General features: G+C 31.4%; 6 protein-coding genes across 8 annotated transcripts; 3 read left to right on the forward strand and 3 right to left on the reverse strand.

Annotated features, from left to right (window-relative positions):
* Positions 1-4,797: 4,797 nt before the first annotated feature.
* LOC125866757 (E3 ubiquitin-protein ligase AIRP2-like) lies at positions 4,798-7,554 on the reverse strand. The gene is made up of 5 exons (XM_049547103.1): positions 7,396-7,554; positions 6,351-6,513; positions 6,146-6,212; positions 5,442-5,676; positions 4,798-5,363 (listed from the first exon to the last, which is right to left on the reverse strand). The coding sequence occupies exons 1-5, from the start codon at positions 7,476-7,478 to the stop codon at positions 5,156-5,158; spliced, it is 756 nt and encodes a 251-aa protein (XP_049403060.1). The 5' UTR covers positions 7,479-7,554; the 3' UTR covers positions 4,798-5,155.
* An 8,782-nt stretch (positions 7,555-16,336) lies between these two features.
* On the forward strand, positions 16,337-23,224 carry LOC125866721 (probable LRR receptor-like serine/threonine-protein kinase At1g67720). The gene is made up of 15 exons (XM_049547055.1): positions 16,337-16,638; positions 17,467-18,004; positions 18,336-18,847; positions 18,969-19,101; positions 19,335-19,406; positions 19,478-19,546; positions 19,654-19,725; positions 19,899-19,967; positions 20,379-20,539; positions 20,630-20,883; positions 21,216-21,342; positions 21,434-21,499; positions 21,593-21,779; positions 21,861-21,993; positions 22,708-23,224. Exons 1-15 carry the CDS (start codon positions 16,569-16,571, stop codon positions 23,023-23,025), a joined length of 2,781 nt encoding a protein of 926 aa, XP_049403012.1. The 5' UTR covers positions 16,337-16,568; the 3' UTR covers positions 23,026-23,224.
* A 4,461-nt stretch (positions 23,225-27,685) lies between these two features.
* LOC125866756 (E3 ubiquitin-protein ligase AIRP2) lies at positions 27,686-29,921 on the forward strand. The gene is made up of 5 exons (XM_049547102.1): positions 27,686-28,052; positions 28,542-28,704; positions 29,008-29,074; positions 29,186-29,417; positions 29,533-29,921. Exons 1-5 carry the CDS (start codon positions 27,964-27,966, stop codon positions 29,741-29,743), a joined length of 762 nt encoding a protein of 253 aa, XP_049403059.1. The 5' UTR covers positions 27,686-27,963; the 3' UTR covers positions 29,744-29,921.
* Positions 29,922-30,885: 964 nt separating this feature from the next.
* On the reverse strand, positions 30,886-34,103 carry LOC125866733 (GDSL esterase/lipase At3g48460-like). The gene is made up of 3 exons (XM_049547075.1): positions 33,401-34,103; positions 32,432-33,006; positions 30,886-31,666 (listed from the first exon to the last, which is right to left on the reverse strand). The coding sequence occupies exons 1-3, from the start codon at positions 34,077-34,079 to the stop codon at positions 31,160-31,162; spliced, it is 1,761 nt and encodes a 586-aa protein (XP_049403032.1). The 5' UTR covers positions 34,080-34,103; the 3' UTR covers positions 30,886-31,159.
* Positions 34,104-44,429: 10,326 nt separating this feature from the next.
* LOC125866718 (trans-Golgi network-localized SYP41-interacting protein 1) lies at positions 44,430-55,267 on the forward strand. 3 transcript variants are annotated; one of them, XM_049547053.1, is made up of 10 exons: positions 44,430-44,564; positions 44,940-45,093; positions 46,458-46,763; positions 46,849-47,168; positions 47,202-50,025; positions 50,725-51,586; positions 51,687-52,336; positions 54,014-54,164; positions 54,251-54,332; positions 54,887-55,267. In XM_049547053.1, exons 2-10 carry the CDS (start codon positions 45,001-45,003, stop codon positions 54,987-54,989), a joined length of 5,391 nt encoding a protein of 1,796 aa, XP_049403010.1. In that variant the 5' UTR covers positions 44,430-44,564; positions 44,940-45,000; the 3' UTR covers positions 54,990-55,267. The 3 variants fall into 3 exon arrangements, with proteins under 3 accessions (XP_049403010.1, XP_049403008.1, XP_049403009.1); XM_049547051.1 differs by having other exon boundaries at positions 46,849-50,025; XM_049547052.1 differs by having other exon boundaries at positions 44,454-44,564; positions 44,964-45,093; positions 46,849-50,025.
* A 648-nt stretch (positions 55,268-55,915) lies between these two features.
* LOC125866753 (uncharacterized) lies at positions 55,916-59,479 on the reverse strand. The gene is made up of 9 exons (XM_049547098.1): positions 59,282-59,479; positions 58,282-58,340; positions 57,749-58,015; positions 57,425-57,485; positions 56,981-57,105; positions 56,815-56,877; positions 56,568-56,692; positions 56,295-56,434; positions 55,916-56,059 (listed from the first exon to the last, which is right to left on the reverse strand). The coding sequence occupies exons 1-8, from the start codon at positions 59,334-59,336 to the stop codon at positions 56,299-56,301; spliced, it is 891 nt and encodes a 296-aa protein (XP_049403055.1). The 5' UTR covers positions 59,337-59,479; the 3' UTR covers positions 55,916-56,059; positions 56,295-56,298.
* Positions 59,480-71,859: the final 12,380 nt, after the last annotated feature.

Below are 71,859 nucleotides of genomic sequence, written 5' to 3' on the forward strand. Positions count from 1 at the left end.
TTTTAAGGGAATTTAGTACCCTTTATGTAGGCATAAACTAAGATTTACAGTTGAGTAGCCTCCAGAAATCATAATTGGAATTGAACACATCTTTTAGAGTCTAACAAAATTTCAATGTCTATAAATGCCCCCTATTTCAAGGCTTGTCGAAGTGTAGACTTGATGAAACTCAAAGACGAGACTTGAAGTACTCATTCTTCCACCTTCGCAACTTTAGATTTTTCAGATTTGATTTAAGTGAGAATAGATGAAGGATAGATTTGGTCCCACTAGGCGTGCCAATTTGTTTGCAACAAAGTTTAAACATATGGAAAATAAATCAACCACACAGATAAAATCTCAAGAAACATAAATATTTTATTGATAATAGTGCGGGTACAAAGTTGTTCCTTCCTTGATTCTACTCTCCTAAGATTTATTCATGATTCGAGAGCCGTTAGTGGCGTATTTGTTGAACTAAGTTGATTCAGATTTGACCTCTATATGAATATTCCATGACTTTTGTGGAATATTCGAGATCCCTTTTAACGGAATTTAGTACCCTTTACATAGGCAATTAGACATGAAGTAGGGTTTAGGGTTAAGTAGCCTTCAAAAATACCGATTGAAATTGAGCACATCTTGTAGAGTCCCAATTAGAATTGAACATGTCTTATAGAGTCTAACAAAATTTCAATGTCTACAGTCGCAACTTGTTTTCTCCATTTTCAGTACTAGTGAGCTCATTTTTCTCATGTTTTTCAAAATGCAAAATTTAATATTTGATTTGGAAAAAAATCGGTAGTTTCTTCACAATGTTGAATTTTTCATGTCTTATTTCCATTATTTTATTTTATTTTGCTACAAAATCCAAGTCCAACATCATCTTTCAAATCGAAAGAAAAAAAATAAATAGGAGATCATTTCTCCCTAGTCCATTAAAGAATATTTGTAACTAGTGAAATTGTCCGCGCTACACGCGGTTTTTTTAATTAGTTAATAATATAAAATTTAAGATATATCTATATTAAATATAAAAATCAACTGATTAAACGTATAAGAAAAAGATGCATATAAAAAAAAGAATAGAAGTGTCACATAGTTATCGAGAAAAAAATCCTTTCATACGAAAAATAATACCTTCATATCATAGGAAAAATGAATATGTAACATTAGTCTCATAGGCTGTCCTTGCTACGTATATTTTGTTCACAAATAATTTAATTATTACTCCCTCCGTTTCACAAAGAATGACATGGTTTGACTTGGCACGGAGTTTAAGTAAATAAATAAGACTTTTGAATCTTGTGGTTCTAAATTAAAGTTATGTCAAATGTACAAAATTGCCCTTAATCTTGTGGTCTTAAACATGTCACGTGGAAAGCAAAAAATAAAATGTTACCAAAAAAGGAAAGAGGTCATTCTTTTTGAAACTGACTAAAAAGGAAAGGAGGTCATTCTTTGTGAAACGGAGGGAGTAAAATATAATAAATATTATTAATTTAATATATTTATCTGTAATTTGTATTATTCATAAAAGAAACACATTTAGTCTCAAAAGAATTATAGAATTTTAGTTCAAGAAAAGGCAATCTTAAAATTAAAAGTAGCAATTGGGGGAAGGTTAGAAATCGAAGAAAAGAATTACTTGTCATTTTTAAATAAAATCATAAAAATCTAATATGTTCATAGAAATCTATATAATAAAAAAATGAAAGCCAAAAATTGATATAACAATCAAATCAAAGTTATGTTATCAGAAAAAAAGATGTAGATTTAGTGATCACAATAATAGTTTGCGTTTGTAGTTTTTTTTTTAAATCATTCGATACTTCGAAAGATATTCATTCATAAATTCATAGATATTCGTTCACGCGTGAGGTAATTTGTATTGTGAAAGGTCATTTAAAGAATAAGGAATTGAATTTTTATATCCTGCTCTCATCATATTCCCTAAAGAATTGTTTGGTTTGTGGACAAAGTTATTTTGAAATTATAGTCAAACCTAAATTTATACCTCAATTAAATAAATTATAAATTTAGTTTCAACCTTTGATCCTAGATATTCTACCTTATTATTATACCAAACGAATAATTTACAACAATTGCCTAATAAGAAGGGACTATAAGTTTCAAATTCTCCAATTTTGCACAAATAAAAAAGTGTAGTATCAAGCACAAATTTAACACATTAAAACTAATTTACACATACAAAGGACATGTTAAAACTAATTGCACGTACATGAAACATATTAAATCTAAAAAATGGGGCAAAAAAACAAATCATAGCTAATAAATTCATTAATTACAAAGTTAAAGATAAAAAATGAAATGTATATAGATTTCTTCACCACGCCAACTTCAGAAATTTTTGTATCTAATGAACAGTATAATAAAAAAGGCTCTTTGATTTATTGAGGAAAAAAGAAAGAAGAAAAAAACACATATGTCAACGAAGACTATACGTGCACCTTAGTTCAACATTTATTTTGTGAGGCTTTTTTTAAGGCCAATTAATTAGGACACTATGTATTGAAAAATTAAAAAGAAAAGGACATGTTATTCAAATAGAAAATGCAAGTAATTGAAGAGTTTTTGTAACTGAGATATAATTAAATGTAATTGATGTGATAGAACTAATTTTAAGTATTCATCAAATTGTATAATGAAAAAAAATGAAGGAAAAATCTAAAAAAAAAAGAGATTTAAGATAAATTATTTTCTATGTCACAGAGAGGTGTCACAGCATGTCTTTATTTGCACTTTATATAAGATACAATATATATACAAGACAAAAAAAAATTTTAAAAAAAATAAAATAAATAAATATATATATATATATATAGTTTACAATAATAATCGTACCAAGAAACAAAATCCTATATAATATAAATAAACAAAGATAAAACTAATATGCTATTAAGCATAAGACCTACAACTATAAATTTTTATTTGTTAGCTTCGAACATGAGAATAAAGACTAAACATTTAGACATGTAATATATCAATGACAAAATTTTACGTATACTAATCTACTTCAATCATCTACTTAAAAAATTGTCATGAAATTACTTCAATTGAAACAAAAAAGAATTTGTTTTAGAGGAAGAATAAATAATTTAAAATAAGAAGAGCTTTTATGCGAGATTGTTTTAGCAAACTATCAACCACTTTTCACGTCACCTTTTGATCTTTCTTCTATTAATTCGTTATGATCTTAATTTTCAGAGATCCAAAAAGATGAAATAATCTGAAAAAATTGTTGTCTGATCCACTCTGCTCACAACTTATTTAGATGAAATATTCTTCATTTTCAGAGATTCAAAAAAGACAATTGGAAATTGGATCGCACAATGAAATTTTTAATTTTCTTAGCTATCTATAGAATATTTTTATGAATTTCAATTCTGAATAGAGACATTGCAGATTTCTGATTTCTGATTTCCAAAATGTATACAAACAATTACATACTACTCTTAGTAAAAAAACGGATAATTTAATATTACTATTAAATACAGTAATTATTGTTAGTGGAAGATGGAAAGGTAGGAGGTTATCTAATTAAGCAGGTAAACGGTTGGGTTTGGGAGAAGGCCAATTGACGTGTCATAATTGGCTGTGACAATGAAAAAGGCAAGGACTATTAATTGGGAAAGGAGAATTAATGTAATGATTGTTACCATTATCCATTAGGTGTTTAATTAGATGGAGAAAATAATTATTTGATAGTAATTATATACGAAGTATAAAAATTCAAAAACAAAGAAAAAATAGATAAATAGGTTTCTGGTCTTAGAGAGCGCCACATCAGCATGCCTAACATTCAGTTTTATATATATATATTGATGATTGATTGATTGTTATAAATCGTTAATAAAAATTTCCATTATAACTTGGAATTCACATAAATGTTGGTTATTGGTTTTATCACATTCATTTTTCTTCAATTCTATTTGAATTCGTGTTGTATAAATAGAAATACTTTAAGTTAATCTAGTACTAATATATCTTTGTTAATCCATATTTGTTATACTATATATACTAGTTAATTAAACATCACCTCTAGATTTTCCAATTTTCTTACTACGCCAACACACATGATTTGAGCAAAGAGGGAGATTATATTAAAACACAACTTAATATACATCATCATCATCAAATTTATATAATGTTTGATTTACTCAATTATTTGGTAAAATATAAAATATTAACCGACGAAATCGGAAATATATGTTATATTGGGCCAGTTTGGTTTTAATATTAAAGAAATCGACTTAAATAGTTTGATTTTCTTTTAAGCAAAACCTGAATCAAACCGCACCACGAACACCCCCTAAAACAAATAGATAGTTCATATATAGGTTATATTGCTATGAATATCTTCATAGGTATATAGCCATAGCTGGAAAAATATTCTATCAAATAATTGATTATGTCCTTAAAGTACATTAGGACAACCTTAATTTATGACCTATGTTGATTCTTGAAAAAAGTATTGTACCTTTGATTTAGAGTTGAATACATGTTCACCTTAATTATTATGACATAAATTGGGGAAAAAAAGACCATTTATATTATATATCACATATACATAGGAATACATTAACAAATCTGTCATGTATACAGCAATAACATAACAAACTAATAATATAGTCTTAAGTATACAGACCTTACGCTTACCTTTCCGACTAAACAAACGAAGTTTAAACCATGAGTTTTCCGCTATATACCTTCTGTTTCTTCAACTAAACAATTTGGCTCTTCCCCTCAATGAACATTGGGATATAATGGTCCATCATACATCCTTCATTTTAACTGGTAAAATACTGTACAAGCATAACAAGCAGCATTTGCCAAAAGACATTTAGTCTTTTGTCTTCCCATTTCAACACCCAGGTTCCAAAAAATACTGAGTTGAATGTCAGGAATATCTCTATACTTTCTACTTTCATGACTCTATACATAATTTAGCTCAAACTAGTCAGATAACTGCACCGAGCAAACATGTGTGAAGATTAGTCATTCCACAGACGCCTCGGCTCTGTAGCTTTGAGTTTGCAGTATGGATAGCTAGCTAGTAGTTTCGTTAACTATGTACAATACAAGTTAGACCCTTTATTCAGCTGAAGTAGGTCAGCTAGAATGCATGCATGATATAGTGCTTCCACTTCCAAGTCTATATCATGTAATCGTAAAGCATTACATTGGTGTCAGGGACGGCAAGTGGCAACTTATCAATATAAAGGTAGAACCGCCTTACATTCTCCTGCTCTACAGTGGTGCTATCAACCACATCACAGTCACTAGTTAGAACCCACAAGTCTCTGGAGTTTACTCTCGTTAGACTACCTCGACAAAAAGGGCATGATTGAGACCGGATGTACCTGACAGATAACAGGACAATGTTGTTAACCATTTATGAAACTAGTACTTATGCAAAGGGGTCAGGGTGCTTTTCGTACCAGTCGTGGAAACAGCCAACACACATGGAATGGCTACAATTAGGCAAAACTATCTTGGAGCCAGTCTCCATGCATATACCACATTCTTCTTCTTCTCCCGGAATACTTTTACATGACTGTCTTTTCTCTTCCACTCTTCCATTTGAAGTGTTCAAGAGTTGAGTTACTTTAGTATTCTCCTTCATTAATTCCACTAAATTCCCCTCCAGCTGCTTTAGTGAAGGATATATAATGGCTGCAACATTTTACAACAACTATTCAGCATTGATGAAATCCTGGCACACCCTTCGATATCATTTTATAATCATTAGTTACAACGGAAAAAGGAGAAAAGTAGTACTCCCTCCGTCACAAGTTATGTGATGGCGTTCGAGTGAGCACGAAGAAGTTTAAGAATGAAAGAAAAACTTTTGAAACTTGTTGTCTAAAACAAGCCATAAATATTTGTGTGACTGTAAATCATCTCATTAAGGGTAGAATAAGACGTTTAAAGTTAAATTATTACTAAATATAAAAAATTTGTCATTCTTTTCAGGACAGACTGAAAAAGAAAGAGTTCCGCTTAAATTGGAACCGAGGGAATAGTCTCATCAAATTGATTAACCAAATTCCAACTATCAAATTCAATTTCTTTTGCTTTTCTGTCTCCCTCCCATTGTTGTAGGCTAAACGAAAAGAAGAACAAACGAGGAAAGAATACAAACCGTAGAATTCTCTAATTGTGGCCTTCCTTTCTTGTGGGGGCATTGTTGGCATTCCATCAACATAAACCTACAAAGATGACTAGTTTAGATCCTAAAACACCACGTTGTGAAAGTGTGAAACAAATGGACATAGACAACCAAGAACTCAACTAGAGGTAATGCCTTTAATTTGCATAAAAAAAGTGAAGTTTAAGTGAAAGCTCACCTTGTAAACAAGAATGTGAAGGAGTCCTAAGCAACTAGCTAGAGTATCTAAACAACTATAGTCCATCCATTCTATCAGAAACAGCAAGAAGGGGGCGAGAAAACCATAGGAAACTTTCATCTGAACACAATCCCCATCGAGATCCCGGGGAAGAGCCGCTGCCCTGCAAAACACATCTCATGAACAAAACAGTTGTAAACTAGCTATTCTTCAAATCAAACCATTGTTGTTCATCTAACTATAAAAAAGACGGAACAAAATAAGCACTTATAGAAAGGAAATTGAACTGCCTCAAAAGCAAATTCTTCACAGTAAGTGTGTACCATCTATTCTAAAAGCTTAAAACTATTAGAGAGACCATACTTTTGATTATTTAATCATATAGTATCTCAACACGCCTCTCCTCGCGTGTTGGCCCAACTTTTTCTTTCATAGGCCAAACACGTGAAAATATTTTCTTTCTCATTTTCTTTAGCTGTGGCAAAACTTCCAATTAGGACCTTTTATTTTTTGTTTCCCACCCGGTGTCAGCATAGGAGCTTCAACTAAATCCGCAGGGCAGGGGTAGCGCTCCCAACAAGATTTTTTCCATACTCAGGGATTGAAACCGAGACCTCTAGTTAAATTGGAGCAATCCCACCATTGCACTACAACTCATATTGGTACAATTAGGACCTTTGTCTACTACGATACCATCTTAATAGATGTAAGCATCTCATCTAAAAGTTTAAACTATTGGAGAGAGTACACATATAATTACCTAACATTTCAAAATTATGACAATTGTGGCCATAACTCTGAGCCAGTTAAATTTAAACAATACCCAAGTCCAAATTTAAACATCAAGCAAATGAAAATGACAAATTGTTGTGAAAAGGAAACAATTCAGGCTTGAGCTACTTTACTAGTAAGTAAATTTGCACAAATTTCAACATCAAAAATGACAAAATTTAAGTTATTGATGAAAGAAACTACCCAACAAGTAGAATGATGTGCAACCAACTTAAGAAAAATTGATGAGAAATAAGAAAAGAAAGTTTATTACATAGTATTGGCATGTTGAACATCAGCTTCAAGGGCTTTGATGGATTCTCTAAAGGAAGAATTTTGGCTATGATTCTGCCACATTATTTATTCTCAACTTTTTTTTACTTTGAAAGGGTCTTTTTGGATGATGTTTTCAAAGTATAGCTATTAATAATAAGGAGAAGAAAATAAGGGGAAAAAGGAGTGAGTGGTTGGTTAGGATAGCTTAATGGTTATAACTTGGCCTTCTTGAAGCCTCTAAGTAAAGAAAAGGATATCTTCAATATGTGTCATCTCTTATGTGGTTTTCCTAAGTACTCTTCTTTTCTTTTTAAATTATCATTTTCCTATATACATTAAAAAAACTAATTTGGCTTTGGCTTTGGTTTTTAGGCTAATCCCATTTTCATTGCTTACTACTCTTTCCCTCCACTTTTATTTGTCATACTGCGTTTTTCGAAAGTCAATTTGATTAAATTTCAAAGTTAAATTAGATTACACTAACATGATATTTTTAAAAAAAAAATTAAATATTCAAAAATTATATAAAAAGTATTGTAATTGTAATTTTTGTATATCTGAAAAAATACATAATGTTAGTAAAAGTTCTTATAGTTTGACGCTAAAAAGGAAACTGTAACACCCCGAATTCGAGAAAGGACAAAATTTCAGATTTTCAGAAGTTGCAGGTTCCACAACCGTAGGTTGAACCACGGATCGTAGGTGGGGTCCGTGGTTGGTCACCTCAACTTCCCCCCAGAACTCCCAGAAAAGTCTTGACCAACGGCAGGATCTAAGGACCGTAGGTGGGACCACGGTCCGTGGTTCAGACCCCAGTTTCCAACTCTCTGAAAGCCAAACGACGATTGACAGTACTTTGATTAATTTTTAAAGTTAAATTAGATTACATTAATATGATATTTTAAATAAATATATATATATATATATATATATATATATATATTCAAAACTATACAAAAGGTACTATAATTGTAATTTTTGTATATCAATAAGATGGAAAAATACATCATAAAATGTTAGTAAGAGTTCTTATAGTTTACGCTAAAAAAGAAACCATGACAATTAAAAATAGATCGTATCAACAAACCCTTTTCTTTTGTTTTAGTTTTTGGGACATAATGGAGATGTTTCTTAATTTAATGATTTGAGCCCGTTGAACTTAATAAAAAAAAATTATTATTATTATATGAGTTTGAGACTCTTTTTTCACAAAAAGTTGACCCAATGTTTGTGGTTCAAAACAATTGTAAGAATTGTATCCATCAAAATTTATCAAACTATATAAAGAAAAATTACAGAACTAGCATCAATTATGTTAAATTTGTGCTGTGCGTATTATTTTTAAGTGATGTTAATTAAATGATTTTAAATTATCTTATTAAGGATAAAATCAATACCTAATAATATTGATTAAATGAGTTTAAAATTCAACTCTAAAATAAATTTTTATATATACCTATTTGAGACCACTAATTATGTCATGTGACAAATTGAAGGTGTATTTAAATTTAGTTAATGATGGAGAGAAGGGAGGAAGACGGAGAATGGTGGTGGAGGATATGTGTGGGAGATTGATGAGAGAGAATTGATTGACATGAAGGCCTTAAAATTAGGGTGGTTTAATTATACAAATAATTAATTTATAGGCTATTATTTAGGGATATGTGTATCTGAATATATAGTAGGAAATTCTTAATTAATGATAAAATATATAAGGGATAATTTCAGAGACCACCCCTCAGGTTTGACTCAATAACATTAACCTCCCTTCTAATTTACGATATTACATTTACCTCCCTTATTTTGATTTTTCTATAACAATTCATTTAACTTACTAATTATTAATATAAAGAATTATAATCTGACTAATTTTCCCTCTTCAAAATTCTATTTTGTTGATTCCTTGATAATCGATTTATTTTCATCTTCCACTAAAACCCTTTTATTTAAATGAATTTATAATTTTATGCAATTCACGGTAAAATCAATTATAATAGTGTCAACAATTAAGATAAAAATATAATGATTTAAGATGACTTAATTACTGAACAGGAAAAGAATATGATCAAAATTAGAACAAAATGTATGTTAATTTGTTTGCATTCCAGTAGATATGAAAATTGAGTTACTCCATTTTTCAAGTTTCAACATTTGATATAAAATTCTTCACTTTCAATAAAATTAGACAAACAAATCGGTGGCATCAACTCTAAAACAGGTTTAGCCGAATGGATTAATGGAAGATGAAAAACATTCTTAGTGAAAGATGAAAATATTTATTTTATAACAATTAAGCTTTTTTACAAAATAGGATATATTAAAAAAGGAAAATTAGTCATATCATAATTTTTTTACATTAATATTTAATAAGTTAAATGAATTGTTACCAAAAACTCAAAATAAGGGAGGCAAGTGTAATATTGTAAATCACAAGGAAGGTGAGTGTTACGAAGCCAAACCTGTGGGCAAGTCTCTAAACTTATCTCAATATATAATTGTTTGAAAGTATATATAGTATTGCCCCAATCTTTATATAATCTTACCAAATAAACAAAAGTTCATAACAAAGTATAATAACTATCACAAAATTATTCTAAGAAAATACGACATTTATTTATCAAACTTAAGTTCAATAAAAAATTAAATTGAACATGAAGTGTAGTGTACTACTCTTTCATATAATCCTCCCACATAGTATAAACAATCTCCTTACATTGAACATACATTTCTCGATATAAATAGTTTAAAGGTTGATAAGAATAATAATATCAACTATAAATTTAAGCACAAACAGGAGTCTTGATCCAATTTTAATCAACACATAAATAGAATCAAACCTTAGTCTTCAATCCAAAACAAAGATTCACTACTCAGGATTAAGTTCTTTCATAGATTTCAACTAAAGAAGCTTTCCATATCAGTAAGTCTATAAGAAATGTATCACTGTGGTACGAAAAAATTATATAAATACACAATTTAAGATATCGTAATCTCTAAAAAAAATTACCATTTAAAAAAATTATAAAATCCTCTCTCGGATACATCTCCATCCCTTCTCAGGTACATCTCTATCCTCTCGGATACATCGTTATCCCCCTTGGATACATCCTTATCCCCTCTCGGATACACCCATCCCATTAAGTAATGTATCATTTGCAATGTATCAGACAACCAAGAAATGTTTCCGATAGCAATGAAAAAATCGGAATTTTTATAATTGAAAAAACTTTCGAAATAGAATGAATTAGCCCCCAAATGTATGAGATATCCGCAAGTTATATATATATATATATATATATATATATATATATATATATATATATANTGAACTCACGGCTCAAATTATTTATCTGACTGCCCCTTGTTCTATTCATTAAACCACCGCTTCTTCATTTTTAATATCATCAATATATATATATATATATATATATATATATACACTGATGGTATCTATATGCTCTAATGGTATCAAGAAGTAATTGAGCAGTCTTTTCACTGAAATAATGTTTGTTCCTCCTTGATGTCATAAAAGTATATATATTCTAATAGTATCAAAGAATAACTGAGTAGTGTTTTCACTGAAGCACTATTTCATCCTCTTTGATATCATCATAGTATATTTATACTTTGATGTATGTAAACACGTATTGATAGTTAAAAATAGAAGTACGAAATAAGGGGGTAGGCGCTCATAAATAGTTTCATTTTTTGGGCTACAAGCATTCTTTTCCTAAATAAAATATAGGGATAAGGTACAAGTACCCCCCCCCCCCCCATAGAGTATGACCGATATCCCAAAAACACACATAAACTTAACTAGGGTCTTATTACGCCCCTCCCCCCCTAAATTAATTTAAAATGGAATTAACACACCACAAACGTTGACATGACATAGAGAGTGTGCACACTCTCTTGAAAGCAAGTGATGAGTGCACAAATTGGACATATGTCATTTTTTTATTGGTAACCTTAAAATTAGTTAGTACACATATTTATTGATATTAAAACGTATATATATATATATTATTATTATTAATTTTTTATTATTATTATTTTTTTTTAATTTCTTTCTTTGTAAAATATTTATTTTAATTTCTTTTCACTTTAAACTTTTTTTAATTAATTTATTATCTTTTCACTTTTAATTATTTTTTAAAAATTATGTGTATTTTTTTAAAAAAATAATTTTAAAGTGTCCATTAATTTTAACGTTTTAATTTTTTTTATGTTATTTGAATTGCTTAACTTATTTTGATATCCGTTCAAAATTAACTTATTTTAAATACAAGACATTTGAAATTAAATTTGAAATCAAACCAAAACGAAAGATAAAGAAAATAAAATCAATCGAAAATAAAAGAGAAAAAACAATGAATGAAGGTAAAAAAAAAAGTTTCGACACATGGTTAAAAATTGTGTATTAACTTAATTTAATACAAGATAAAGAAAATAAGAATATTATTTTTTAAAAAAAAATAATTATCTTTTTAAATTAAAAACATAAAATTAAAAAAAATTATACACGTGACAGGCGAGTGTGTACAAACACAACTAACTTGGGTGGTTGAAGGTGTCACGTCAGCATAAAAGGTGCACAAAAATACGAAAAAAATGAGTTTAGGGGGTAATAGGATCCTAATTAAATTTAGGTGTCTCTGAAATGAAATTTCAATCATAGTTTTAGGAAATACTTGTGTCTTATCCCTAAAATATATATTAGCTATAGGGATCTGATGAGCTATAATTTATCAAAAAAGTAGCTCTGAAGTATAATTCGGTCCAATACGGTCCAAAGTTGAGCAAAATTGGAAAAAAAAAATTAGATTCATATTCCTTTGTTCATCTAATTTACCTATTTTGGCCCAACTTATCAAATTATTTCCGTAATTATCAATATTATACATGAAGGGTAATTTTTTTTAACCATTAGTCTAAGGTAGAGGTGTGCAATATTTGGATTACATCGAAATCAAATCAAATCAAATCAAACCAAATTCTAATTTAGATTGGTTTTTTGGATTTTTGGTTTGGTTTTGGATTTATAATTTACTTTGTTTGGTTTTTTGGTTTGGTTTCGGATTTAGAAAAATGAAAATCAAAAAATCAAAAAAAACAAATTATATTATATATATATGTTTTGAATTAAGTTGGAGTTAACCATTATTGTCCCTTTTTAGTTATTTTCATTATGATTTAGTTTTTTTTTTTTATGTTTGGACATCTATAATTGATATACTTTTAAGTATTGTGTTTTATGTTTTACTTGTGATTTATATTTAAAAGTATATTTAAGAAATTCAATATTATAAATATAACTATGTTATGTTTCTAATTATTGACATAACCGATTAACCAAATCGAAAAAATCCAAACCAAACCAAATTTATTTTGATTCGGATTGGGTTACACTTCTTCAAAATCAAAAACCGAAAAATCCAAACTGAATAGTATAAAACCAAACCGAAAAATCGAATGCACACCCCTAGTCTAAGTGGTCGATTGGTACAAAGATTGATATCACAAGGAATAGTAATACATAGATTAGTAATGCAAAGACTAGTAATGTTTGGATTAGTAATATATGGATTATTTTTTATCACGTGTTTTGGTTCATTACTTCCCACCTAATCTTGTGTCTGGTTTAAAACCCTACAAAAAAATGTATTTCCTATATAACCTTGAGTTATTATGAGATTTTCTATTTCATATAATTACGTCAAGGTAGACAACCGCTAGACAATATATTTGTAGAATTTTCTATTTCGTTTAACTAGCCAAGTTACATATGTGTGTGCATGAAAAATTATTATATATTTTGACGTGTGATGTACCACTACCGAGATTTTTTATGGCACTGTATATTTCTAAATTTTTTGGCTCAAATATACCTTAAACTTAATATAGATTTAAGGCTACTTAAACTATTCAAATATTTGAATCCTTGATACAAAAATATCTGAGATCCTTAATGGCACGATGAATTTTTAATTTTCTCTCTTCAAACCTTATGAGAGAATTTATGAAGAAAATGAAGAAGAAGGACTGTGAAATAGAATATCATTATCATTTTTTACCAACAAGAAATTATTAATGATACACATTCAATAAGATTTATGAAGAATAATTCTTTTAGTGATTGAGATTGGAATATGTTGGAAGTACGCAAGCTTATACAAAATTTAAGGAAATTAAAAATGCTTTTGAATTGGTTTGTAGTCAAAATTTGTAGATTAAATGAGTTTGAAAAATGTTTCTGTGACACATGTATATCACTATATATTCATGTGTATCACACACATGTATACATGCATATACACGGAAGTACGCAAGCTTATACAAAATTTAAGGAAATTAAAAATGATTTTGAATTGGTTTGTAGTCAAATTTTGTAGATTAAATGAGTTTGAAAAATGTCTCTGCGACATATGTATATCACTATATATTCATGTGTATCACACATGTATACATGGATATACACAGAAATTATATAGGTAAGATACATACAATTACACGCAAAGAAATTTTGTCTGTTGTAACAACTCTTATAATCGTTTTGAGTTTTCTATGTATTTTTTGTGTTGTTTCCTCACTCTTTTTCTTTTGTAGCTTCTATATGATTTTTGTGACTTGCAAGGATGAGTTGCACGATTACTAGGGTGGTTGAGTTCATGTCAAAAAAAAAAATTCAATTGTGGAAGTTTAAAAATTAGAAGATTTGACCAAAATTAATTTTCAAATAAACGAGTCGAAAATAAAATTCGGACAGATCCATTTGATCTGAAAGGTGATTTTTGAGTTAGTTGGACAATTAGTTCGAATCCCAAAGCATTCGAGAGTGATTTGGGTCATTGAATAAAATTTTGAAGTTTAAAAACATAAAGTTGACTTCAATCAACATCCACTCGAGATGATCCATTTTACTGGTACTATCAATATCTTAGTTATATACCTTTTTTTCCCTATTAGTTAACAATTTTAGACTTGCTAAGATTTTTGTATAATTTATGTCAAGTGATATTGTATTTACACTTTTCTAAAGAAACATCTTAAACGAAAAAAATCAACAATTTTTTTTTGTGTGTGTGCATACAAGTATAATGAAATTTCTCATTTTTAGTGACTAAGACAATATTTTTTTAAATACGGAAAAGAGTAAAAAAGAAAAGTAAGCTTGAACTATAGGAAAATGTTTTAAAATACCCTTCATTTCATTTTTTTAATCTAAAAATATCCTTCAATTCACCTTTTTGGCTCACTTATACCCTTGAAACTAACAAAATTCTTTTTATTTATTTATTTTTAAAAAATATTTATTATGTGTTATTCTCTTATTGAATGAAATAAAACTACCATCTCAATTAGATCCCCCCCCTCCCCCCATAATTTATTCAAGCAAAAAGAATATACCTTTTCAAGATCCCAATTATTATTGACATACTATATACATAGAATTAGGAAAAAATTTTGAGTTATTTTCAATATGCTAAATGTATTATAGGTAGAACGAGGGACAAATGTGAATCATTTCTAATGGATTAAGATCATTTTTAATCCAATAGGTAAAAAGGAGGAACCCAAAAACCTTTCCCGATTGACAGAACGTTTCGCTACTGACACTTGAAAAAGCAGCTTTCAAGGTCTCATCAAATTTAGTTTTTAATAAATAAAAATAAAATACTTTTGAACCATTTGTAGTATATTGAAATATTTGTAACAACTATGAAAATTTATAGCCCCCTACCCCCACCCAATGGTTAACCTAAAATTATGGGGGAGGGAGGAAGAAAAAGGTGAAGCATTAATCTTGCAAGACACAAGGACAAACTTTGAAGTTTACATGTCATGATTTGATTCTGCATTTTTTATCAAAACTTGTAAAAGTTAAAGACAAGTTGGGCCAAAAGTGACAGAAAAAAAAGATTATATGTGTTGCTACCAAAAGCAAAAGGGTGAGATGATGTGATAATTAGATTCTCTTTTTTCTTCTTTTTTTAAAAAAGAGATGCTTTTGCAGTTTGCATGGCCAGATTTTCATCCTACATCCATATCCGATATCACAATAATATATTGATCAAGAAAAAAGAATCATTCATCAATAAATAAGACAATCATTTTTCCTTTAATGACATGAACCCCACAAGCAAAAACTGTGAGCTTGTGATTTTCACCACTGTTAAAAAGAAATTTTTGCCATTTATATTTGACATAATAAGTAAACATATTTTTTAATTCAATCGGGTTCAACTAATATTTATGTTCTTTGAATGTGTGTAAATTAATACATAAATTTATATAAAGTTGATCAAGTAAACACATACATTCTAATTTCTACATGAAAATTCACGTTTTATGTGTATTGTGTCACGTAGGACATTCTTGTAAACTTGTTTAACATATACTCCCTCCGTTTAAAAAAATTGGTCTACTTTCCTTCTTGGTCTATTTTAAAAAGAATGATCCTTCCCTTTATGACAATATTTTAAATCTGACTTTCGACACGACATGTTTAAAACCACAAGATCAAAAGACATTTTGATACATTTGATATAACTTTAATTTAAGATCACAAAATTAAAAAAAAATCTCTTTATTTTTTTAAATTTCGTGTCAAATCAAAATAAGTCATTTTTTTAAACGAAAAAAGTATAAATTCAAGTATCCACTTATATACACGCGAAATTAAAAGATATAAATATCAACTTAGATCAATTTAAAGAACATATTGATTTTATGCTTTTATATTACAGATTGGGTCAAATCAACTAGAAGAAAAGAAGAAACAAAATTTAAACAGAGAAAAAAAATGAAATTAATAAAAATGGACAAATATTGTTTTACTTGCTTTCCAATTTGCAGTGGTGTCAAGTGTCAACATGACTCAAAATTCTTTCCCAAAGCAAAGTGAAAAAGTTGAAGATGAAAGATGAAGTTGAATTCCATCTACCTTTGGAAAAAGCAAATTTCAAAATATTCAAAAGAAAAAACAACATAGGAATGTGAGTGAACATTACATAAAAACACCTCAATGACAAAAAAGTTAAAGGTAATCCAACAAAAGATCAATTAAGATCCACTTTTAGAGAGTCTTGAACTTCACTAAATACTAAAATATTATACTTCAAGTTTATCAAACAAAACACAACTTATCTTCTTCTTCTTCTTTCATCTTCCATGGGTTTTGTTTTACAATCCTTTGTTGTACTTCTTTGCTTCACTCCAGCAATTGTGTGTCAAGTAACAGGTATGTGTTCTTTACATCTTTACCCTTTACTATACCACATAATCTTGAAATAAAAAATCAATCTTGGTTTCAAATAACCTGAATTTCAATAGAATTGAAAAAAAAAATTGCCACATAGAGACATTTTCTACTTGATTTTCATTAGGTCAAGATAGAGGGTTTTTTTTATTTATATATATAGATAGTGGACTTCTAGTGTTTCTTCTTTTGGTATAATATTAGTGGGAGCTAGATGAGCTTAAATGACTAGACAGAGTTGCTCGGATGAAAAGCAACCTCACCTCTAATCCTTAGTGGTTGTTTGGCAGCTGATTTGAAAATGAGTTATGCAGGTGTTAAATCTTGCATAAGTACTACCATGTCATGTATAAAATTATCATGATGTATGATTTGTAATTTAGAAATCCGCATAACTAATACATGTATAAGCTACGAGGGAATTTATGTATAATTTTAAGAATTATAGAAGGTAGAATAAGTCAGACAGGCATAACTAAATCGTGCATAAAACAATACATACATAGGTTTCCTCATAACTAATTTATGTATTATTAATACCTGCATAACTCCAAATCAGCTACCAATCGACCATTAAGGTTGTGGGTTCGAGTCACCAAAGGGAGCAAAAAAGGGTGGGAGCTCCTAGGGAGGGGTAAAAAAGAAAAGAGATGAGCTTAAACGGAATGTTATGGTCAGTGAGGATTCATGTAGCTGATAGCCGATCCAACTCGCTTGGGATTGAGGCATAGTTACAAGTAACTTGATTTTTATTAGGACAAGATAAATGAGTGGCAATCTTGTTCATGAACTAAAGGTTTAAATATGCAGAGTTTGTAAGTATAGACTGTGGAAGTGCAAGCAATTATACGGACACGAGTACAGGATTAGCATGGACTTCAGATGCTGGAATGATGGGGCAAGGAAAACCAGTTGTGGTAGTGAATGCAAATGTAAACTCACAACAATATCAAAGGCGCAGAGACTTTCCAGCAGACAGCAACAAATACTGTTATACTTTAAAAACCAAGGAGAGAAGGCGATATCTTGTCCGAGCAACATTTCTATATGGAAGTCCTGCAGCAGAGGGAACATACCCCAAATTTGAGCTCTACTTGGATGCAACTAAATGGGGAACTATAACCATTTCAGAATCTTCAAGGATATATGTGAACGAAATGATCATAAGAGCACCTTCAAACTCTATCAATGTGTGCTTGTGTTGTGCAACAACAGAGTCCCCCTTCATATCTACTCTTGAGCTGAGACCTCTAAACTTGTCAATGTATGCCACAGACTATGAAGATAACTTTTATTTAAAAGTGGCAGCAAGAGTAGATTTTGGAGCTCAAAGCAAGGAACCTATAAGGTATAGTAAATTTTGAGAATATGCTTTAGTCATGCTTGTACGTTCTCTTTGGATCCTACGTTTTTTAAGAGTCTTTTAGTCCAGTTAGTAATTTATATGCCAATAGAAAATATAGTGAAACTTATAGCATCTTTTTTTTTTTAATTGTAATATTGGTCTAATATGCACTTAAATGGAGCGACAATGATCAGTGAGGATTCATATAGCGTAACTTGCTTGGGAATGAGGCATAGTTGTTGCTGTTTGTGAGGTGATACAAAAGCAGATAAACTATATGTTTTGACTTTTTCAGCTCTCACAAGATCATAACATGAATAGATCTGTCTCACAGGTATCCTGATGATCCCTATGACCGTATATGGGATTCGGATCTTAAAAAAAGGCCAAATTTTCTAGTAGATGTGGCTGCAGGCACAGAAAGAATCAACACAACAAAGTACATAGATACAAACACTAGAGAATACCCGCCCGTTAAAGTAATGCAGACTGCAGTAGTTGGGACTAAAGGAATGCTCAGCTATAGGCTGAATCTTGATGACTTTCCAGCGAATGCACGAGCTTTTGCATACTTTGCTGAGATTGAAGATTTGGGGGTGAATGAGACCAGGAAGTTTAAAATGGAGCACCCTTACGTTCCGGACTACAGCAATGCTGTGGTGAATATAGCAGAGAATGCAAATGGAAGTTATACTTTGTATGAACCTAGCTACATGAACATAACATTGGATTTTATACTGTCATTCTCCTTTGTGAAGACTCCTGACTCAACCCGAGGTCCACTACTAAGTGCAATGGAAATATGTAGATACGTGCAAATTGCTACAAAGACCGATGAACAAGATGGTACAATGACCATTCCATGTTTAGTCTAGTTATTTCTCTCTATCCATATATGGTAATTGTTCTACTTCTTTGCATATTTTTACCAAAAATAGCTAATTTATTTAAAGCTTCTACTTGGAAGTGAGTACTCTCAACGCCTTCCGCTCTATGTCATTGGGAAGTGATTGGTCAGATGAAGACGGTGATCCTTGTGTACCTACACAATGGGAATGGGTGACTTGCAGCACAACTAGTCCACCAAGAATCACAAAAATGTGAGTTATATTGCTACTATATGATATATGGCTATAATGCTAGTCACAGGAAGAAAACAAAAGGACATTATTTGCAACTACTACTACCCACTGTCCTGCTATAACCCGACAGTCAGTTACAGATAAGAGATGATAAAACTTTAACACAGCATTAGACAGAAATGGAAACTCAGGTCAGTGCTTAAAGTATAGTCTTTCCCAGTCAATTTGATATTTTACTTTAATTTCATCAGAACACTGTCAGGAAAGAATGTTACGGGTGAAATTCCTCGCGAGCTACAACATATGGAAGGACTGACAGAGTTGTAAGTCTGCTTATAAAACAAGTCAAATTTTAATCTTACTATTTCAGTTCCTCATATTTTCTACTCTTTAGGTGGTTGGATGGAAACTCCCTGACCGGACCAATCCCTGATATGAGCAATCTTGTTAATTTGAGAATTATGTAAGATCTTTTCTAGTGGATCACTATTACTACCACTTCAACAAGTAAATCTTTCTCTTTTCTGTTTTCCCTTTTTAACTAGATTGTTGTATTTTGTCAACATGCAGACATCTTGAGAACAACAAGTTGACTGGTCCAATACCTTCATACCTTGGAGGTTTACCAAGCTTATTAGAACTGTATGTTGTGATCTGGATAACAAAATCTTAACTTTATTTAGCGTATAACGCTTCATAATTTGGCTACTCCAAATTTTGAGTATCCAACATGGATAGTTGGTAGTCTTCTTTAAATTTTTTACTGTCATAAAACACCTTGTATCAATTTTGGAAATTTTGTTTCTTTGTGGCAGAGATGTACAGAATAACAGCCTAACCGGAGAAATACCGTCATCTTTATTAACAGGAAAAGTAACTTTCAAGTAAGTATAACTTTAATTCTGTACTGGATTGTTGTACCCATAATACCATGAGAATATGTTAGCAACTAGATCAAAGTAGCTATTTTACTATAGACTGATTATATTCCTTAGTTTGGATATCTATATCATAAACAAAGTTTCATTTTTTATGTCACATTATGCTAGGAAGAGAGCAAATAAAATTCATGAATTTTCCTGTTACCTTTGTCAAAAAAAAAATTCATGAATTTTCATAAATTTCTTGCAAGTGAGAACTAGGAAGTAACATGTACATTTATCTTTGAACATAGTAAAAGAAAGATAAATTTTCTTGTAACTTTCAGAGTACCACATGGATGTGTGTGCACTGATGGAAGATCTGTTACAATCAGGAAATGAACGTCACTTAAAAATGTGTTCCATGTCTCACAGGCATGAAGGAAATCCTAATCTAAGACCCGAGTCAAAGCATAGTACACGTTACAAAGTGATACTAGGAGCTTCAATTGGAGGACTTGTGATTATATTGGTTCTATTTGCTGTCAGTATATTCTTTTTATGCCACTTCAGAACAAAAGTATCTCATCAAAAAGGTGATACAAATCCTTAAGTGTCTGATCTTAACTTTTAATTCTATTGCTCCGACACCTTTTCATATAAATCATTTCATCTGTACCTCCCAGGTGAATCTATGCGCACAAACGCTAAACCGTCAACAACTTGTTCAATGGCAAGAGGTGGATCCTTAATGGATGAAGGTGTGGCATACTATATCCCACAATCCGAGATAGAAGAAGCAACTGAAAATTTTTCAAAGAAAATTGGAAAGGGAAGTTTTGGACCTGTTTACTATGGAAGACTTAGGGATGGGAAAGAAGTTGCTGTCAAAACTATGGCAGATTCATCAAGCCATGGAACCAAACAGTTCGCTACAGAGGTATATTAAGGTTGCTATACTTTTGGTATCATCTGAATAAAACATATTAATTTTCTATTTGGAGTAGCTTATTTAAGCTGCTAATTGGCTTTAAGCCCAAATAATAGCAGCTGGCACAGCTATGGTAATAAGGACTATGAAATTGTCTAAGCTAACACATTTGACACGGCGTAAAACTGATCATAAGTCAGACTTCATACATTATAAGACATGACTAAAGAAACTGTTCCTGTTGCTTATTTCATTCCTGTACAAATTAGAAAATTCACAACTTGATTTGATATTACTTTTGGTTGAAAATTTATACCATTTGTTAAATAACATACTTGCAGGTGGCTCTCTTGTCAAGGATCCATCACAGAAACTTGGTTCCGTTGATCGGATACTATGAGGATGACCATCAACGTATGCTTGTCTATGAATACATGCATAATGGAACTTTGAGAGATCATATAACTGGTCTACCCCTTTATGTATACTATAATTGCTTTACATATTTCTGCATTATTTCCTTCTTGAACTGAACATCACACCACATATTTGTGAACAGAATCCACTGATAAAAAGCATTTGGACTGGCTAGCACGTCTTAATATTGCAGAAGATGCAGCCAAAGGTTACCAGAAATTTTTCATTGTCAATAACTTAGAAGTATGTATTCTCCTAGTTAGTCCGGAATCACAAGATAATATTTTCAGCCTCCTTGTAGGCCTTGAGTACTTACATACTGGATGCAACCCCTCTATCATTCATCGAGATGTGAAAACTAGCAACATTCTCTTAGATATAAATATGCGAGCAAAAGTATCTGATTTTGGACTATCAAGGCAAGCTGAAGAAGATTTAACACATGTCTCAAGCGTGGCACGAGGAACTGTCGGCTACCTTGATCCTGAGTAGGCCATAATCTATCATGAGACTGAATATTTTGCTAGTGATTTTCATTCTTTGTCCTCATGTTTCTGCATTTCCAACAGGTACTATGCAAATCAGCAATTGACAGAGAAAAGTGATGTATATAGCTTTGGGGTTGTTCTTTTGGAATTGATCTCTGGAAGAAAGCCTTTTTCTTCTGAGGAATATGGTGCTGATTGGAGCATTGTTCACTGGGTAAAGTTTATCATACTTCTTTCTATACATTTCAGGGATGCTATGCCATCCACTGTGATAATAACATATAGTTGAGCTTCAGCAGGGAAACATGGCCAGTGAGGATTCATATAGCGAACCCCAACTTGTTTGAAATTGAGGAATAGTTGTTGTAAATATCACCCACCGGCATCACGTTTTCATAATGCATATAAAAAAATTCAGATCTCTTCTACAAAAATCACAATAACTATCAAAGCCAAAGCCAGCTCAGTAGAAAGTGCAGCAAAACACAAGAAATCAATAAGAAGCTGATCAGGGGAATATAAATTTTCAGGGTGGATAGTTATTGTAGTAATATATAAAGGATTCAGGAAATGAACTTAAGAAAAGTTTATGATTTAAAGTGTTGGTATAGTGGTGAATCACCATACATAAAGTTCTGTCTGTCTGAGAAAAAATCGAAAGACGAAAAACATGGTTCTTTTCTCTGGATAGAAGCAGAAGATACTCTATCAAGTTCTGGATGAGCTGTAGTATGCATGCCAATAAAATGTTGGTGTGTTATGAAGTTGCTAATTAGAAAAACTGAAATAAATTGAATACAATCTGCTGATGATTACAATCATGTTGAAGCGTGTATACATCTCATCTTCATTGTTAAGTTATTAGATAGAGCACACCTCAAGTTAATTACATTATGCTTCAACAGATCTGACTGACAATATCTTGCAGGCAAGATCATTGATTCGCAAAGGAGACGTGATCAGTATCATGGATCCTGCACTAGTAGGACATGTCAAAGTTGAGTCAGTATGGAGAATAGCAGAAGTTGCAATACAATGTGTGGAAAGGCATGGCACATCCAGACCAAGAATGCATGAAATTCTATCAGCCATACAGGATGCAATCAAGATCGAAAAGGGGATTGATAAACTGTCTTCATCAGGAAGTTCAAAGGCTCAATCTTCCAGAAAGACACTCTTAACAAGCTTCCTCGACGTAGAAAGCCCTGACATATCCAATAGCTCACTTACCCCTTCTGCTAGGTGAACTAGTAACTAACAAGAACAATTGCCAATCACTAGTGTTTAAACTTCTTGGTTTATGTCCTTGCTTCTTTAATTTTGGTTTTTGGATGTACATTAGTACATAATGTCTATTATTGTAACTGTACATTAACACAGACATTAATAGGATGTTACACACTAACAAGTGAATCATATTTGGGGGGGCAATAGTCAGTACATTATGTCTCAACTCAGAAACTACAGTATCTAACCATATACCTCTAAGTTGCATGAAAGTAGCATCATTGAGCAATGTTTCATCCTCTATCTCTACTTCTTGTTGTAATTTGGACTAGTTTGGAGTTAAAATTTAGAGCTAAAAATGTGAGTTGTACACAATATATCAATGTATATCGGTGTATACATTGATATACTTACAAAGGTTACAATTATTTTACATCCACAAAGCCTTTTGTGTTAAAAAAAAAAAGTTTCATACATATGATTTCTTTTGTAATTAGATATTAAAGTTTAAAACTAGCACAACTAAGAAACAAAAAGGTAAGAATATAAATCAAGTGAAGTGTATTAAGGATAATTCTCAACAAGTGTTGACAAGGATAACGAGATCAAGAAGAGATGAAGAGAATACTTGGATCAATTGTTGATCACTCGAATCAAAAGAATAATAATTTGGACCTATACACGTCATTAAATGATATAGAAACTTTAACTACACTCATAGAATTAGATCGACTAACGTAACAAATCCAATGAAAAATTATATGCGACTAGAAAATCTTGTGGTCCTGATAGGTCTGAAAATATTTTAGAGAGGTCAGAGTAGAACTGCTCACCAATGCTATACTTCAAAGCTAAATATGTCAATACTACTATATATATAATATATATATATATCAATGTATATCATCATATACATACATAATTATACATGACTCATTTATTTAAGGGAAAATTGTATAAAATAGCAAACTATTAATTCAAATTAAATGATATAACCACAGTTTGATTTAATTGTAACCCGTAGCAAACAGTTGTCATTCGCCTCTCTCCCTAGGTTTCTCGCTCGCCAGTCTCTCCCTCACCTCTCTCGCTTTTATGCAAACACAAATATATAAAATGTATTTGTGTCTGTATAAAGCGAGAGAAAACTGTATATACAAAATACGAATACATATATTTTCGTCCTATACACTTATAATTATATAAATACAGATCTTCCCCTGCCCAATTCTCTTTTGCCTTTCTCTCTTTCTCACTTTATACAAACACAGATTATACAAATTACAATGTATAATTAGTGTTGTATAAAGCGAGAGAGAGAGAGAGAGAGATTTGATATACAAATGTTTTATTTCGATTCAATTGTATACAAATTCAAATTTTATGGAGATAAACAAACACATAAAATTGAATTGAGAGACTGCCAGCGATTTATACAACGAGATGTTGCCAACGATTTATACAAATGGCCTATCAACGAAATTATACAAATCTAAAGCTTCTGCCAGCGAGTTATACAATCTGATGCTCAATAGCAAACATAATGTTTGCTATGAAGCGTAATTATACAAACTATAGTTATAACATACAAATATGATTTTTATGTTTGTTATATGTGAAAGTTGTTCATTTAATGAGAATTGAAGGGAACAAAAGGTTATTCTTTCCATGTATGTTACTTGATGATTTTTCTATTAAGTTGCTTATTCTCCAAGTAGCAAATATTATATATATTTTAGAAGTCCTCAAGTTTATTTTAAAAGAATGTCAATGAAATTTCTTTGTCCTAAAGAGATTCCTAATAACTGTATTTTTATATTACTCTATGATTGTTGATTTTATTAGACTACATATAATTGAAAATATTGAAACTGAGAAAATTCTTCCTTGAAAGTAAAATAAATATTTTAAAATTAAATTATTACTAAATATAAAAACATATCACTTCTTTTTGAACTAATTGGAAAAAAAAATGAGTAATATAAATTAGGACGGAGGAAAATATTTTTTTAAAAAAAGATATGGATAATTCCAAGTGTCTTTTGATAAACTAAACACTATAAGGATAGTTCCAAGTGATTTTACTTATCTCTTTTAAGAAACAAACTCTTGCTTTCCACGTGGAGACTTGGTCCACCAGAAATATTATTATAATAATAACACATTATTAACAACAAAAAAAATAAAAACATCACATTATTATTACAACATATGGTCAACATAACTAGGAACGAACCAATATGGATTGTGGTGTATTAGTGAGAGTGTTTCACCTTAAATCAGAGATGTCAGGCTTGAGTTCTGGATGTGAAGAAAATCCTCTTGAAAGCGCCTCGACCTCCAAATTGGACGCGCAATCCGAATTTAATCAAACTTTTTAATGTGGACTCCGAATGAAATAAAAAAACATAAGTACGAACTCACATAGGTGTAGGATATATATGATTTGATTAAATTTCAAAGTTGCATAGGTCACATAAAATTCTTTTCATTTATTTTTTCCACTTTATATATAGATCAATTTTACATTATAATATATATATCGAGTATTGTACTTTTAAATATTACTGACGTATTTTTTTCTACTTATCCTAATATGTCATTTAGCTCATATTATTTTTATAAACGCCATTTATTTTATTTTGTTCTTAATTAAGTAATGCATGAATTATATTTTAGGATTATTTAAATTTATAAACATATTTGTTATCGTCATTTTAGGTCTACTTCATATTTTTATTTTATTCATTCATTCATCATAACTCACACCTAGAGGTGACAAACGAGAGTTCAAGTTGAATATGGACAGATTAAAATAAACTAGGTAAAAAAGTAAATAAAATATTCAACTCGTTCATATATATTTGTTAATTTTTGTTAAGATTATCCCTGAGGAATTATTGTTTTTGATATTTATGAAACATGATGTTTTTAAAATAAATCAAAATCTCATGTATTAGTACTTCTTTGAATCAGTTTCCACTAGGAGAATGACAAATTAATTAATTCAAAATATTAGTATATTTTAATTTTTAACATGTAGCACGTTAATCTTCGTTGTACCATCATTAAAAATAAAAAATATTGGTGCAAAAGAAATATGTATTTCTTGGATTACAAATATTTCTTCTTCATTTTCTTCTTTCTTTTAAACAAAGAGTATTTTATAAGTGTTTCTACGTCCTTATCTACTTTAATGAATGTACAATTAATAAATATTCATATTATATGATGAGTAATATGAATTAATCCATATTTGACTCATATTTAAAATATTTGGTTATCCAATCTATTTAAAAAATAAGTAAATTGGATAGAATAGATTTCTGTAAATTTTAACCATTTTGTCATTCCTACTCACACTAAATGATTTGTAACTAAAGTTTTACATTGATCAATGATTATAATGAGATGAATAAAATCTATCCACTTAAGGGTCTTGTTTGATAGTCAATAAAGTAGTTCTAAAATCATGAGGTCCTCATGTTCAAGCAAAAGCAAAAATACGAGGTGGTTTCTTTTCATCTGTCTAAGTCTTGATCGATAGAGTTACCTGATATATATGTATTAATGGATGGTAGCAAATATTCATAAAATTAATCAAAATGCATACAAATTGCTTGGACCAAGTTATTTACGGTGTTAGATGCACCTTCATGTATTCTTTCCGTTTCAATTTATTTGTCTTAATTTTTTTTTATCCGTTTTCAAAAGAATGTCTCTTTCTTTTTTTGGCAATTTTAATTCTAATTTTCCCATATAACATGTTTAATATCACAAGTTTAAACTATATTTTAGTACATCTAGGTAACATCTTAAGATCATAAAGTTCAAAAAAAATCTTTATTTTTTTAAAATTCCATATTAAGTCAATATTAGACAAATAAAATCCGATAAAGAGAATAATAATTTTTAAAATTACAAGTATGATTACCAATTCATCCTAGTATTTGCATTTTTTCCACATGCATCTTGTGGATTTGGGTCTTTCAACAATTAACAGCCCAACATATTTGTTTAATTATATATTAAATTGCAACAGAGAAATATAATCATAGTAGAAATGTTAGTTTGACAAAAACTTCCATCCATCAATTTTAATTTTATAATATTAACATATCAAATATAATTAAATAATTGAATATTAAATATAATATATATTCTAGAAAAATGTATTAACGAATGAGTCACATACACCAAATTTCCATATATCCAATAAGTTTAAAGAATAATGGGACAGGTAACGTAATTATATAAGTGTGAACAACTTGTACATTTAATAGCCACCAAATTAAATAATTATCATAAATATTTTGCTGGATAATGACACCTAACATTAATCATGATTATGCTTAAAATTGAAAAATAATATCACTTATTTTTCCCTTTAATTCTTATCTAATTTTGATCAACTGCTCATCTTCTTTGACTTATTGAATAAGCAAAACTTACAATGTGAATAAATCAATTTATTCGACCAAATCAATTCATAATTAATTTACTTGCCTAATTCAGCACAATTTTAATATTCTCAATAATATATATAATAAGAATTTTTTTTATTAGTTCTTAAAAGGATAATAATATAATAATTTTATATTTATGGGTTCTTGTTGAAAAAGCATAAATTTGGAGTTGTTTCAACCATTATATTTTCTTTATTACCAACAAAAACTTAGAAAGCTGTCCCATTCAAAGCCGACCCTTTTTTAGAAAAAAATAGAGTTTTTTTTTCTTAATAAAGATAGTGTTCTTGAAAAAGAGTGGAAGAGATCAAAAGGGGTTTCTTGTTTTCTTGAAAAATTGTGTTTTTTGGCACAAAAAAATGATTTTAGACATATTGGGGTTTTAGTTTTTTTTTGTGTAGAAGGAAGACTTTGCTTTTGTCAATATTTGTTTGTCCAAGAAAACATAAAAAACAGTTTTCTTGAGGGGTAAAGGCACCTCAAAGAGGGGAATGGAGATGGTGAATTACCAGGTTGGAAGGAGTTCTTATCAGGATTCCTTGAAAGTTTTGGAGGCTGATATTCAGTATGCTAATACTCTGTAAGTTTGCTTTTTCAAAGACTTGATTTTTACTTTCTGAGATAATAATTGTACTTGTTTAATTAGGGGTTTGTATTATCCTTTTTGGGTTGTTGATGCTTTAATGTGGTTCTACTTTGGTGTTGGGCTGTGCTAGCTTGCTTTTAGCTTCACTATATTTTTGTTGATATCAACTTTATTTAGGAATAAGGAAGATTAATTTCCTATTTATGTAGTTTTGTAAAAAGAATAAAGACTTCATGATTGTTAGTGTTACTTTCCCTTCGCTTTTTGGTCATGTTCTGATGTTGTAAGCCCTGATGGAAATTGGGATTTATAGTGTGCCAGTGTCTGTTTTCTCCAGCATGTCCATGCTTGCAATTTGTAGCATTTGAAGTACCCTTAGTATCAAATGATTGTGCAATTTTTCCTCGTCTTTGTGACAATGGAAGTTCTTGTTTCTGTTTAAGAATTCATTTTGTCTTATCTAATATGCTGGTTTGCTTGCAGGGCTGCTGCAATTCCAAGAGAAAAGAGTGGAGCACGTCTTCAAATGAAACTGACCTACAATGGAATGGCTCCTGTGTTTCTGTTTTTGCTCCGTTGGATAGATAGTTCCTGCACTTGTCTGCTTCCTGGATATATGAATTTCTTTCATGTCCTCATTTACAAAGTATGAATTTCTTTCTGTTGACAGACACTGAGTTTTTTGTCTTAACCCGCTCTCTCATAATTCTATTCATGTATACGGCATATGCATTAGAAGAGTCAATATGTGTGTTCCCATGTGTAAGTCAAAGGCCACTTGCCAAAAAGGAATCATGTAACTCCAGTTAGCTTCAGAATTTATTGAATATCCAGTGTTTTTCTTTCCCCTCTTTATTAGTGACAACAAAGATTGTAGTTGCACAATCTACTGTTCTGTCACTTTTACCTGCCTTTTGTCAGTTTACTAACAACGTCTCTCCTTTGGCAGGTGCGTACAGATGGGAGACCAAGAATATCTAGACATGGACGAAGAGCAACTATTAACGACTTTTATGGTTAGTCGCTCATTCTCCTTATTATGTACTAAGCATTTTACGCATTTTTAGGATTAAGTTTCTTACATTGATTGTGCTTAACTATTACTTTTAATAATGACAAAATTACAGGCGTTATACTGCCATCACTACAGCAGCTACATTCTAACTTGGTGGAGCTGGACGATTGTAAAGTTGTAAATCATGGCATAGGAAGTTCTCAAGAGAAAGTGAAAGGAGACTCCAAATTTTCCAACTTTGAAGCAGAGAGAGAAGATGAATGTGGAATATGCTTGGAGCCTTGTAACAAAATGGTCTTACCAAATTGCTGCCATGCAATGTGCATTAATTGCTATCGTGATTGGTAATATACCTACATTTTCTTAGAAATAATAAATTATGTCTGCATCCTCTCTATTCATGTCTTTCATTATTCTTAGAACTTGGCTGAGAACAATATTGCTTTCTCAACCTTTCAGGAATACAAGATCCGAATCCTGCCCCTTTTGCCGTGGTAACTTGAAGAGAGTTAAGTCAAGAGACTTATGGGTTCTCACCTGCAATGATGAAGTTGTTGATCCTGAGACTGTTTCCAAAGAGGATTTATTGCATTTCTATCTGTATGTTAACAGTCTGCCTAAGGATTCTCCTGATGCGTTGTTCTTGATGTATTATGAATACCTAATATGACATAAAACATTTGAGATAAATAGTGTACAGATAGAGAAAGAAAACCTTCAAATGTACATAATTCTGGTGGGAGAAATTCTCCTAAATTTCACAGAGAAATAACCACCTCCATGATTGTCTTTGTGGTGGTATTCATGCCAGCTTCATGATCAATATCAGATTTTTATTTCCAAAATAATGTCCCAAATCTCCTTATTTGGAATTTTGCATCATTTACATATATTATATCCAATTGATAGTGCATAGCCTTTGCTTTTGATGATGCAAACTATACATTCTTTTATTTTGCTAGAGATTTATAAGGACGTGTTATATTTTAGCAGTATAGTTAAGACAAATGATAGAGCAACATCACGATGAAGGTGGGAATGGAAGGAATTTTTTTTTTTTTGGAGAGATGATGAATTGAATTAGGGAGATTAGAGGATGAATTCCCTACTCTCTACAGTTAAGCCCCAAACAAAAATATTATGGTGGCCAACTGTTTTTTACTTTTGTCAACTCTGAATGACAGCTATAGTTCAGAAGAAACTTTAATGATTGAGAATTCCAAGATATCAGTCACCTTTATGACACTTTTGCAGCCAATTGCTGTTGATGACAACTGGGTGGACTCTCAATTTGGGGTTGCTAGCAGCAGTGTCTTCTTCTCCGTGAAAAGGTGCTACGGTATTCTTCAAAAGCTAGTGCAATTGCTAAAACAATTGGCTCTGGAAGATGATGATATGGAGGACAAAAGCACCACCAAAGTAGCCTAAAGGTGGATTGCTACCCAGGTAATGTCTTACTTGAGACAAGTGCAGTGAAGAAAATTCTCTGTTTTTCTTGTGTGAGAACTCACAAGAATCTATCAACCGTCTCTTGCTTCAATGCTACTGTACCCGACAGATAATGGACATTATATACAACATTCTTGGTGTTGACTGGGTGATGCCACAGAATAGCAAGTGCTGATTATCAGATTGGCAAAGATAGAATTGGCAAAAAACTAAGGAGGAATGAAAGATGTTTTGATGGGGAAAGCAGCATTTTGTATTTATTTTTTGCAAAGTACAAATATATACAAGAGTTGCAATTTTGGTGTAGGAGGAGTTAGCTGGAGTGTCCAGCCAATTTACAGGTAAAACCACTAAGAGCTGTGGAAAGTCTCAACAAAGGAAGAGTATCCTTCCAGTCCATTGAATTACCACATAAATAGATTCATACATGACAATACATGTGCGTTCACAATGCAGCTTGGTGAAAATATTTGTTGTACTCCACAAAGGTTGTCTATCTATTATTGATAAAGGAGGTACTCTTGCTTACTCTAAAGTTTTTCATTCTGACAATGGAAGAAACATTCCTATTATTATCTCGCTCTCTTGATTGGTCTTTCCGGAGCGGTATTATTTACTAGGCTACATTGAGTCCAATCTACATGCCACTCTTACTCTTGACCAGCTCACTAAAAGATGGTTGACAGAAGCCTTGATTGAGGAAAAGATCAGTGACTTTCCGATTCATCGCTTCTGTAAGATGGATACCATCCCAGCTGATGAATTTGCTTGGATCATTACATTTAACGGTTCCAGGTGAACCACACGGCGAATGCAGGTTGAAGTTCAATGGTCCGCCTACAGCTCCACAGCAAGGTTTGAAAGCTTCCTCAAATTGGTACTTTTTTAGGTTCATCTTTATTGTTAGATATGCATTCCAGTAGTCAGCATATAAGATATGACAATTAGGATATAAACTACGGAATATTTCCAATTTTTTTTGAAGGATCTGGTTGTGCAACATTACTGCTGCGTTGACAGCTGCTGCACATCCCATATGATCAAGAGCAGCTTTCAGTGGACACAATGAGATATGTAATGGAAGGCATCCTATTGGTGGTAACCCTTGAACTACGATGTACTTCGCTCCGCTTTGCAGTGTTGCCTATACATATAACACCATCTACTTAGTATTGCTGTGATGTCAAATACCTGTGATACTAAATAGTCTGTTTGGCCAAACTTCTAGGAAACTACAAGTGTTTAATCATATAATAAAAGAAGAGAGCTTACTTTGGAACATTAAAGTGTTTGGCCAAGATTTTGTCAAAAATAAGTGTTTTTGACTAGTAGTAGAAACTGTTTTTCTGTTGCAAGGGAAAAAACCGGGAAAAGTAGCTTCTTCGTAAGAGTAGAAGCAAACGTTTTTAATTTTTTTTCGGGACAAAAATATCCTAACCAAAAAATTTGTCAAACTATCCCCACAGTACTCACATAAACTTAGCTCATGCATTTTCAACAATACATATATATGTCCAAAGTACCATAAACTTGTTCCCTCTCTGTGTGATTTTAGTTTTAACATTTTAATGAGATGAAATTGAAGATTTTAATTAAGGTCTCTCATAAATAAATACTGCAAATCATTTTAAATTCTTTCATATCTTTCTTTGTAATTGGACACTCAAAAACATTTTTGAAAAGATTGGTCGAATACTAATTGTTTCTATAAATACTAACAGAAGTGCATTTCAAATGATTTGGCAAAGATAAACTGTTACTATCCAAAAATACCTTTTCTAAAACTTCATTTGACACAAAATACTTATCAACGTAAGCTGATCTTGGAAGCTTGACCAAAGAGGTTTTAATACTAATATTACTATGTCAGCTTTTATGGAGACAATTAAGTTACAGTTCATGTGCATACCTCGATAAGTCTGCTAACTTGAAAGACGGACTGCTGTGTGAGCCAATGTGAAGTTAGAGAGGACCCTTGTATACGAGCATAGTCACTGACACCAACAGAGCCTATCCAGAAGAGTGCATTCTCCATTTCAGCCTGACAGTTTTTACCATTTTTATCTGTACATCCCATCTGCTGTTTGAACTTAAAGAACCAATCAATCTGAGTTTGAAAGTTCATTGGTAATCCTTTCCAGAATGGGTTAGTAAGTTTCTTGGTTGAAAAATCCTCTTTAGAGAGAATTGTTGATCCGGCTATTGCAAAGTTGGCCCCAGCTTGGAAATTTGCGGAGGTATTTTGAAAGGGTGGCAAATGTGGTAACTTAAGAGCATCACATAGAAAATCTACCATTAAATGTCCATCACATAAATTATTGTTTGATTTTGCTGAACCACTTGATGTGTGACCATCCAGTAAATTAGCATTTCCTGTATCAGTGTAGGAGTCTCCAAAAGCGTAGACCTTGTGGAAGCATCCTACAAAGTTATTATGCCTGGTTGAAGTGTCTTGGCTATTGTTATTAGCAGGGGAAGAGTTGCCTGTTACGAAAATAATAAATGAGGAAGTTAGAAAAAGAAAATCTTTGAGGAGTGAAAACAACTTCCTTAAAGAGATATTGTCTGTATACTGTTTTTGGGAATATACAGACTAGTCCCTTCATGATACAACAAAGCCTACAAATTAATTTGGCCACTATTCAGAGGAGGCATGTATTTACATGGTCAAGCAATGATATATACAATTAAGAGGTAAGATAATTGTGAAGGAAATGACTTTGCCTTCTGACTATTTTCCATCATACCAAACACCCTCAATATATAAAGCTTTCAAATTCATATTTGCCTTTTGATGTGGTTCAATCTCACGTCACATATATTGTAAACTATCTAACGTGATCAGGGAAAGAATTACCAGGTGCGGGGGAAGAATTACCAGGCTTTGCAGGAACTTCCTGGTTGTTGTTCTGTGCGGGGGAAGGATTAGCCGGCTTGGCAGGAACTTCCTGGTTGTTGTTATTTGCAGGGGTAGGATTAGCCGGCTTAGCAGGAACTTCCTGGTTGTTGTTATTTGCAGGGGTAGGATTAGCCGGCTTGGCAGGAACTTCCTGGTTGTTGTTATGTTCAGGGGAAGGATTAGCCGGCTTCGCAGGAACTTCTTGGTTGTTGTTATTTTCAGGGGTAGGATTAGCCGGCTTGGCAGGAACTTCCTGGTTGTTGTTATTTGCAGGGGTAGGATTAGCCGGCTTGGCAGGAACTTCCTGCTGGTTGTTGTTATTTGCAGGGGTAGGATTAGCCGGCTTGGCAGGAACTTCCTGGTTGTTGTTATTTGCAGGGGAAGGATTAGCCGGCTTGGCAGGAACTTCCTGCTGGTTGTTGTTATTTACAGGGGTAGGATTAGCCGGCTTGGTGGGAATATTTTCATGGCTATTGTCATGAGCAGGGGAAGACTGACCGGGCTTGGCGGGAATATTTTCATGGCTATTGTTATGAGCAGAGGAACAATCACAATGGGGAGTTTCAGGGCTCTTTAAATGAGCATATGAAAATGAGAAATATAGGCAGAAACAGAAGAAAAAGGTAAGAGGAAAATGTGGAAAGAACATATTGGACATAGTTGAAATTTGTAGTACTAAGTTTATATTTATGTTTTTTTTCTCTTTTTTTTTGGTATTTTTTTGTACTAAGTTTATGTTATTCAAAGGTGGTCTGCTAAGTAAGATATGTTGCAAGAGAGGCTATTTATAGAATTCAGTTTCATTCTGTTGGAGTTGAGAGGATAATTTTGTAGTCTCCTTTGTTTTAGGTAAGTAATCACAGGTATTCATTGTTTGAGGCACTAGATACCAACAGTCCACAACAAAATGTTTTACTGAGTTAAACTAGGATCTCAGTCACAATTTTATTATCATCAATTTTCCTGACCATAAGTAGGTGAATAACCGAAAGATAAATAGCGATTGATGAAAATTGGGTGTAAGAAATTACACAAACGAAGTGAAAGTTCAGGTCCACTTGTACTTTATAAGATAATTTTTTAAAGTATATTATGTTTGCCAAAATTGTGGCATGTATAATTTGAATAAATGGCTCCTGATTAATTAAATTGAGGATATTCGGAAAAAACATAAGATAGAAGAAGATTCATAGATCACACTTTAAAATAAAATAAAATATCTTACATATATGACTTTCAAATAATTTGACTTTTATTAAGAAATCAAGCTCAAAATAACAATATTAAATAATGATAATATTAGAGATAAAATAGGATAACTATTTTCTTTGGCCAAATACAATATACAAGCCTTTGAACTTGGTCTTGGTTTTTAATTTTACACTCTAACTCAAGTTCGTTCTATTTACATAGAGTGGGAAACCTAAACGATAGTTAAAAACTAAATGTTGACTAAAATAGCGAGTTGAAATAAAGTTTCTAATTTCTACGTATTAGTGCGTTATATTACTTTCATAAATTGTTAACATGAATACAGTTGAAGAAGATAGGGATCTATTTAAATAATTGCTAAGGAACACTCTATTGAGAGATATTTTGAGAGAAAAACTGAACGAAAATGAGAAAATAATCAACCATTTGAGATTGATTTGTGGTCACTTGTTCTTATTTATATTTTGCAAATATTGTATAATTTGTTGGGTTTACTCGATTTTATGTAAAAAAAAAAAAGAATTATTTGTTGTTGCATTTTTTAATATTAGATATTAAATCAAGTAATATACAGTTTTATAAAATAAAAAAAATATTATTAAGATAATTTTTAATTAAATAATTATACCTAAAAGATTAGTATAAAATTTTGTGAATGATAGATAATTTTTCAGCTCATCTAACTTAATAAAAGTATTAAAATCATATAAAATGTAAACTAAGAAAGTTGGCTCCATGTAATAGGTAGAAATTAGGGAAACGCAAAAAATGATTTCTTTCTGTCTTCATGAGTTATTGTATATATGATGAAAGTATTAAATAACAAAAGAAAAAGAATAGGATGTACATAAAATAATAAAATTCAAATCTTCAGAAAACGATCGAAAGGAAAAAATGGCACCATCAAATGATAATATATCGTTGCAAGAAATACTTTGTAACATTTACTACAACTGATTTAAAATAAGTTAATTTTTAGTACTTTTTAAAATTCAATATAAATGATTTTTTCAAAGCCCAAAGAGGTTATTAATTAATAATTTTTGTGGATTATAACTAATTTTATGACTAGCCCCTTAAATCATGTTGAATAGAATATCCTTTCTTATGAAATCACACTGAGAAGAATATACCCCCAACCCCAACCCTTATAAAATCATGCAATCTTAAGTATACTTTCTTTTTTTGGTTTTCCATCTGGTGTCCGGAATCCATATCGAAGTTCCGATTAAATTTGGATCGCACACTGCAGGACCCATTCGGGGATAACGCTCCCAATAGGATTTTCTTCATACCCAGGGCTCGAACCCAAAACTTCTGATTAAAGGTGAAACACTCCCACCATTGCACCAAAATCATCTTAAGTATACTTCAAATTAATGGTAACGTAATAATAGGGAGCAAAACCAAATGTCAGATCACATGCTTATGTGTAATATTAATATGTTGAACATTGATTTAAATTTGTCAGATTTTTCATTTAGACACTTAGATTAAGTCATGTTTCGATTGAACATCGTAATTTCTAACAAAGTGTTCCAATTAAACACTTTCAATTCAAATTTTGAAAAAAAAATTGCACGTATTTTCGTTCGAATTTTAGATAGTTAAGTTTATTAAACACATAAATATGTCATCTTCTATAATTAAACACATCAAACCCAAGTAAAAATATTTGAGATTTTACAACTTATTGAGACTAATGCATATAAGTTATAACTTAAGAAAATGCATATATGTGATTAACTATGTAATAAATGAATGAGAACATAATCATACAAGAAAAAAAGCAAAACATGTACTCAACTATAAAAGGAAAGAAAGGAAACAAAGCAAAGGGAGATTGATACTCTACCATACTACAAGCAAGAAGAAATTGTTATGCAATCTGTATTTAAAAGAAAGCATCTTCTTTTTCTCTCGATCGATCGTTTTCTAAAGCTGAAGCGAGCGACAGCGATGGCGTGAGGGGTCCCTCTTTCCAACCCTTGTAATAACTAGTAGAAGTGTTTTTTTATTTAATTACTTTTTAAAAAAATTATTTTCACTACCAATGAGGGAGAAATGTTTTTTTCTTACTAAATCATAAGAGAACCTTTCAAATTCCTCTTTTCATCTTCCCTTTATTTCCCGAGAAAAGACATAAAGTGACACCTGAAATTGTCCCGAATTTTCAAAAAGACACATAAACTACGCAAGCGTCCTATTACCCCCCTAAGCAATCCTGAACTGATATTATTACATCATTTTTTGTCCACCTGGCATGGAGAGTGTATGCACTCTCTTAAAGAGCGTGAATAAACTAAAAAAACGAATATAATTTTATTTTTACAAAAAATTTGCTATAAAATATATGTTCTTGTTTTTCTTATTATTTTAACTTTTTCTCCTTATTATTTTTTCCTTTTTCTTTCTTTCTTCTTCAAAAATTCATTGTCATCTTCATTGTAGCTTCTCACTTTCAATGTCACTTTTTACCACAACTCCACCTCCCTTTTTTACTACTATTAATTTAACTCTCTTCAATTTTAAAATTATATTTAAAGATTTTATTACATTTCGAACAATTTGATAAACCCATTAAATTTCAAGATGATTAGTAGGTATTATTTATATTTTTTTTAATCCAAATTTCAATTAAACTTTTTCAATTTTCGGGGAATTCTGATTCTTTCAAAATTATCATTTCTAGTTTTGAAGTTATATGAAAATGAGATAAATTAATTGATGATACCTTCAAAAATTTGATTATTCTTAGAAAAATAATTAGTTTTGTTATCAATAACACAAATTCTAGAAATAGTATAATTTTGAAAAGAAAGGAATTTGATCGAAGAAGAAGAAGAAAAATAAAATAAAAAATAGAGGGGCTCAACTTGACATGGGGGTGGGGTGAGGTGAGGCTGGGAGGTGAAGCAGAAGAAAGAAAGAAAGAAATGGAGGGAGGGGTAGCTTGAAAGTAGGGGTGGAAGATGAAGTAAAATTTAAAATGAAATTAAAATAAGTCAAAAAGTAAGAGAGAGAAATAATATTAAAACTTAAAATGAAAAAAATATATATTTCAAATTAAATTAACACGTGTCACACAATGATTGGTGTGTGATAACACTTGCCATTTAAAATCTAGAATTGATAGAAAAATGATGTAATAATATATTATCGAAATTGTTTAGGGGGTAATAGGACGTCTACATAGTTAATGTGTCTTTTTGAAAATTTGAGACAACTTTAGATGCCACTTTATATCTTTTCTCTTATTTTCCATTAATTCTTACTATATACCCAACATAAACTTGAATACAAGATTTAAAAAAGTATGCTTCGCTCTTTTATCTTGTAGCAAATATATAATCACTATAATTTACTAGTGAGTACGAAAGAAAAGGAGAGATTACTAAGAGTTTTACAAGTAAATGTGATCATAGAAGAAATTTGGAACTACTCAAACTAGAATACACAACAAAATTTGTACTCTCAAATTCACTCAAAAGCTCTAAAGAAAACTCTTTGTAATCCCAATAGGACTTATGGACTAATCTTGAATGTGTACTGAAAGACGCTCACAATTTGAAGTATTTTATTTACTCTAAGGCTGCATAAATGTAGCGGGACTTGAAATAACATTATTGATGATGTTAGATAAAGGACATAATTAGGTATGTGTCTTGATCAGTGGCGGACCTAAAATTTTATTAAAGTGGGTTCAAGTTACAAATAACCATGGTGATAGTCAATAATAAGGATAATGCACAAGTATTTCTAGACTATGAGCAAAATCTCTAAGACACACTTTAACTAAACTAAGGTCCTATTATCTTCATGAACTCATTTTTTTTGTAATTTATACACCTTTTGACTTACGTGGTACAATGCGTGACTCCACGTAGTTGAGACACATGAGAGATGTTTGGATGCCACGTAAGCCAAAAAGGTGTACAAAATTACAAAAAAATTGAGTTCGGAGGTAATAAGACCTTAGTTTAGTAATGTCACGACCTGAGCCTACACCCTGGACGTGACCGGCACTCGAGAACCATTGTTGCCCTCTAAGCGAGCCCTTATCCTGGCTGACTACAAGCGGACGACCAACTCAAGCATACATAAGCATCAAATTGGAAGAAACATTTTAAAAAATTAGTTTACTGAATCTCAAAACTTTGCTAAATATACTGAGTATTACAGTTTAAATAAAACATCTGAAAATTGAAAGACTCTCCAAAATTGTCTTTCTATGAAGCCTCTACTGTATAAAGATGGGTGTCGGGACTAGACCCGCGACTCTTAAAAAATTGTTACTAATAACTCACAAAACTGGAGTCCTCCGGAAGCAAGGTTTTACTCAAAAGTTGACGAGCGGATGAAGTGATCTCAACAGACTCTTGTTGAGGATCCTAAAATCCTATATCTATATCATTAAAAGATGCAGGTCGAATGACATTAGTACATTGAATGTATGAGTATGTACATAAATGAATAACAAATAACTGAATGAAAGGACTGTAGTAGATATGGATATATACTCAACTGAATGTAAAGAACTAAAGACGTGAAATCATTAAAACTTTACAAAATACTTACTCATCTCTGAACTCAACATATTAAGTGATATAATAAAAATACACTTTTAACTCATTCTCTAACCGACAACCATCACTATGAGCTATGTGATGATACAACATCTCGCCCACGCTGCCAAAACTGTCATATACCTTGTCGGGGTATAGAACACCTCAACTAAGTGGATCCACTAAGCTCTGCCTGAATACACTTAGGATTCATCTAAAAAATATAATCTTGTACCCATGTTGGCATACATGGTTTATGAGGAATGTGAGTTGTCTTAACTCATCCCCATAGCGATGCTCAATACTACTCCCAATAATATATATTCATGCTCAATGTTTAAAAACATACTCTTCCTCTGGTTTGAGATAATTGCTCAAGCTATTCTCTTAAAAGAGGTAACTGCTCTTGAAATATCTTTGAACTCATAACTCATTTAGAAATCAAAATTTCTCTTTTATTAATGTAAAAACTGATGCTTTTGGGAATACTTAGTTCCCTTATACTCTTACTCAATTCATACTTGAAAATTCTTTCTAAAAAATATATCAAAATCATATTGTGATATGATCATTAATGACTCGGGAAGTCATACTGCATAAACATTGATGGCATAACTAGAAATCATACTACTTAAACATTGATGGCATAACTAGATATCATACTACTTAAACATTGATGGCATACTCGATTGTCATACTAATAATGTTTTAGAAACTCTTTCTCAAAACTCATTTTTACTTTCTCAAAAACTCAGTTTAAAACTCAAGTGTTTGCTTTAAAAAGATTCTCAAGATTTATAACTCAATTCATAGGATTCATGCAGGATTATGGACATGAATGACTCAACTCAGGGATAGCAATATGGAAACTTGGTACTCAAAATTCAACGATACTACTCATATAAAAAATATTCACTTCATAGGGTTCATGCTGAAATATAGACATGAACGAATCAACTCAAGAATCTTAATGCATAACATATATCAATTCAATAATTAGGAAATATAATTTCAAAAAGAAATAGGAACTCAAGAACTCAAAATCAACTTAACTCAAGAATACTCAAATCTAGGGATAAAATTCTAGATTACTCTTTTATTGATTTGAAAGTAGATGTAGGGCGTGAGGACGAACTAATCCAATACTATGATAGCCTTACATACCTGAAAGAACAAGGTTCTTGAAGAAGAACTTGATTAGAAGCCTTGAAACCCTAGCTTGAAGGGGAAAAATCAAGAAAACCTTTCTTGAGATTTCTTGAAGTAGTTTCTTGAAACTCTATGGCCAAGAATTAGGATTCTCATTAATGATTCACAATTCTATGAATAAAAATGAGTTGGAAAGAATGAAATTCTTGAAAAAAGAACTAACTTGAAGAAAAATCTTGAAAAAGATTGAAAGAATCTTGAATGAAGTTTTCTACTTTGATTTTTCCTTAGGGTTTTGCCTTAGGGTTTGAGAGAGAAGAGAATGATAAATTAAAAAATGAAATTTTGATTGTTTTGGGCCTTTAATTAGTCAAGAAAATTCTTTTAGGGTTTTCTTAGAGGTAAAAAGATAAAAACGACATTTTTTAATGTTTTTCCGTCGACTAATTCGTCACTGCACTGTCTCAGGTTACTAAAATGATCAATATTTTTTACTCAAAACTCATATTGTTGTGAAATTCGTGGCGTTGGAAAGTAGATTCAAATATCTTTAATTTGATAGGTTATGGGCCACGTAACTCTTTATATTTTAAGAGATATGGTCGTTTCAAGTTGACCCAAGAAAAATCTCATAGTGAAACTCAATTGGAAGGAAAGTTTCCAACTCAACTTTATGCTAGGGAATTTTAGTGACCTTAACATCTAAGAAAATTTAGAATCACTTGGTGAAATCTTATTCACAAATAAAGAATGACTCAAATCTTATCTTAAAAAATTTCGGAATGTTACAAATAAAGTGTGGATTTCGATCATAGTCTAGAGGGGTACTTATGTCTTACCCTTCAGTAATAATCATATCATTTTTTTATGATATCCTTAAAAAGTTATTTTGAGGTGATATTTCTAACAAAAAAATATACTCTATTAACGTTTTATCTACTTAGAAGAAAATTTTCTACATATTTTCGATTTAACAAGCTACTCATTACTCTTATATATAACACTAGAACTATAGCAATTTTGAAAGTCATAAATAAATAAAAAAATAATAGTAAAATAATAAATAAATAAAAATGCACTAACATAACTTTCGTGTATACCAAGTCAAAAGGAAAACAAATACACAATTTTGTGTATTACAAAAAAATTAAACTAAATACTACTTCCCCGTCCCATATTAGTTGATCATCTTATTAAAAATAGTTGTCTCATATTAGTTGTCCACCTTACTAAATCAAGAAAACATTAATCAAAATTTTCATATATTATCCATTAATTCTTTTTTAAAGTGTTCACATTTGTTTGTAAAATTCGCAAGAAGTTTTTAAGGAGTGAATTAGTAAAATTATCTTCTTCTTTGTGATTTCTTAATATGCGTGTAAAAAGGAAAATGATCAAATAATATGGGTCGAAGTCTCAGAGATAATATTTAAAAACTAAACATATATCCTAAATTATTGACAATTTAAAACAATTTTAAATAATTCTCAACTACAAACATAAAAAGAAAACGTAACTAACAAATTTAGAATATTACTATTGTTATTTCATATGAACTAAAAGTGTAGAACTATAATAGTCTACATTTATTAGTTAATTTTAAAAAGGAAACAAAAAAGAACAAAAAGTTAAGGCTAAACTAAGGTTTGAACTCATGTTCACGGGGTGAATCTGAACCCATACATCACTGATCCACACCCTTCCATTGTTTATAGACTAGGTTCATTTTCTTTATATACACAACTTTACAAATAATGTGTATATGTACAATACAAAAAATTTCGACGAGTCCGCCTCTGATCTTGATGTATATGAACACCAAAGATTAAGTGGTGTGACTCAAAGAATACTTATATTTGAGTGGACGTGAAAAAGAATCGACATGAACTTTGTTGTAAGATTACCACAAACCTTGAAAAAGTTTGAAGAATTTCTTGTACAAAATCAAATTAATTCATAAGTGGCTTCTTTTGGCACAAATCAGGCAAAAGGATTACAAGGACTAAAAGGTCTGTGACATGGAATTCATGAAGGGTGAGTGGATATTGCTAACAGTCTAATGACCAAAATAGTCCTTAGTGCATGGGTAATGTTTTATTTTGGTCCTTAATATATTTCACTTAATTGAAATGATCCTTAATGTATAACAAAAATGTTCATTTTAGTCCTTAATCTAGTCCGTTTGATTGAAATGGTCCTAAATGTATAGAATTGTCAAAAAGGGTCAGTCCAGCCCCACCTGGCCCAAGCCTCGTGGGCCGAGGAATTTGATGGGTTAGGGCGAGCTAGCCCTTCATTGGGTTACGGGTTGGGGCGGGCTAACCCTTTCTTTTTTCTTTCTTTCTTTTTTTCTTTTCAAACTTAAAATTCTATGACATCAAGAAAATGAGAAGATTTTCAAATCAGATATGGTAAATAATAGTGTTGTTTCAATAACAATAGCAAAAAATCTATTGTGATTAGCAGGTATGTAGGATATTAGATATGCGAGATACATGTATCTGATGTGATGCATCCCAAGTACGCGAGTGAGATGAGAGAGTAGAGAGATGAGAGGGAGGCGAGGGCGTGGGATTCATCATTGTATCTTAGATACATGCGAATTCATTTGGATAGAGTGTATCTAGAACAAATTACCCCTAATTTTGAGTCCATATATCCCGAGATACATGTAGCTTGACACACCAAAATCTAGTAAGTTCATACTATTACAACATAATGTGCATCTAAGTAATTATCTCATACACTAGTAAAATTTTTATAAGTTACTCTTAAATAAATAGTTTTGATCCATGGGCCGATCCTAGCCCAGCCCCGATCAAGCCTCCAGGGCAAGAGCTTATATGAGCCAAGTTTATAAGCCCTAGTTTTAAATGAGCTTGAAAAATTCTATTCCAACCCTACCCTAATAACGGGTTGAGTTGGGTTGGCCCTATAGGCTAAGCCCATTTTTACCGCTCTATTAATGTATAACAAAAGATGTCTATTTTGACCCTTTACTTTAAACCTAATAGATTTATAAAAAAAAAGTGTTAAATTTAACTACTGACATTATGTGGCTAACAAAATTCACTATTATTGTCTTATTTGTTAGCTCCAATCGAAGAATTCCCTAATACCTAACACCATTTTCTCTTTCTCCTATGAAATTTATCATTTTCTCTTTCCTAAAATATTTTTAAGTTGACCTAATATCCATTTATGTTTTTAAACAAGAGAAAAAAAATATTTTTTTGTTAGAGAAAGTAAAGACAAATAGATTTTATGGAGTTTTTCTTTGGAGCTAACAAAGATGACAATAATAGTGGTTTTTCTTAGTAACATGAAATTCATAGTTAAATACTATAACACTTTTATTTTTGAATGATCAAAATAAACACCTTTTATTATACATTGAAAACTGTTTCAGTCAAGTAAAATATATTACAGGACCAAAATAAAACATTCCGTAAAGATATACTCCCTCTGTCCCTATTTAGTTGTTCATATTTCCTCTTTTAGTTGTCCATTTTGACAAATCAAGAAAGGACAACAAATTTTTTCCTATTATACCCTTATTTAACGTGAAAAGTTGTCATAAATAAAGTAAATAAACTTATGAACTTCCCAACATTGATTNATATATTACAGGACCAAAATAAAACATTACGTAAAGATATACTCCCTCCGTTCCATTTTATGTGGCAACATTTGACCGGGCACGGAGTTTAAGAAATAAATGAAGACTTTGAAATGTTTACCAAATTGCCCTTTAAAAAGTAGACTTTTTTTTTCTCTCCTCATAAATGTATTGGAATATTATTTTAAAATTAAGTGGGATCAACAAGGATAAAAGAGGAATTGTACTTTTATAAACTTGCCATATAAGGAAATGTGACATTCTTTTTGGGACTGACTAAAAAGGAAATGTTGCCACATAAAATGGGACGGAGGGAGTATATATATCCTTTTCCCAAAGTCAAGTTAGTTTGGGAAGCCCAAGGCAATCTTCTCAACTTGTAAAGTTGTAACAGTAACCAGTAACAAGTGGCACTTTCGGCTCTTGACGTAGAACGACGTCGAAAACAGTAACTCTTCAAGGCATATATAGAATACAAAATTGCAATCGTTCACGTGATTTGCACAGCTACAAAATCCAAGATCCACACACACCATCATCGTCTTCTTCTTCTTCTTCAACTCTAATCATATCGAAACCCAACAAAAATATTCATTTGGTAAATATATTTTGATTCATTTCATTTCTCTAGGTTTCTTATCATTTTCTCATTTGCAATTTACTTTTTCTGTACTGGTACCAACAAAGAATTCACTTTTTCCCACTTCTTTAGCCATATATCGATATGGGTGTCAAGAAAGATTGAATTTTTTCCACTTCTTGAGGCATGTATTGATATGGGTGTCAAGAAAGATTGAATTTTTTTCACTTCTTGAGGCATATATTGATATGGGTGTCAAGAAAGATTGATTTTTTTTCACTTCTTTAGGCATATATTGATATGGGTGTTAAGAAAGATTGATTTTTTTTTCACTTCTTTAGGCATATATTGATATGGGTGTCAATAAAGATTGATGCTTTTTTTTTTTTTCAGAAACCCTATTTTGTGTCTTGGAAGGTAAATTGAAGCTGGATTTGGGAGATTGGGGCATGCAATGTCAGAAAATCATGATGGAAATGATGATTCACTTGGGGTTGTAGATGGAGGGGAAGCTTCAGTTTCTGTAAAACCAGTTGCTATTAATCAGGTGGATATTTGCTTTATGTTGATTTTTTATGTGTCGGTGATTTAATGTATACTTTTCCCTACTTTGCTTGAGTATGTTTTCTAGAGTTGTTCATGTATCTAAAATAGCTTCATAAAAAGTATTCTCTTTACACCAGAATCTGTAAGACAGGAAAGAGTTTAACTTAATTCTTTGGATACAACTATATCTGCCCTCAAAGCACCTCCTATTTCTTTCTGTCCATGTTATCCACCAGAAGAAGCAGGATCTAGGATTTGGAAGCTCAGGCTGCGACCCTACTTTGAACAGTAACATATGTAGCATAATATTCATGGAGGAAGACTTGTATAGTTAATTTAGACAAGGTTTTAGTTAGAAGTGATCTAGGGTTCTATTCTTCTTATCCACAGTTTTTTTGTTGGATCGATCTTGCATCCCCAAGGTATTAAACTTGAGCTTTAACCACTAGCAAGATCCCCAAGGTATTAAACTTGAGCTTTAACCACTAGCACTACAAGGCTCATTGTTTCTTTTCGGTGCCATGGTTAATATTTATACATTTGCTTATACATATATATACAAATATACACTTTGGTTGGATCATAGGACAATCCAGGAACATATATATACAAAATTTCAACCAAGACGTCCGCGTGCTGTGGAACCCTCTCCCTTCTACATAGATCTGCCCCTGTCCACTAGATACATGCTGGGGTCATCCTCCACCATTTCCTGTATTGATATCATTCCAGTACCAATAGGAAGTCCCTGGTATTACTTTCCTTCTTTGCTGGACATAACTGCTTTCCAGTTAACTAGATTAAAGCTTTGGTGTCTTTCCATCCTTGCACAAAAAGTTTCTTCTTAATGAATCCAATTTTTTTCTGCCTTTGCTGGTAGTGAAAACAGGAACATAACATAGGTGTGTAGAGCATCCAAGAAGCTGTTTATCAGAATTTTCCTTCACCCAAGAGAGAGTGATTGAGCCTTCCATTTTGAAAGCCTTTTTTCACATTCATCAATCACTCCACTCCATATCTCCATAGCCTTGTTTCTTGCTCCCAAATGGGATTGGGTTCTTAATTGAATTATATGCTTACTTCCTATATATCGGAGAATACTTGGCGGAGAATCTGAAATCATTTTACTTGAAGTGTCTAAATATTGAGGTAAAGGAATGGCAGGGTGAAACTTTACAGTCATATTTGTTTGCCTGGAATTTGCATCTAAATAGAAGTCTTGGTTGGTTCTTCTGTATTTAAAACTTTGACTATTGTCTTATCATTTTCATGTTTGTTCCAATAACTTTTTAGTAACTTGATAGCTCATATGTTAGTCTTGTAAATGAATATCCTTAGAGCTTGTCTTGGACAAAATCTTTTCAGGTGGATGCTGCGGATCTAAAAGGTGGGATTTCAGTGGCTGCAGCAGAGTATGTAGAGAATGATACAAAAGATACAAGAATGGCAGATGATGGGGGAAGGGAGGACATGTTTGTTGATTGCCCTGATGACATAGAAGGTCCTGAAACTCCTCAGTATGTAGACGAGAGCAATGATGCACATGATAGTCAACTGGAAGGATTGAGCAATGGAGCACATGATCCGGACTTGAAAGCCGAGGTAGAACAATTGCGCAAAATGCTAAATGACAGTATTGCTGAAAAAGATCGGATTGCTCGAGAAGCTGAGGTTGGTGGTTTTATTTGAGGTAGTTTCCCATAAATACTGCTATATTCAATGATATTTATTTGCTCAACTCTGGCTCTATGTGCAGGAAGAAAGAGCAGCATCTACGTATGAACTCACTCGCCTAACCAATCTATTCAAGGGTCTGATTGATACTCGGTCACTACCAAATAAGGATGACGGTGAGTTAGTTGAGAATCTTCACCATAGTGAAGCAGGAGTCGGGGATTTGGCCTCTGGTGTCTCATTGCATGAGGTGGTAACAGATGTCTCCAAGTTTCTTAAAGAAGTTCTGGATGAGCGTGTTCAGACTGAGAGCAAAATCAGAGAACTTAATGACTTGATACATATGAAGAATCAAGAAATTGATGCCCTCAATTCAAAGGTTTCCGAGTTTTCAATGGAACGAGATGTTGCTCTTTCTCATTCAAATTCAGAACAAGAAAATTCTGCTCACTTGTCTGTGGTTCAACTTGAAAAGGAGCATCATATGACAGAGATTGCTAATGAGATCTTAGCTTCTCTTGCTTCAGCGGTTCCTCTAGAAAAATTCTCTGATGAGTCAGTTACAGGAAAAATGCTTCATGTCAAGAATATGATCTCAGTTTTAGCTGAGAAGTATAACGTTTTCCTTTCCGAAGTTAACCAACTTAGATGGAGCTTAACTGAAGTTGCACCAGACCATAATATGCAGGATGAAATGGGGGTGTTGGTGGTTGCACGTGATACATTGGCTGAATTTAGAACAAGAGAGTTGAATCTAAACCAACATCTGAGCTTTTTAAGTGATGAAAATGGGAAACTGTCTGAGGAACTTAATAAATATAAATTGATGGTTGAGAATGCAAATGCTGAAATAACAAAGCTGGGTGCTGAAATTGAACAGGAGAGAACAAGGTATGCTAATACAAAAGAGAAGCTTAGCTTGGCTGTGACAAAAGGAAAGGCGTTAGTTCAGCAGCGTGATGCTTTGAAGAAGTCACTGTCTGAGAAAGCTAGTGAGCTGCAGAGGTATCAAATTGAGTTGCAAGAGAAGTCGAATAGTCTTGAAGCTGTGGAACAAACCAAGGATTTACTGGGGAGAAGCGAAAGTTTAGCTGCTTCACTGCAGGAAGCTCTCATTCAAAAGGAGATGATACTTCAAAAATGTGAAGAAATATTGTCCAAGGCCAGTGGAAGTGAGCAATTTCAGTCAACAGATACAATTGAGAAAGTCAAGTGGCTTGCAGATGAGATGAATGCATTGAATGAGACGTCTTTACAACTCCAAAGAGTGGCAGATTCCTTGTCATCATTTGATTTCCCCCAGCCCGTACAATCAAATGGACCTGATGCGCAGGTTGCTTGGCTCCTGGAATCATTAAATCTGGCTAAGGAAGATGTAAGAATATTACATGAGCAGATGGGAGCAGCAAAAGAGGCTGCAAATAATGAGATTGGTCAGCTCACTGCTTTTCTTGTGGGAGAAGCACAGGATAAAAACTATCTTCAAGAGGAATTGGAGGATTTAAATCATAAATATGCAGTGCTTGCCCAGAAAGAGCATCAGGCTTCAATGGATAAGGATAGAATCATCAGTATGCTGCTAGAGGCTTCTAAGATCAACACGTATGATCAAGAATTGGTCTATCAAAGCCAATCTGACATGACCGTACTCATTAAGAAATGTGTTGAAAATATAAAAGAAGAAAGTAGTGCCTCTGTTGAAGCCCATAGTCATCAATTCGAGTCCTTTGAACAGATGCAGAGTGATTTGTACATTAGGGATCTAGAATTGAGGCTATATGGTCAAATACTTACAGAAGAGATGTCGGATAAAGCAGAGTTGAATAGATTGTCAAACCATTCAGTCAAGGTTACTGAGGAACTTTGTGCTTTAAAGGAAGAAAAGGAATCTCTGGAGAAGAATCTTGAACAATATGAGGACAAAGTTTCCTTACTTAGGGAAAAGTTGTCTATGGCAGTAAAAAAAGGCAAGGGGCTTGTCCAAGAACGAGAAAAATTGAAAGGAACATTGGATGAGAAGAGTGCTGAAATTGAGAAGCTGAAGTCAGATTTGCATCAGCAAGAATCTCTATCTAATGACCACAAGTTGCAGATTGATAAGCTCTCAGCTGAGATGGACCGTATCCCTCAGCTAGAAGCTGATCTTGTTGCTATGAAGGATCAAAGGGATCAACTAGAGCAGTTCTTAGTGGAAAGGAATAACATGCTTCAAAAGGTTATCGAATTACTTGATGGTATTGTTCTTCCGGCTGACTTGGGTTTTCAAAATCCCATTGAAAAGGTCAAATGGATTTCAGGATACGTACGTGAAAGCCAAACTGCAAAGATGGAGGCGGAGCAGGAGTTGGGGCAAGTTAAAGATGAAGCCAGTTCTTTAGCCAATAAATTGTTGGAGGTCCAGAAAACCATTAAATCCCTAGAAGATGCATTATCTGCTGCGGATAACAACATCTCACAGCTCTTGGAGGACAAAAATGAGTTTGAAGCTGCTAAGGCATTAGTTGAAAAAGAATTAGAGAAAGCAATGGAAGAAGCTTCTGCTAAAACTGTTGAGTTTGAGAATGTGTTCGTGGATAGAAAATCCATTGAGGATGCTTTGTCCCTGGCAGAGAAGAATGTTTTAGTACTAAAGAATGAGAAAGAAGAAGCTTTACTTGGTAAAGATGCTGCTGAGTCGGAACTACAGAAAATCAAGGAGGAATTCTCTTTCCATACCAACAAACTAAAAATGGCAGATGAAACTATACAATCCCTTGAGGACGCACTAGTTCAAGCAGAAAAAAACATATCTCTGTTTACTGAGGAAAATAATAGGGTACAAGTTGGTAGAGCTGATCTAGAGAACGAGATAAACAAGCTCAAAGGGGAAGCTGATATCCAAAACTGTAAGCTAAGTGATGCTTCCATGACTATAAAGTCGCTAGAAGATGCTTTGCTGGATTCAGGAAACAAAATTTCCAATCTTGTTAATGAAAAGAAGAATGCAGAAGAGGAAATTGTAGTTCTGACTTCCAAGGTAGATGCCTGCATGCAAGAGTTGGCTGGGTCACAGGGCAGCGTAGAAACTAAAGTTCTGGAGCTCTCTACCCATCTTAGCCGTCTTCAGTTACTTCTGAGAGATGAAATTCTGTTTTCCTCTCTCCGAAAAACTTTTCAGGGAAAGTTTGAGAGCCTAAAAGACATGGATCTTCTTCTTAAAGAAATCTGGGATTCTTTTTCTGAAGTAGATACTGAAGTGCTACCAGATTCTCCTACTAAGGTAATTATAGCCTCATCACACCTTCTTCCTCTTCCTTTTTTCCTTGTTGCTTTTCTCTTTGAGTAATCTTCCACCTCCCAGTCACAACCTTACTGCTCGGAAGTTTATTTGAGTGGTTGATTTCTTGGATTTTTTTCTTATTGGTTTATGGTGTGGTTTTTTTTGTGAGAAAAATAACCTACCTGAAATATCTCTGATGTCTGAAGTAATTGAAGAATTTATCTAAATAGCTGTCGTCACCTTATCCCTGTTTTATGACAGCGATTAATTATCATGGTTCATTCATAATACATCCCTTAAATTGTAAAATAACAATTTTAATATATATATATATAAATATGAAATCGTTTGTCGTTTTCAGCTTATTACTTGTTCCATTTGCTGGTGGACTGCCTGTTTGCTTTTTTTGTTTATTAATGAACAACTTGCTGGCCAATTGTAAAGACCATTTTGATGTTAATTCTTATCTGTTTCGGATCAGTTACACATGCACTTGTCCCTTGCTTGCTCGTTCTGTCATTAGAATGATTTTTTTTCGAATTTTGCAGTTGACAAATGGTAGGTATCAAGTTGACTTATTTATAGGAAAACTTGTGCCTGTATGGATATACTTATGTTACCTATACTTGTAATATGATCAGGTGATCTGCATGTTCTTGATGTACCTTCTCTTACTTCTCTGCTATGTTCTTTTTGTAGGATGACCCATCTTTCTCAATTCCTTCAGTATCTGTTGTTAATGATGCTCTAAAGGAGGAAGTAGCCAACGGTGAACCAAATGCAACTGATGGTGACAATATCACATTGCATCTTGGGAAAATTGTGGATGGATTCGAATTGAGAAACAAGATTCTTGCTGAGAACATTGGATGTTACTCTGCATCGATGGATGATTTGATCAAAGCCATTCTTAGAAAACTGGAGTTGACAAAAAGCAAAGCTCTACCTGTGATTGAACTGACAGAATCTCTTAAGCAAAAGGTCAGAGATGCAGAAGTTGGAAGGCTAGCGCAGGAAAATATTATACAATCGTTGGAAAGGGATCTTAAAGTTCTACTTTCTGCTTTTAAGGATGCAACTAGTGAACTGGCTTTAACTCAAAATAGATTGTCTGAACTTGGCTCCAACTTTGACCTGGAAAAGTTGAAGGAAACCTCACCTGAACAATTAGCAAATTTTGGTGAAGATGCTATAGTACATCATCACTTGGAGCTTGATAGCAGCCAGTCTGCAAGGACTGCTGCGAAGCTGCTATTGGCAGCTAGACAAAGCCACCATCTTACTGAACAATTCAAACCTGTGATGGATGTAATGGTTGGTACTATCAAAGATTTGCAGGTTAAATTGGAAGAAAGCAATAATACTTGTGTGAAAGTCTTGGAAGAAAAGGAGACCCACCAAGAGAGGATCTCCCATCTGGAGACTAATCTAGAAGAATTGAATGATCTTTGCGATGAGATGAAGCTTAAATTAGAGGATTATCAGGCTAAAGAGGATAATATCAAGGAGAAAGAAGCTGAACTTTTGTCTCTCAATGCTAAAGCTTCACTGAATTTTCAAGGTACACATTGTGTTTACTATGTTCCCCCCCTTAAATTATGAAAATGTTGGCTGTGACTATAGTAGTTTTCTCATGGCCTGTTTTGATACTATTCTTTCAGAAGCTGAAAACTTAACCCTCTCAGCATCTCATATGAGATCTCTTTTTGATAAACTAAAAGAGATTGAAACACTCATGGGGCCTGATGTGGGAGATGCAGAGGCCTATGATTCACCTGATGTCAGGAGGCTCTTTTATGTAGTTGATACTTTCCCAAGATTACAGCTCCAGATGAACTCACTGTCTCGTGAGAAAAAAGAATTACAATCAAGCCTTGAGAAACAGGCACTGCAAATTGAGAGTTTGAAGGATGAAGTTGAAGAGCACATGAAAGATGAGGTGGACTGTGCAAAGATGAAGAATGAGTTGTTAGAATTCACAATTGGTTTAGAAAATATTATACATAAGCTGGGGAGCAATAATTTGGTTGACCTCCATAAAGAGACTCCAGTGACAGGGTTTTTACCAGTGCTTGATAAGCTGATTGTTGCCAAAGTCTTGGAATCTGAAAATTTGAAAGCCAAAACAGAAGAACTGCTTGCTGACTTACATGGTACCCAAAAGGTTGTTGAGGACTTGTCAAGTAAGGTTAAGTCACTTGAAAATTCTAATCAACTTAAGGTTACACCACTAGAGATCAACCAGGAAAGAGGCATCTTCGAAGCAGCATCCTTGCCTACTCAGTCAGAGATATCTGAAGTTCAAGATGTGGTAATTTCGATTGCAGTACATTGCATTCCTTTTTCAGTTTAAGTCATTACATTGCCTTCTTTCAATATTTTTCACGTCCATTGCTGGTCAGTTATGTGTTATTACTTAGTAATGCCATCTTTTAATTGGCTTGCCCTTTTAATCTTTTTCTCCAAGGATACGTCTGCTCAAGTATACCTAAAGAGGCTGAGACTGAAGGTTTTTTGAAAAATTGATTAAAAAAGATCTTTTGACAAATGCATAATAATCAAGCAACGCCTTAATTCCTTTGTTTTTTTAAGTTGGAAAACCTGTCAAAAGAATTTGGTTCCTATTGGAAAAAACTGATTGGCTAGATATAGTAAATTATTGGTGATATATAATGTAATGCAAGATAAATTAGAAAACGCTTAAAAGCTATAATCACACTAAGTATGCAAATAACGTGATTTAATTTGGCCACCATAAAATGCCCAAGTGGCATCCCTGAGACAAGGCTAACGAAATTGCAACCAATTTAATTGACCTTCTGGCCATCAAGATATTTTGATGTGTCATTTTCTACAGACCAAGTGACCTCTTTAGCACAGTCATGACCTAATTTTCTCCATCTCATATAAGTTAGGGTGGGGAGATATGAATCATCTATGTTGCTTATGCATTCTGAAGATTTCGTGTTTGTGCCTTTGAGACTGCTTGTTTTGACCTGTCCAAAATGATATGGTCATCAGATATCTTCAATAACATCCCTCTGCTTCACTTATGTGTAAGAAAGTGACAATATTTCTGTTGATATAGGTCTTGATCATGAGTAAAAGTTGGAATAGAGGAAGTGAGTTTAACATATGTGCAATTTGTGTCTTTGCTTATGCATTATATGTATGTGTGCCCTACAGTTACCTTGATTTACTAATCCCTGGTGATCCGTGAATAGCATCCTGCTGTTCTGGAAATGATTCTGTATTTATTTGGAGCCTTCTCTATTGCAATTTAGAAGTATAAAAAATAGTGTTTAATATGACGTTAAAATTCTCTTACTTCATATTTAAAAACCTAATTAAGGTTTCTTAATGTACATTGATGGAAGACATAAAGAACCTTTAATGAATGATATTTTCGGTTAAATAGTGAACTTTAAACTTGTTTTTCTTAAAATGAACCGAAGCAGACCACATGTTAGGTAACATTGGTGTATCCAACAGAAATCTCGCTTCCAAAGCCACTTGCGTTTATTTTCCAATGCAAACTTCTGTCTTTTGGTCATTACTCAAGGAGCTCTCAAGCATTGAGTGGTTGCCTTTCCTCTCAAAGTAGCTGTGGTGATGGTAGAATCTGATATAATTTGTTTAACCTCTCAGTATCAATATACTATTGTAAAAATGATAAATGCTTGTATTTTACAAACAAAAGTGTAGACTTGTGAAGGGGAGGCTTAGAGCAATAGTAAAAGTTGTCTTCATGTGACCTATTCATCAGGGGTTTGAGCTGTGTAATAAAAAACAGATGCTTGCGTTAGGGTAGACTGTCTGTCTATATTACAACCCGTTGGGGTCAGCCCTTCACAGGTCCATGTGTGAACATGGGATACTTCATAGACTAGGCTCCCCTTTTAGTGTTCTGACATAACATTTTTTCTATAAACTGGGAAGAAAATGTTTGTGCAAAGCAGTCTTACCTGCTACATTCTTCTTGTTGCAGGTACCAGTTAGTAAGAATTTAGCCTCTTCTTCAGTTGCATCAGCTGCTCATGTCCGAACTTTGCGGAAGGGATCTGCAGATCAACTTGCAATAAATATAGATTCTGAATCTGAACGGTTGATAAATGACGAGGAAGCTGACCAAGAAAAAGGTATAGATGTTAGATACAAATCTTTGAAAATTTTGGAAGAGAAATGTAATGTTTAGCAAACTTATAAATTTGTTTCTGTCTTGCAGGTCATGCATTCAAGTCACTCAATACTTCAGGTCTTGTTCCAGGGCAAGGGAAGATGATTGCGGATAGAATTGATGGAATTTGGTAATATCTTAGAGCTTCTCTCTAGCCACCTTCTTATTGATATTTTTGGATGAAATTACAAATTTTCTGCTGCATTTCTTGAAGTCTAGGAATAACATTTGCCGATCAAAATATAGAGACATTAGATTCAGGTCAAGCATTGTTGATTCTTGCAACAATGAAAATAGTGATGCTATCTTGATAGGTTCTCATTCCTTGTACCATGATTTTCACTTTACCAATTCCAAGTCTAACAATCTCCACCATCTGTTCTGACATGATTTTTTGGAGAGTGGTGTAGGTAGAGGGTGGTATGTTGTTGTTTTGTGTAGGGAGAGGGTTCTGTCCAAGATTTATATGGTAGACTTAAACATGCCTGTATAAACTGTAGAGAATTTCTAGTTCTTTTTTTTTTTTTTTTTTGGTGTGTGTTTAATATTTGGTATGATATGAGCTGAAATGGAACAACATGGTTGCTAACCCAAACTTACTTGGGATAGATGCATATTTGTGGGTGCAGGGAGGGAGTTGTGCTTGGCTTGTCAATCTAACACTTGATTTCCAATTTTATTCAGGGTATCTTCGAGTCGAGCTTTGATGAGTCATCCAAGGGGCAGGCTAAGTCTTATTGCTTATTGTTTGTTCCTTCATATTTGGTTATTAGGCACCATATTGTGATGATTCCGATAATTGATTCTTTTGCAGTTGTACATTACATATTGTTATAATTTTTTCTTCCTCTTTTGACCTGGCTCAGTGCCTAAATGTATATGGTTATAAGGTCTCAGCAAGTTAGATTCTCTGCAATCACAGTTTTAGGGATTCAGAGAATGTTGGATAGTTGTTCCATTAGCCAATAGCTGTACTAGAGTTGAATGAATGCATACGTCTCTGCTTAGGCTAGGTTTTGATTTACTGTCTAGTACAATACACAATAAACTCATTCCTTTTCTTTAGTATTTTATTCTACGCTCTCTAACTTATTGATTCCCAAACACTGTCATATTGAATTGGTTCCCAATGTGGCGGCGTTTCTAAACAAGTTCTGACTTTTGACTTCGAATGTTTCCATCATTGGGTTTGAGTCCATTATAGTAAACCTATCGAGCTCTAACGTAATATGCTTATTTAGAAGCTTTTGTAGGTTGTTTGGTTGAGAAACATTTTGCTTCAAGCTAGAGTTATATCTTTGAGCTGTGTGATATTTCACGTAAAAATCTTGTTTTCTGTACTTTATTTTGCACTTGACAGTTTTTTTTGGTGATTTCACAAGAAACATGTATTGAAATGTATGTTGGACAAAATTCAGGAAATGGCAAAAATTTGACACAAATCAATTCACCCCCTCCTGTGTCTTGTGCAAAATAGCAATTTGATATGGTGAAGCTTCCCAAAACACAAGTTCACAATTTTTTTAACATATAAGTATTGCCTTTTTAATCAATTTTAGTCATAAATCGTAATGGTGTAGATATTTTAAACAATTTGTTAGTGAAATACTTGATAATGCTAATAGATTGGAGCTCATAATACTGGCAGAAGATTTGTTTTTTGTTGTCAATATTAATTTGTTCAATACTAATAAGTAACTTAGAAATAACATATATATATTAGAAAATAAGATATCCCATGCTAATAAGTTGAAAAAAAAGGAATTCCAAATGACTCTTTAGCTTGTGAATCTACCAGTCTTCAGAACAACACTAGTTGCAATTACAGCAGGGCTACTTGACATTTGTTCCTGCATGCTGCAAATACAGATTCATTCATAAAATGTCAAAATTTTGAAAGCTACAATGAAAAAGAGAAATTACTTGTAACGCATATAGCTTCACCATGGCAAAATCAAGAAATAGAAGCTGATATTGTTGGACATGTTCTGTTTAATATGTTCACATGGTAATAAGATCAATTAAAAACATATATATTAATAGCATTTCCACTTTAGAAAATTGCTAATATTCAAACAAGAGAAGGAATTACCAATCTATTTTGAGGAATTTGATGTGTAGCGCCATATGATGCCTCCTACTAGATTATTTACAGCATGAGCAGCCATTGGCACAACAACAGTTGATGATAAAATTGTAGCATACCCATACACAATTCCAACAAATGTGGCCCTGAAATTAGAATAGTCGTAACGTTTCAGTCTCAGTACTCTTCCTGAGCATCACAGTTGATGTTTCATGTCACAATCACAATAACAGACAATGATTGATTAACTACGGAAAACACCACAGTTTGAACATATACCAGACAGCAAAGGAGTATTTCCGACCACTGCCCAAGTGTAAGATCCCAAATATGGAAGCAGTTGCCACTACACTCTGCCAATTGATGCCAAAAAGTGGTAGCAATGCACCACGGAAGAGAAGCTCCTGCGTCATTGAGATACCCATACAAGCTTGTAATCAGTTCTGAAATTTCAAAATGAATAACTCATTTAGCAGTTCCAACAAGTAACATATGTGAGAAACACATCAAAAACTTGTATGCGTACCTCACTAATGCCTGGAAGAAGTGATACCACTATGTAATCCAAAGGTTCAAGTGAACTCAAGACCTGAAATGGAACTTGTTTTTCTTCAGAATGTTTAACAGAAAATAGCCCTTTGATCCAACCAAAGAAAGTATGTATGTAACAAGGCAAAAGCTCGAATACGTACCTGGCCATTTGCTGCTTCACTAGACTCAGCAAAATCTGGCCATATCTTCAGCAATAAGTACCGACAAGAGGATACCAGTATGACCAATCCAGTAATCAACTCAAGATGCCACATCTGGAAAGTCACTGTAGAGAGAGCTATCAGCACTAAGACCTTATGCTATAACTGATGAGACTCATCAGAAATGAAAAGTCGAAAATAGCTTTTCTTTGCTTGGAAAACAGTTAAGGTTCACCATTGCAAAGACAGAGAATTTTCCATGACAGGTCCATGGTGTAATAGGAATGTGGTTTGCAATCCCATATACACTTCCTCTCAAGCTACGTTATACTCGTGACAAATTCTAGAAAATTGGTGTGTTCATCCCGGGGGAGGGGAGTTGGAAATTAGTTTTTAAAGAAATTTCAAAACTACTGAATGAAGAAGAAAGCTTCTAAGGTTTACATGGTATTTCGACAGAACAGTCAACAAATGGCAATCCTCCTGCTGATGCAACATGAGAGCCCTGCAAAACCGTCAAATACACAATAAGAGGGTTACTTCACTTTCATGGACTTAACCAATCTATGAGTTCACATAGAAGAAGTTATAATCAATCTAAGTTGAAGCATAAGTCTTTAGTCCAATTCACCAAACGAACACATCACTCTGAAGTGTAAGCATATCACTATATTTGTGTCATTCAAAAAGCAGTACCACGCTCAAGTTCATGAGAAAACTTTGAACAATTTACAGTAAGTAACATCTTTGAGCTGAGAGAGAGTTTACCTCTCTAATTACAATGCCTAGAAGACCTATTAAACCAGAAGTGATTATGCATGCCTTAAGCACAGAACCTCTAGATGGGATCATTGGTACAGAAGTCCCAGCCTCGGAAGTGTCAAGAGGAGATGCATTCTTGCTATCTTCAACATAATCTGGATTAACATCATCACTTAACAGATACTTATCGGGTATTGCAGTATCCGTTTTCTCTGTTTTCCCTTTTTTTCTCGATTTTTGACTTGCAAATGCCCTTACATTGGCTTTAAACCCCTGTACTTATGAGTAGTTAACATAGTCAGCAATTCTTAACATCAGCTCAAGGGGTTAATTTCACGTATGATCACTAAACGTTACCAACTATAATAGTAAAGTCACATACTATCTTTAGTTGAAACTTTAGTCATTATAGCTGTTATTAGTGGGAAATATTCAGTTACTTTAATGTGACAAAAAATAGTTGTATAATGTTTCGTGACCATATGTGAAATTAACCCCGAGTTCAAGTGAACCACAAATTCATGCTTTTTAGAACTTACATAGCACAATATAGGGGGTACAGACCTTGGTGAACAGTTGGGATCACCAAACTTCCTACCTGATAGAACATCAGCAATATTTATAAAGGTAAAGCACAGAAATGAACCAAATAAAAACAGAAACTGCTCAGCCCATTACGATTCACTTTCCTTTTTAGTCCATCTCAAAATGACACATTTCTATAGTTAATATAATCTTTGTTCCTATTTATATGTCGTTCTTACTAAAAATAGATGATCATTACTACTTCCTCCGTAACACTTTTACTTGTCACTTATTCCTTAAATAAACTTTCATTTTTACTTGTCATTTTTGACATATCAAAAAAAAATAATTATTATTTTTTCATATTTTATCTTCAGCATTAAATACTTATTCTCTAAATTATTTTCCAAGACCTAATACTAAACACCACTTAATAGGGATAATGTGGTAAAATACCTATATCAATAATTATTTTTTCTTAATGAGTGTCAAGTCAAATAGTGATAAGTAAAAATGAACGGGGAGTACTTGTCATTGCACAAAATCAATACATAAATAATACTATTCTTCCTGTTTTGTCCTTAAAAGAATAAAATTTGACCAACATAGAAAACTAAATGATTAATTCATGTTTATTGGTCAATTTAATTCATCAAAATAAATTAATTTATGTTCATTTATTGAAAATTCAACTTCAAGAAAACACTAAATAAAACTACAATAGTAAACTTACTTGGTTTCTTTAGAAACGTATAATCTAAAATTGTGATATATAAATAGAAATGGAGGAAGTAACAATTTAATTTTAAAATGTTTTATTCTTAATAAACTGATTTATAGCCACATAAACATCCGTAATTTATCATAGATCACGAATTTCAAAATTCTTTTTTTCTTTTTTAAATTTTTTGTCAAATCAAACTACGTCACATAAATTGAGACAGAAAAAATACTATTGGACATGGAGAGCTTGAGGAAGATTTCACCATATTCAAAGAAAGGAAAAGTACTTACAGGAAGTGACAATAGTAGTGAACTTCAAGAAGTTGTTTGTAGTAAGTGAACCCATTGATGATTTGCTTGAAAGCTGAAATTGTAGAATTATAACAAGATTTTCCCTTTTAGCTATAAATCTCACTTGAACTTTACATTTTATATTAGTATCTAATGGAAAAGGGAGACGGGAGTGATAGAATGGAGACCAATTTCTTTATTTTTAATAAAAAATTCTTTACTGGCTATTTTTATTTCTTAAGCTCAAGAAAAGGGCAAAAAGACTAAACAAAAAATTGATCCAAAATTTGAGTGGTCCAAAATTCTTTATACCCATTTTTCAGTAGTAGCAAACTTAAATTCCTCCTGTTTCAATAAATGGGGTAATTTATCATGTACTGAATTTTAAAAAATGAAATTATGGTATAATATAAGTTGTGAATATTTGTGAAGCATAAACTATTTTATTAAGTACAAAATAAAAAATAGATTATATTATTTTTATTAGTCGACTATCTTAAGTTCTCATCTCTATTTTACTCTTCATTCTCTATATTTGAAGAGTAAAATAAAGAATGCCCTTTCCAACCCCTCTCCATATGACTCTCTATACTCCATGGGCATCTCCAACCCTATCCTCTATTTTACTCTCCAAATATAAAGTTCTCTATTTTTTCAGACAACCAACTCCAACCCAATTCTCTACTTTACTCTCTAAAAAAGAATCTTTTTCTCTCTCCTCAATATTATATTATTATTTCTATTTCATTCTTATTTTCTTATTTCATAATAAAAATCATTTCTTCTTTTTGTAAATAATCACTCTATAATCTTTATGTAATACATTTTTTTTTTCAAATTCTTCATTTAATATAAAATTATATTTTATTCTAAATTTCTAAATAACATAAATTGCAATAAATACTATATATAATACATATTAAGAACAATTCAAATAAAAGTGAAATCATTGATGAAATATAATCGCATCAGAAATATTGTATTATCATAAAATTTATTTTAAATTTTACATAAATACTCAACTTTCAAGATTATTACGTTACTCTCATAAATGTTTTATTAATGTATTACGGAGTTCAAAATGAACATTTTTTGTCCTTATTTTTTATGTGTAGCTAAAAATTGTTTAAATTAACAATTTCATCTTGTATCCAATTATTTCGTGTACTAATTTACTTCCCCTATTCTATTTTGAACTATTGCATCAAATATTTTCATGCTCTTTAAAAAGTGTAGTTAAATAATTTATCACTATAACATAAAAGTTGATTGTTTGAATTATCATGTAAATTTTGTGCATACTTCATAATGAAAAATAATTATAATCTAAATTACATATTTAAAATGACAAAAACAAATTAAAAAATTAAATTAGAAAAATTATTAATTTGGGATGGAAGTAGTATACTTATCAATAATATGTTTTAGATGTTATATTACTTGAAAAATAATTACAAATATTAGAGACTTAATTATAACATTTAAAAATATATTATTAATAAGTTTCTATTTCCGCAAATTAATAATCTTATATAATATAAATAATATTAAAATAACTTTAAATTACATATTTAAAGTGACCATTTATTTTTAAAAATAAAATAGAAAAATTATTAATTTGCGGAAATAGTAACTTATTAATAATATATTTTTAAATGTTATATTACATTAGAAAATAATTACAAATGATAAAGACTCAATTAATAATATAATAGAAATAATATTATCATAATCATAAAGTAAAATAGAGAGGTGAATAGTAATTCTCCAAATTTGGTTGAACTTTACATTTTTTATTGGTATCTAATGGAAAAGGAAGACAGGGGAGAGAGAGAATGGAGGCCAATTCTTTTATTTTTAATTAAAAAATCTTTACTGGCTATTTTTATTTCTTAAGCTGCTCAAGAAAAGGGCAAAAAGACTAAACAAAAAATTGATCCAAAATTTGAGTGGTCCAAAATTCTTTATACCCATTTTTCGGTAGTAGCAAACTTAAATTCCTCCTGTTTCAATATATGGGGGTAATTTATCATGTACTGAATTTTAAAAAATGAAATTATGGTATAATATAAGTTGTGAATATTTGTGAAGCATAAACTATTTTATTAAGTATAAAATAAAAAAATAGTTTATATTAATTATATTGGTTGACTATCTTAAGTTTATACCATCTTCAACTCATCTCTATTTTACTTTCCATTTTTTATATTTGAAGAGAAATTGAGAATGTCATGTCCAACCCTTCTCCATATTACTCTCTATACTCCATTTATAGAGGAGTGAATAGTAGTTCTCCAACTCTCTATTTCACTTTTTAATTATTTTAATATTATTTTTATGATATCATTCTTTATTATTTGTAATTATCTTTTAATATAATATAACATCTAAAAATATATTATTGAAAAGTTCCTACTTCCATCCGAATTACTAATTTTTTTATTATAAAATAAATAGCACTTTAAATATGTAATTTAAAATTATTTTAATATTATTTATATTATATCATTTCCCCTAGTTCTTGCTTGGATGTGAGATAGAGATGTGTATCGGTCGGTTCGGTTTTGAAGTTTATTGGTTTGTAGAGATGCTAAATCGTTATCGAACCATTAAGATATTGGCTTATCGGTTTTTTATCGTTATCGGTTATCGGTTTAACCATTAAGATTTGACACAAAAAAAATTGAAAATCACTTAGAAACAAGGTGACAAACCAAATGAACCATGCACATGAGTTAACAAGTTACATCTTGCTCAAAAACAAACATTTTTACATTGTAGAATAACCAAGTGTTTGAGACAACCATAAATAAAAGTAGGAAACCAAACTCTAAGTCAAGGACTTTATATACAAAATGGTATAAATATAATTATTTAATTTACTATCGGGTTATCGGTTAACCTGTTAAGAAAAGCCTCAAACCGTTGAGAACCGATAACCCGATAAGAAAATAAATCAGAATCATTATCAAAACCGCTAAACCAATAACCCAATATTGATAAACCAATAACTTTTTTTGGGTTCGGGTTATCAGATTTGGTTCGATTTTGAACGGCCCTAATGTGAGACACATGACATAAGTAAGAATTAATGGCTAAGATTTGATCGATTAAAATAAAATTCATAATTTAGATAATTAATATTTCATAAAAAATAATAATGTCACAATCATAGAAATATATTATCTTGTTCATAAATATATTACAAAAAAATTCTTTTTTTTTCTAATTTTTTTCCTACTTGTATTATCTTCTGTTTTTGTCCTAAATATATTATAAAATATTTTCTGTTTTCCCTTCTTTTTTTTTTTCCTGTGAGTATTTTTGCTATTAATTATATGTGATAACCACTTTTAAAGAGAAGGTTCAAAATTGCAATCCAAGAATAATTCAATTAAAAAAAAAACAGAACATAAATAATCGTAGGAAAAAAAATTAGAAAAGAGAAAAGCTTTTATAATGTTTATGGATAAGATAATATTTTGCTATGATTATGGGCTTGTGGCATTACTATTATTTTATTAAATATTAATTATCAAAATCATAATTAGAATTTTATTTTAATCATCAATAAATTATAGCCATTAATTTTTATCTATGCCATGTGTCTCGCATCCAAGCAAGAATTTTTAAAAAATGGAGAGGAGCCAGATCCAATAAGACATGACTTTCTTTGCTAAAATTTCAAATGTCTATTTTATTCTCCTTTTCATTAACTTACCTTTTTACTTCTTGTTCTTTGGATATACTAGCACAGTCTAAAATGAAAATAAAATTAATAAATATTTTTAATTGATCTTATTAGTATCATGTGAATATATTATGACTAAAAAGTTTTTAAATTTATTAAAATTTTAGTTAGTGATATAAAATCCATCCAAAAAGATATAGGTGATGTATAATTAAGGAAAAATATTTATTTGTTCTTACTTTATATGCAGTGTTTACCAACTTTCCTTGGGTGATTTTCTAATAGTTTTACAAACACAATTTTATATATATATATATATATATATATATAAAGTATTCTGATCTTATTAAACAAAAACTTTTCAACCGTATAGGCCATTATTTCTTGATTTTTCTTTTCTAGATTTTCAAAACAATGATAAAAAATTTCACAATCATTTTGGTTTTTCTTCTGTTAGCCTCAACAACTTGTGTTGAGGTTGAGGCTAGAGAAAATGACCAACAATCACTTGTCGTCAGCCGTTTACAACATGGACGAGCACTGGATATTATTGTTCATCGTACTATTCTAACGACTTACACGCGTTACAAATAAATCTACTTTAGACCACTAATTAGCTTGAGCAGTTTCTTGTCAATAATACACATTTTTTTTACTTTTCTTATCTCATTATTTTTTTTCCTTCCATTTTTTTAATATTTACTAATGATTTTGTATTTGCAGCATGCACGAATTTGCACAGCAGCTTGTTGTAACTGCAAAATAGAGGTGAATCCCCCAGTCTGTGTCTAGTGTTGTTATGAACCAGCGCCGCGTCTCGACCATATGACCGCAAAAATTGGGGCCCTAATTTTTCTAAAGATGTATTATTATTATTATTATTATTTTTTTATTATTTTTTTAATTATTATTATTATTATTATTATTATTATTATTATTATTATTATAATAAAATAAAATAAAATTTTATCTTATTTAATATAGAGATCGTTGTAATAAGTGGAGATAACGATTTTAATCCTTGTATTATTGCATAATTCCATATTTAGTTCTTGTGTTATTTGACTATGCACATTTAACCTTCAATTATTTGAAGTGTGTGGTTTTGACCCTTGAAGTTAACAAAAGTTAACTATTTAACATAATGATTATTTTAAAATATATAAAATAAAATAAATTGAAGAGTTATTGATTCTAAATGCTTGAAGAATTATGTGCATAAAAAAATTGAATTTAATAAAATTAAATGTTAAATTTTTTAAAGATCGAAAGTTGTTAGGAAAACATCGATAGCCTTAAGGAGCATGTCCACCTACTAAAACTCTTTCAAATGTAATCGTATTTGACCTTGATTAGTAACAATTGATAAAGAGAGGAAAAACGAGTTGCTAATGAATCAGAAACAAAGCAAGTAGAGAAGGAAATACGATCAATTAATTATATATTTAAAATAATCATTCTAATTGTATTTTTTTAAAATACATAAAATATAAGGGATAAGGAACAAGTACCCCCTAGATTATGACCGAAATCTCAGAGACTGAGATTTCGATCATAGTCTAGGGGGTATTTGTGCCATACCCCAAAATATACTTTTAATTTTCATATACATAATTTTTCAAGCATTTAGAATCACCAACTCTTTATTTTTATTTTACATATTTTCAAATAATTATTTTGTTAAATAGTTAACTTTTGTTAACTTCAAGGACTAAACCGCACACTTTAAATAATTGAAGGTTAAATGTGCACAGTCAATTAAAACTGGAACTATGCAATATTACATGGGTTAAAACCGCTATCATCATCTTTCTACATAGTCAAATAACAGGCTTAAGTCATCTGTAGCCCCTTAAAGTTGTCCGCATAATTCACTTAGACACCTCAACTAGGACTTGTACCTATTGAACACCTTTACCATCTCGGATTTAAACCATTTGAGTATTTTTTTAAGAATAAACTAAAAGTAGAAAATGTGTGAAATACACTCGCGATGACATGTCAATTAGACTAATAAAATAATGACATCTGTTATTTTTGAGTCCAAAAAATTATTTAAAAATTATATTATAAAGTAAAGAAAAAGAAAATTATTTTAAAGTAAAATAAAGAAATGAAAAAAAGCTGTAGCTTAAACCACCCCTCCCTGTTATTCATGGCAGTACAAAATTCATCTTTCCCTCTTAGTGTCATCTTCTTCACCACAACCCCCTCTCTCTCAGCCTATTATTCAATTATAACTTTCTTCTTTGTCCTGTTTTAGGTAGAGAAAGATGGAAAAACACTTGTCAGAAAATTATTGATCTGATTGCCATTGTCGGGGAAATAGAGTTATCTCAAATTTCTTTTTGTGTTTCATAGCCAATTAATTTTTTTGGTTGAAGAATATTCTTACATTAATATGCATCAATTTAAAGTCAAAACAACATATTCAGGACAAATAAAAAAACTTCAATAAAAATTGGAGCAAAGCAAATAATAAATAGAAAGATCCTCCAATAAAATTCACATAACTGGACATTAATTTAACACCAAATCACTACATTAACAACAAAGAGACAAACTTCAAACTTAAAGCCCTCTACAATTAATATGATGAAAATGACGCTAATAATGGTGAAATAGTGATGGCAATTAATGGTGGTGCTGTCAATTCTAATATGAATGGCAACGGAGCCAAAAAAACAAGCAACAATGTAGGTAAAAACTGAAGTATCCGGTGAAAAAGAGGAAGAAGAAGGGAGTGTAGCAGCGGCAACATCGATGAACTGGTGGTGTGGTGGAGGAAGGGATTACAAAAACGAAGATGAAGAAATAATATGTTTTTCCACAAAAAAATGCCTAATTATACCTTTTCACGCGCTTATACGACGTGAATCACAAACAATGTGGCACCTAGGCAAAAAATGTTCAAACGGTTCAAATTCGGAAGAGTACAGATGTTCAATAGGTACAAGTCTTAGTTGAAGTGTCTAAGTGAATTATGCGGACAACTTCGAGAGGCTATAGATGACTTAAGCCCAAATAACTTTACTCGGATAGAACTTGAATTGAGAAGTGACATAAGGGGGATCAACACAAATTTACTGCTCAAGACATCATCATCTTTCTGCGTGAAGGGATCAGGGGCGAATTTAAGCTTAAAAAATGGGTCACCTGAACCCGTGGTCATCCGACAAAACTCGATGTATTACTTGTATAATTTTTAAAATATATCAAATAGCAACTGAAGAAACCCATGAACACAAACAACTAGATGGTTCACTGGTGTGAGTGTCAATTTTCCACTTTGAGGTTGAGGGATCAATTCCCAGATGCTGCATTTTTTTTATGAAAAACCTATATTTATTATTGCTAAAATAAATAAGGCCCTCAAAAGCCTAAATTAGTTGCCTTTTTCCTTAAAGGGACAAAGCCGCTCCTGACAATAATGCACCAGTCTTCTTGAAATTCTAGATTCGCCTCTGGAAGGAATTGTTAGACTGATGATAACATTCTTGTGACAACCTTAGTCGGTTCAAAGTTCTTTCTACAACCTCAGCGACATTGTTCCCTCGTTCAAGAAAATATGGAGAAGATAAGTCAAAAACATGAGATGACTTAGGCAATACTTGAAACACTTGTTGTCCGAATATTTTGGCTTTACTTCTTTTAATTTGATTGACAATCAACTTCCAAGCCATTTATTGAGTCAACAATTTTAAAAGGGAAAAGGGTCAAAAATGCCCGTAACGTATTGGAAATGGCTCAAAAATATCCTTCTTCCACCTATTGGATCAAAAATGCCCTTTCATCCATCTATTTGGATAAAAAATGCCCTTAAGGTTAAATTTAAGTTAAAATTACCCTTCCTTTTAACAGAAACTGATGTGGCATAAATAATTTTTTAAATTAAATATGTGGCATTATTTCTATTGGTCCAAATTTAATTAATTAAATCCAACTTCATTCACTTTCATACCCATTATAATCCAAACCCATTTCTAAAATACCCAACACTTTCTTCATCTTCCTTCTCCAAAATCATTTGGAAGGATTAATCAAGCTTGCAGCAGTCCAGTGTTCTACCACTTTCTTCTTCGTTTACAGCAGTCCCGTCTTCTATCACATCCATTTCTAAAAGACCCAATGTAAACAGATGATTTAAGTAGTGTTTCTAATTCGAGTTCCCTTTCTCCATCAATTGTTACTAATTCATCTGTTTATAGCTCTGTATGCACGTGATTTTGCTGATGATGATCCAATTGGGATACTTCACTTTCTGACTTGGAAACTTCAAATAATTCGTCGCCATCTCCATGCCTTTGTTTTCTTAAACAAGTCCATGATCTTAACCAAATGTATTCTTCCGAGGATGATGCCCAGTACTTGATTAATCCTTCCAAATGATTTTGGAGAAGGAAGATGAAGAAAGTGTTGGGTATTTTAGAAATGGGTTTGGATTATAATGGGTATGAAAGTGAATGAAGTTGGATTTAATTAATTAAATTTGGACCAATAGAAATAATGCCACATATTTAATTTAAAAAATTATTTATGCCACATCAGTTTCTGTTAAAAGGAAGGGTAATTTTAACTTAAATTTAACCTTAAGGGCATTTTTGATCCAAATAGATGGATGGAAGGGCATTTTTGATCCAATAGATGGAAGAAGGGTATTTTTGAGTCATTTCCAATACGTTAAGGGCATTGTTGACCCTTTTCCCTTTTTAAAAGCATCGAATTCGGATCCAATAGTTTTTGCGGATGCAGACTTCAAGTTGACCTTTTCAGAAGTTATCTTAGTTTTCTTGAACTTTGATTTTTGAAGAGAAGAGATGAGATGTAAAGATTGTCTGATCCCATTAAGCTTGTCAATTTGTAAGCGACTAAGTTTTTTTCCTGAAAAATAACAATCAAGAAAGAAAAATAGTGACAAACAATGATATATATATATATATATATATATATATAATTTATGCGAATGTTATAATCTTTATAAAATCTAATGAGAAAGACGTAATCTTTTTATTCTTCTCCTCACGATCGTCAACATTAGAGCTTTGCTTTGTTCTTGAAGCTATAAAATAATTGTTGAAACTTCACCACGAATGCAGAACTAATTAGCTTTGATTACAATTGCATAGATATGAAAATTTGTTGCTCATAATTTGAAGGTGAAGACTCTTTGTGTGGGGAAGACTTGTGGATCACCACTGAAGAATAGAGTTTTTCTATGTATTTTTTTTTCTTTTTCTTCCTCTCGTTTCTTCTGATCTTACAAAGACCCTTTTATATGTGTTGAGCTAGCGATTCGGAGGTATTTTGATCTTTTGGGCTCGTTTTGTCAATTTAAGAGGATGACCAAATGTAATTTGAACTTTATTTAAATCATATAATTTTAATTTTAATATTAATTCAAATTTATTAACCAATAATTTGTCTTGATTAACATACCATGAATTTAAAAATTAATCTAAAATTTAGTATGAATTTATCAACAAAATTTCACTGTGTACATACATTTATAAACGGAAATATGTTTACAACTCATTAATTATTCTTTAACACTTAAAGTTTCTTGTGATTTGAACTCTATCTAGCTACTTAATATTGCTTCTGGCTCATTTTGGGGTATTTTCATATGAAAAATAACTTTTTTTCTATAAAATTCATGTTTTTTAAGTAATGTCTAAAAAGGAATTGTGAGCAGTATCTCCAAATTTTGAATAAATCCTTGACGTCTTTAGAGTTTATATGAAAATTAATATTGCATTAATTACTCTTATTAAGAAGTGAGACTTAAAAGAACTAACACTGCATTAATACTCTTGTACAACATGCATACAATTTTGTACATTAACTTTTGACTGCATTAATTAGTTGTACAACGTGCAAAAAGAATTGTACATTAATAGAAGGACTAACACCAAGGACTAACATTGCAATTATTATTATTACTCATTACTTAGAAGGACTAACATTGCAATTATTATTATTACTCATTACTCCTTATTAGAATTATTATTATTACTCATTTTGCTCCTTATTAGAGTTGACACTTTAAAGCACGAATACGGCACTACCATGTTGTACACAAAGCATTTCAAATTGTATTATAAAATTAATTGTGCCTCATTAATTGTGCACGTGCCTTTCTACATATACAACAACCCACATGAAGAATTAATTTTCTGACAATTTTGGTTATATTTTTCTTTAAAATAATTATTGCCTCGATTTTTATTTTTATTTTTAACATTTATTTTTAATTTTAAAGCATTGGAAATTTTATGTTAAAAATTTAAATAATAGAAAAAATGATTTATTTAACTTTTACCATCATCAATACTACTAATTTATTTGACGTTTTTTCTTAATCTTCATCTCATCATTAAAGTTATTTATATAATTTTCTTAAATCACTTATTTTTCTTTTTTAACTCTTTTATATATATAAAAGTTGGATATGTAAATGATGATGTCACAGTTCTTAGAAGCTAAGATTACTCTCTTATTTAGAACTGAGACTTAGAAGGACTAACACTGCATTAATACTCTTGTACAACATGCATACAATTTTGTACATTAACTTTTGACTGCATTAATTAGTTGTACAACGTGCAAAAAGAATTGTACATTAATAGAATGACTAACACCAAGGACTAACATTGCAATTATTATTATTACTCATTACTTAGAAGGACTAACATTGCAATTATTTATTATTATTCATTACTCCTTATTAGAATTATTATTATTACTCATTTTGCTCCTTATTAGAGTTCACACTTTAAAGCACGAACAGGGCACTACCATGTTGTACACAAAACATTTCAAATTGTACTATAAAATTAATTGTGCCTCATTAATTGTACACGTGCCTTTCTACATATACAACAACCCACATGAAGAATTAATTTTCTGACAATTTTGGTTATATTTTTCTTTAAAATAATTATTGCCTCGATTTTTATTTTTATTTTTAACAATTTTTTTTTTAAAAGATTGGAAATTTTATGTTAAAAATTTAAATAATAGAAAAAATGATTTATTTAACTTTTATCATCATCAATACTACTAATTTATTTGACGTTTTTTCTTAATCTTCATCTCATCATTAATATTATTTATATAATTTTCTTAAATCACTTCTTTTTTCTTTTTAAACTCTTTTATATTTTATTGTACTCTTATTTAGAAATGGGAGTTTGGAGGACCAACATTGCACTAAAGAGTTGGACTAAAAGCTATAGAAATTGTACATTGAGGCCCACCAAAAAGATGAACTAAAGTAACTTCATCTACTTCTATTTTTTCTACACATATTTTTCTTTAAGAAAATAATTATTGCCTCCATTTTTATTTTTATTTTTAACATTTATTTTTAATTTTAAAACATTGGAAATTTTTTGTTAAAAATTTAAATAATAGAAAAAATGATTTATTTAACTTTTATCATCATCAATACTACTAATTTATTTGACGTTTTTTCTTAATCTTCATCTCATCATTAATGTTATTTATATAATTTTCTTAAATCACTTATTTTTTCTTTTTTAACTCTTTTATATATATAAAAGTTGGATATGTAAATGATGATGTCACATTTCTTAGAAGCTAAGATTACTATTTATCTAATTTCTCCAAAAAAATTTTAAAAAATGAAGATATCATACGCAAATTTATGGTTAAACTTAAACTATTTGATTCTCGAGAAATAAAAAGTCTCACATAAAATGGGACAGACGAAGGATAACTCTCAATTAAATTTATTTCACTTTTTATTTTCCATTTTTAACATAATTTTTCAAGTTGGATTTCTAGGAATTCTATAGTAGACCCATTTAAATTTTACTTTTTGGTTTTAAATTAGAGAACTTGGCCGCACTTCGCGCGATCATTTAAATTAAATATTTTTGATTAATTTTATATTTACTTTGTTGTTTAATCGTAATATTATTATTTGTCTTAATAATATGAAGATTGTGAAAAAAAATAAAGCTTCACAAATTTTACATCTATTAAATGAGGAAGAATATATTTTTTATCAAATAAGTTAAAATATATTTGCTAATAACAAATTCTTCCATTGCATGAAGTTCATCCTTTAATATATAATATATATTTCGGTCTACCATTCTCCTTAAATGTCTAAGAAATATCTCATAATGTCAAATAACACTGTAATACTCCCTCTGTCCCTAATTACTTGTCCACTTTTAAATTTACACATTTATTAAGAAATCAATTAATGACATAGTGAGTTTATCATTTTACCCCTATTAATTATGAAGTAGATGAAAAGTTCTGCAATTTTCAAAGTAATTAGTCATTTAATTGAGGGTATAATAGGTAAAAAAATATTCTTTCTTGATTTGTCAAAATGGACAAGTAATTAGAGACAACTATAAAAGGAAAAGTAAACAAGTAATTAGGGACAGAGGGAGTACTAAACAAATGCATCAACAAATGAAATTTATATTAAAAATATATTGAATAATGACGTAATGATACCTTAATAGAATTTCCTATCCATTTAAAAAAAAAAAACCTTCACCCTTTCAATTTCGTTATATCTTCTTATTTAGTAGAAGAATCATCATTTATTATATTCTACTCCACCTTAATTTGTACCATCAGAGTTTTAAGAATAAACATTAAATTTTAAATCGAAATAAAAATTCATTGAAAAATGACAGAAAAAATAATAATAGTATATGAAAATTAAAATAAGGTGCAAGAAAAGCCTTTTCACGATAATTTTTTGAAATATATTGACAACAATTAAAATGAAGCTGTTATTTTATCTTTAAAATTAAGTTTGATTGAATTGAATTAGTACAATGAGAAAAAATATTAAACTAATAACTTTTTCATGTTATTAAATGCATTTTATTTTTAATTG

This window comes from Solanum stenotomum, chromosome 6 (genome assembly GCF_019186545.1).
Source record: "Solanum stenotomum isolate F172 chromosome 6, ASM1918654v1, whole genome shotgun sequence".
NCBI classification, from domain to species: domain Eukaryota; kingdom Viridiplantae; phylum Streptophyta; class Magnoliopsida; order Solanales; family Solanaceae; genus Solanum; species Solanum stenotomum.

What these genes read in the sequence shown, in the direction of transcription:
- LOC125866757 (XM_049547103.1), bottom strand. Translation starts at nt 7,478, where the DNA reads ATGTGGCAGAATCATAGCCAAAATTCTTCCTTTAGAGAATCCATCAAA. An exon ending in CACAATTAGAGAATTCTACG is followed by an intron (nt 5,677 to 6,145) that starts GTTTGTATTCTT and finishes AAAATGTTGCAG; the next exon opens with CCATTATATATCCTTCACTA. An exon ending in GTTGGCTGTTTCCACGACTG is followed by an intron (nt 5,364 to 5,441) that starts GTACGAAAAGCA and finishes GTTATCTGTCAG; the next exon opens with GTACATCCGGTCTCAATCAT.
- LOC125866721 (XM_049547055.1), top strand. Translation starts at nt 16,569, where the DNA reads ATGGGTTTTGTTTTACAATCCTTTGTTGTACTTCTTTGCTTCACTCCA. An exon ending in AAAAGTATCTCATCAAAAAG is followed by an intron (nt 20,540 to 20,629) that starts GTGATACAAATC and finishes TGTACCTCCCAG; the next exon opens with GTGAATCTATGCGCACAAAC. An exon ending in ATTGGAGCATTGTTCACTGG is followed by an intron (nt 21,994 to 22,707) that starts GTAAAGTTTATC and finishes AATATCTTGCAG; the next exon opens with GCAAGATCATTGATTCGCAA.
- LOC125866756 (XM_049547102.1), top strand. Translation starts at nt 27,964, where the DNA reads ATGGAGATGGTGAATTACCAGGTTGGAAGGAGTTCTTATCAGGATTCC. An exon ending in ATTCAGTATGCTAATACTCT is followed by an intron (nt 28,053 to 28,541) that starts GTAAGTTTGCTT and finishes GTTTGCTTGCAG; the next exon opens with GGCTGCTGCAATTCCAAGAG. An exon ending in TTCATGTCCTCATTTACAAA is followed by an intron (nt 28,705 to 29,007) that starts GTATGAATTTCT and finishes CTCCTTTGGCAG; the next exon opens with GTGCGTACAGATGGGAGACC.
- LOC125866733 (XM_049547075.1), bottom strand. Translation starts at nt 34,079, where the DNA reads ATGTCCAATATGTTCTTTCCACATTTTCCTCTTACCTTTTTCTTCTGT. An exon ending in GGAAGTTCCTGCAAAGCCTG is followed by an intron (nt 33,007 to 33,400) that starts GTAATTCTTCCC and finishes TTTTCGTAACAG; the next exon opens with GCAACTCTTCCCCTGCTAAT. An exon ending in AAGTTAGCAGACTTATCGAG is followed by an intron (nt 31,667 to 32,431) that starts GTATGCACATGA and finishes TTATATGTATAG; the next exon opens with GCAACACTGCAAAGCGGAGC.
- LOC125866718 (XM_049547051.1), top strand. Translation starts at nt 45,001, where the DNA reads ATGTCAGAAAATCATGATGGAAATGATGATTCACTTGGGGTTGTAGAT. An exon ending in AACCAGTTGCTATTAATCAG is followed by an intron (nt 45,094 to 46,457) that starts GTGGATATTTGC and finishes AAATCTTTTCAG; the next exon opens with GTGGATGCTGCGGATCTAAA. An exon ending in TATCTGAAGTTCAAGATGTG is followed by an intron (nt 52,337 to 54,013) that starts GTAATTTCGATT and finishes TTCTTGTTGCAG; the next exon opens with GTACCAGTTAGTAAGAATTT.
- LOC125866753 (XM_049547098.1), bottom strand. Translation starts at nt 59,336, where the DNA reads ATGGGTTCACTTACTACAAACAACTTCTTGAAGTTCACTACTATTGTC. An exon ending in TACCCCCTATATTGTGCTAT is followed by an intron (nt 58,016 to 58,281) that starts GTAAGTTCTAAA and finishes TCATAAGTACAG; the next exon opens with GGGTTTAAAGCCAATGTAAG. An exon ending in AAATACTCCTTTGCTGTCTG is followed by an intron (nt 56,435 to 56,567) that starts GTATATGTTCAA and finishes TTCTAATTTCAG; the next exon opens with GGCCACATTTGTTGGAATTG.